The sequence below is a fragment of the Cygnus olor genome, chromosome 29 (genome assembly GCF_009769625.2).
Source record: "Cygnus olor isolate bCygOlo1 chromosome 29, bCygOlo1.pri.v2, whole genome shotgun sequence".
NCBI lineage: Eukaryota > Metazoa > Chordata > Aves > Anseriformes > Anatidae > Cygnus > Cygnus olor.
In genome coordinates, this window is record NC_049197.1 from 354,113 (window position 1) to 421,596 (window position 67,484).

Here is a 67,484-nt window from a genome sequence, read left to right on the forward strand (position 1 = left end):
ACCGTGTTTCTGTGGCTTACCAGCACCCCAAACATATTTAGCCCCACAACCCGTTTTATGAGTGCTGCTTCATTGCTGGAAAACTGGAGCCTAGAGCGATGCCACTACATGCTGAAGTCACTTAGGAAGTTGCAGAGAAGGATTTTCAGAGGAAAAGGCTGAATCCAAGTCTTCCAGCCTCGGACTGGACTTGTTCTCTCCCCAATCTCTCCCTTCTTAAGAGCAATGTCCCCATAAGTGTCTTTTTTTCTATTTTCTGTTTTTAAGAGAGGACAAGTATTCTTACCCACCTTCTGTGGAGAAAAGAACAGGCCTTCACATGCAATTTGAACAATATGGAATATTTTACATCAATCTTTCACATCAGTTTGGTGGCACTTGCGTGGTTCCTCTGGAGAGGAAAAATATTTAGTTTGTCGTATAGCGGAAGCATTTTTCAGAGCCAAATATAAAATGAAATAATCCTTTCATCTCCAGCTGTACCCTGGGGGAACACTCCTCCCAGCTTTCTGCACTTTAGAATGACTATGGAGTCTGCTAGCAAGAGGGGAAAAAAGGAGAAAAAAAAAAAAGGCTATTTTTGACAACAACCCCCGTGACATCAGGAGCAGAATGCCTTACAGTTATCACCAGTGGACAAATGTGTCCTAAGCAATAGAAGTAAAATGGACTTGTTGGGTAACTGGTTTGATGGGAAGGGACCATGCTCCAGAGAAGAAATATTCCTTTTGGAGATTAATGCCAGGAAGTAAAAAGACATTTCTAAGAGCTGAGTTGGCCCAAATCCCCATAATTAGAGCACAGCCGGTACTCCAGCTGTGCATGTCATTTTTTTTCACACTAGAATTTCTTTCCTGACAGTCATTTCTCGGGGCTGGTTCCCATTTTTCTGGGTAGGAAATCTGTGCCTGGGCTATAAAATTGTGGTTCTCTGAGTTGTAGTAAGCCACTTGGAGTTTGGTGCCTCTGAGGGCCTCTTGTGAATCCAGTTTTGCCTGGTTGTTTAATCGTTGCCCGCATCTGCCTTTTTGGCACACGTTGACCTTCTCCACGCTGTGGGCACTCGCAGCAGGCTTTGTGCCATTGACAGAGCCAGGCGTGATGGGGTGGTGGGGGCCATTCACCCATGCATCGGTCGAGACCCATGAAGAGGGCACAAAGTTTACAGATGTGTAATCAGGAACACTCAGACCTGAGTTAAAAGCACCCAAAATTAGTTATTGGCCATAAACAGACACAGTAATGGAAACTGAAAAGGAGATAGGAAGGAAATAATAGCAGCCTATGAGATGGCCAGCACTGGAACGAGATTTCCACCAAGGCTGGGGTGGATGATCCTGGGCTCCCAGCTCATCTCCACCTCTCGCTCTACAGCCTCCCTCCTTGCCTTCTCTGCCCCCCATGCTGCAGGTGATAGGGCCTGGGGGGGAGAGGAGCAACGACCACCCCTGGGGGGAGAGGGAGCAGCATTTCTTGGCATTGCTTGAGGCTGATTTATGACCTCCTGAGAATGGCGAACGCTGCATTCCCCAGCTTTAATAGAGGGGGCAGAGTCTGAAGTTCCCTCAGCTGGAACGCAAGCGAAGAAAAGCATCAGGTTTCCTATGCCCACGATCCCACCTCCTTCAGCGGGCGACCCTTCGGCATCCCACATCCATATATAAACATCTTGTCCCCCCGCCATCCTCTCTGGACACAGAAGTGACAGTGGTGACTGCCTGAGGACACCGCAGGCAGGGTCAGTCCTTGCAGCCTCCAGCAACAGCCATTCCATGATGTGGGAGCTCCGATCCGTAGCCTTCACCCGGGCTGTCCTTGCAGAATTTTTGGCAACCTTGGTCTTCATCCTCTTTGGTCTGGGCTCTGCTCTGAACTGGCCCTCAGCTTCCTCCCCGAGCATCCTCCAAATCGCACTGGCTTTCGGCTTGGCCATCAGCACGCTTGTCCAAGCCTTGGGGCACATCAGCGGAGCCCACATCAACCCAGCGGTGACGGTGGCTTGCCTCATCGGCTCCCACGTCTCCTTCCTCCGCGCAGTCTTCTACGTGGTGGCCCAGCTCCTGGGGGCTGTCGTGGGGGCTGCCATCCTACATGAGATCACGCCAGCAGACTCCCAGGAAGGCTTAGCCATCAACAAGGTAAGAGCGCAGGCTGCGGACGGGCTTGGAAAGGAGCAGAAAAGTTTGGGCAGGAGCTCGGGGATGGCTGAGGGATGAAAAGAAAGGTTTTGTGGCCAGCAAGGACCTTTACTGAGTGTTGGATGGGAAGCCAGCATCAGCTGGCATGGAGGCAGACGTATCTCCTGCAGAAACGCCCATGCCAGGAGCAGCATCGCCCAAAACCAAGGCAGGCAGTGAGAAGGAGGAAGGCGGCGTGTTTAGGAGGCAGCACATGGAAATCCCTTTTCTCGCAGCAGTCAGCCAGACCCAGCTTCACTGCCAAAGAGATTAAAAGGGTTGAAAAAGAGATTGAGGATTAGTCTGAACAAGAATATTTAGATTGATAATAGCTGAGGTTTAATAAACCCAACAAAGGAAGTAAGAGGTTTAAGAGAGACTTTCAAAACACCCATCTCTGCTGTTTTAGAGCTTAAGTCACCTGAAAGAGGAATAGGATTTTAATTTTTTCCCCTGTGGGATGTTCATCTTGTAGCTGCCTGCACAAATTATCCTAAAAAAAAAAAAAAAAAAAAAAAGGAATATCAGAGAGAGATCCAGCTCTGGATCTCGGCCAGGAGGACAACTGCTGCTTTCGGAGTGTCACCAAGCAAAGCACTCTTGGGATCAGCATTTGAGAGGATGCGTGGTGTCCAAATCAGCAGTGTCCAAATCACAGGAAAAGAAAGGACAGAGAAGTGCCAAGAGAAGCGCCAGGATGGGCTAAGGGAAGAGACAGCGAGGGGGGGGCCCCGAACCGCATATCTGCCCGGCAGCACTGCCAGGTCCATCTAGATCTGGATTAAAAACCTTCAAGGAATAATAAAGTGCCAGAAAGCACAGCTGGAGGAGAGAGTGTGCAACCAGGCACAGCTTCAGACCAAATCTGACAAATTCTTTCAGTCAAAAAAGAGTGGGAAGAAAGAAGGGATTTTTTTGTGTGCCAAAACATTTCTTTTTGACATTTCTGAAAAGTAATTCATACAATTTTCTAAAAGGCGTTTTGTATTTTAAGCATGAGGAAAAGAAAAAGAATCCCTCAGGTCAAAAGAAGAGTGGAAAAAATAATGCCAAAAAAAGATGCCACAAAAACATTTCCTGCCATGTCAATCAAGTGTTACCATTGAGTCACTTCTCCTTAGGAAAATTTTCCTCCTCTTCATATTGATGCCAAAAATTTCACCTGTTTCCTATGTCCCTGTTGGTTCCCCCTCCAAATTTCCAACCCAGCCACCAAACTTGCCTGTCCCTGAGATGTTTCTCCTCCCCTTCCAGCTGCATAACGAGACGACGACGGGGCAGGCAGTGACCGTCGAGCTCTTCCTCACCTTCCAGCTGGTCCTGTGCATCTTCGCTTCCACTGATGAGCGCCGGGAGGACAACCTGGGATCCCCTGCCCTGTCCATTGGCCTTTCCGTCACTGTTGGACATCTCCTTGGGGTGGGTAGAATGGGTCAAAACACAATATTTTGAGGGTTGTCTTTGCCCTTGTGCCCGAAGCCTGTTTGGCTGTATGCCCTGTAGTGGTCGGGGGACTTGAAACTGATGCTGTGCCTGTGATTTTGCAGTGGTTGGAGCAGAAAGATCCCACCAAAGCCATAACAGAGCCAAAGCCTGAGCTCAGGTTTTATTGGGTGTGATAAAAAAAATCATAACCTGCTGGGCTCTGCTGCTCCTCGAGTCCCATCAGGAGCTCCCAGGGATCCGTGGGGTCTTCTATTCTGAAGGGAATGTGGTGGCAACTGAGACTCTCAAGACCATGATAAACATGGACGGGAAAATATGTGGGGTGAAGAGCCAGGGAAATCCCTCCCAGAGGACTTTTGCTGGGAACAGACACATCAGCCCCCAACCCACCCAGCTTCTCAATGCATGGATTAAAGCAGATCCTTACTGATCTGCAAGCCCATGTGCCTATGGGATATTCTTCCTGCAATCCTCAGTGGCAAGGAGTAGCAATTTGCTCCAGGAACAGGAACAGCAGGAACTTGTCCTCACAGTCCCTGTCACACTGCAGGGCACGTTGCCCAGCCCGCAGCTGAGCTGCACCGTGCACAGGACACATATGCTGGTGCAGAAGGTGAACAAATACAACTCACGCGTGTTGACTCAGGCGCTGGAAGCTGGTAGCATCTCTTTTCCTGGAACAGGGCAGGCTGGGATGTGAAGCATCAGCTTGGTGGATGAATCATGCTAATAACACACCGGGATATTTTAAAATAATGTGGTAAAAGAGCTTAAAGTTAACAATAAACTTGGTGTTTCTCGGCAGATCCGTTACACCGGCTGCTCCATGAATCCAGCCAGATCTTTCGCCCCTGCTGTGATAGTTGGAGACTTCAGTGACCACTGGGTAAGAAGTCCTGTCTCTGCGTTGGTTTGGTGAGAATGGGCCCCCCGCATTACCAATATTCCCAGACAACTGAAAAGCCAGCCAGATTTGTGGCACTTCAGCACCAGCTGAAGGAGAGACATGGAAATTTGCAGAAAGAGGTGGGGCTGCGGGATGCTTAATTAGCTTATCTAAGCAGGGTGAATTGCGACAGGAAAAGGGTGTGTGGTTTGTTGACCATGACTTAGCACAAGAAGGAAAACCAGTAGAGAGTGGAGCTCTTCTTGACATCCTGGGGACCTTCCCTGGTTGCAGATGGATCTGGGCATGCCTTTTCCACCAGCTCTTTCAGGGATGCTCCCAGGAATTTCCACCTGCAAAGAGCACGTTCAGAGCCGGAGCCGTGGTGGTTCAGATCAGAGGTGTAGGAAGACATTTGCTCACCCAATTCTTCTATTTCTCTTTTCACCAGGTCTTCTGGGTGGGCCCCCTGGTCGGGGCAGCAGCAGCTTCCATTGTCTACAATTACATCCTCTTCCCACAATCCAAAACCTTCTCGGAGAGACTCGCCATCTTCAAGGGTCTGGAGCCAGAGGAGGACTGGGCAGAGCGCGAGGTCCGTCGGCGGCAGTCAGTGGAGCTCCACTCCCCGCAAAGCCTGCCGAGGGGGATGTCGGAGAAGGTGTAGCCGAACCCCCCCAGGCCAAGAGTGGAGCTGGAGAAAATTCTGACGTCCATTTTGGAGACAGCACCCACTCAGCTGGGCGTTTCACCTCTCCCCTCTCTCCCTTCACTTTTTGCTGGTGGGGATAGCTCATCTCCTGGGGAGACTCCCATCACCCAGCTCTCTCTATGCCTGATGGTTTTCTAACCCCGGGGGAAAGCACCCTTAAACCAACACAACCAGTGTAGCAACAGGAACAAGCGCACCAGGGTGTGCTCCTTCTGGCTGGCTCCTTCTATGTCCCCCTGCAGGAGGTGGTGCTCAGCAGAACTCGCTGCCCTCCACAAAGAGCTCGGAGGAGCTGCGGAGAGTTGTTATTACAGGCACCTGCTGGGTGTGGAGGTTGCCACCCGATGCCTCACTGCTGTTGAACCCTGCTCACCTGTCTCCCATTTCTTCTCACTGTTTGCACACACACTGGAGCTCTTGCTCCCTGCCACAAGTATCCCACAAACAAATTTTGCTGCTGCGAGAAACACCTGCACCCTTTTACCACCCACCACGGAATGCAGATGCCCTTCGCTTGTGCGGAGGCTTTCCTGAGAAGATGGGACTGGAAGCGTGTCCCTGAGTCCGCACTGGGGGGACCTTGCAACTGCTCTCTCCAGTGATGATGAGAAACCTCCGTATTTCCAGCTCAAATTCATCCACAGTTCGGTTGTTCTTGAACCACTGCTGTTCTTCAGCTTCAATGCTTCTTCTTGCTCCCTGGTTTCTGCTGTCTTTCCTCTGTTCCTATTCCACCCTGATTCTTGGATGAGTAACACAAAGCATTTCAGATGTGATGTTCTTTCTCTTGCTTCCTACAGCCCAGAGCTTTCACAGATACACTGCACCATAATCATCCCATCCTTTTTTCCTGCTTTGTCAGAACATGGTTACAGTCACCAGCATAGTCAAAGAATTTGAGCCAGTCTTTGCTCCTTCAAGAATTAAAACTAATCCGGTTTCTATTATTCAGCCTAAAAGTAATGGATTTGCTAATCCTAATGCTTCTTTCTGTTGGTGATGTCTCCCCAACATTGCACCATCACAAGTCATCATCACCTCATTCAGGCTTTTTTCTGCCGAGGTCGTTAATAGAAATATTCAATAAGATGAATATTCAATAAGATTCAATACTCAGTTCCAAATCCTAAGGAACATTATTGATCCTTTTCCTCCCTCCAACTGTTTTGACATGAACCATCATCAAAAGATGCTCTCCTCTTCCTCCACCCACAATGCTCTAAGTGTCCTCCTCCTACTGAATCCCTTGTTTCCTCCCTCAGAGCACCAGGGCCTCTGCACCGCCTCCTCTAGCTGCCACTTGCTGTCCCTAATGCCACCCTGGGCAACAAGGGAAGAAATGTCACAGATCCCAGCTTTTATTCGCTGCAGCCCAGGATCCATTTTCCTCCACTCGTCACTTGATGCAAAAATCCCCAAAAAGGCTGCTGTCAAAGTGCAGCACTGGTTCAGCACTGGTTTAACCCACTGTCTGCCACAGCAAAAATATTGATTCTGGTCCTCCACCTTAGTCCTTCAATGAGAAAGGAGCACTTGAATACTATTTCAAAAATATTTTTTTTTAAATAAATTTTTAATCTGTTCCTAGACTGAGCAATGTGAATTAAAATCATGTTACCATTCAAACAGAGTGTAAAACTGTATTTAAATTACCAAATATTCACTTTTAAAATTAGTCCATATTTTTGTTACTTTTCAAAGGAAAAAAACCACAAATATATATGTCAAGAAAACCCAAAGAAAATTATCCAGAATTTATCTTGCCTACGAGCTGCTAAAGACAACATCATGCTGCTGATTCATTTTATATCTTTTTTACAATGTTCAGGTTAATTACATGCTTCTTCTTCTTCGGATCTAAACATTGTATTTATTATTTACCATGACAAAGTTTAAGACTCATATAAACTGCAAAGAGCCCTACAATGAGTTTTAATGTCTAATAAATTACTGCACTCTTTCAAATAAAGTTCTTTAAATTCACTTCTATCCACTGAATTAATACATGTGAATCAAGTAATGACACATTTATGATCATATAAAATATATAGTCATATAATATATATATGGTCATATAATATGTATTTACATGGTCATATACATACAGCCCATCTTCAAGCCAGGAACTTATTGATTTGCAAAAATGACAGTAAAAACAAAGCAAACAAACAAACAAAACCCCTCAGATGACAGTTAAAAAACAACAAACGAACAAAACCAAACAAAACCCCTCGGCTTCAAAGTATGGACCCACAAAATAAAGATCATCCCTCCTTTAGCACCCTCCACATGCTCCAATTTCTGACCTGGCCAGATTCTGGCCTCGGCACGCCAGCACTAACACAAAGCAGTCTCACTAAACCAGATTTTCAGATGGCTAAAGCAGCGTAAGTCCTCTCGAGTCAATCAGCTACATGAATTTACCCTCTCCACGGAGCTGTCATCGACTTCAATGACACTTCCAAAACTTGCACCGTCAGGAAACCAAGCCAGTCGTTCCAGATCTACACCAGTGCAAGTCAAATTAGAGAGCAGAATCAGCCACCCAGAGATCAGAGCTGCCACAGACCAACTGAAAACCTCACTGAATTGATAACACGTATATATAATAGACCTCTACAGGAATGCCTTGGCCCAGGATTGAAAACCACCCAGCCATGCCCATCCATCAGTTCATGACCACAGTCCACAGTGTGTATCTGCAATACTTATTGCACCATAAATTAACCTTTATTGGCTTCATCATGGAGCTGTGATAAATAGTATGATCGTGAAGTCAAAATGTAAAGCACTGTACGAAGTGTCTCGGCTCAAGTTGCTTCCTGTGTCCTGTTGTCCTCCTGTGCAGAAGGATTGCAAAACCTGCCAACAGATTCTTCACTTCATGTAGAGGTGAAGAATTCAGAGGGCAACCTGAGACCACGCAAACCTCTGCTCCAAAGAACACTGAGAGAGCCTGTCCCCAGAGCGTAGACCTCAAACCCTCCGTCACAGAGCTGCAAGCGGGGAATTTGGCATCTTACCTAGGAGAAAATGGAAAGAAAATCAACCTGGCTTGGATGATGCCAAACCCACCAGTATCTTAAAAACACGTTGCAGGTCCAGCCACTTGGCTCTCACAGCAAAAGGCTCACACTTGTGGGACAGAAGAAAAAAAAAAAAAAACCACAGCCCAGCTTCAAAGCTCAGAGACCTGAACAGATTTTTTTGGTGTGAATTTCTTGTCCTGACCTTGTACAAATCCTTTGGATCCGAATCTTCAAGACTATGTGAGAACCCAGCTCCCATCCGGCACCAACCTCTCAATGGCATGACCTACCTAGGAGGCAGACACATCATTAATTTTATGGATCTATTTATATATGTAGAAATATATCCCGAGCATGATTTCCTGAAGGAGGTGCCGTGGAAGCTAAATCCATCCAAGACTGCAAGAGGGGAAATCACGTTCGGGTGTAGTCCAGGAAAGGACCACAGACATTTGCAGAAGGTGGTTGGGAATAGGTGGCACTCCATGGCTAATCCCCAGCTAATTCCTACATCTGCAAGGCTTGCAGCGAGCCCTATTTCACAAAGCTGTGCTGATGGGTCTGGGTACAAGACCAGAGGCTCTGCTTCAATTTTCAGCTCGATTTTTCAGGATCATGAGCCAAATCAGACATTTCTTAAGAGACCACTCAATGCAAGAGTCTTTAGCTCCAACTGCAGATGATGGTACCACCACAAGTCTCTTTAAATCCTAATCAGTGTAAACTATCTGTAATTTTTTAGGTTGAGAAATTTTGTCTGGGTCTCGGAGGCAGGACGGGGTGAAAAACTTGTTTTCCAGTTCATGGAATTAACTAACCGCATATTGTCACCAACATTTTACTTTGCAAGGTCCTAGGCTCTTGGAGCAATTATGCGAGAATTTCAGCTTTTGAGTTTCCAGATTACTCTCTATTATGTTATCTACTGAATTCATAGGTGCTTTGGAGCCTGGTGGTGCTTTCAGCTCCCCTCTGCACTGATGCAGCTCAGCTGCCTCCACCCATTACACCCAAAAATGCGACCCAGTGCCAACCCAGCACTCTCCAGCCAGCCCCATGCCTTCCCATCCCAGCAGCATGTACACTGCAGGATGGCATCCCACCTGTCTCACATCCTCGTGCCCAGGCAGAGGTGACACTGCTTTCCTGCTATCAGCTCTCTCCCCAGACCATTTCAGCATTTATTACCATGCATGCTCCTTGCAATTCTAAAAAGAGACAGTATGGGTGAAGACAACACTTCCACAGCAAACACATTTCAAGAAGAAAACCACCTCCCAAAGGCAGGTCTGTCTGAGCCCCGAGAATCCTGGTGAATGGCTGCTGGCCCATAAGAATTCAAAGTATTTACCTAGATGAGCAGAAATGCAACCTCTTAATGTCACTGATGCAGGTGGCCTTGCTGGAAAGGGCTAGACCTGAAAATCAGGACACCAGAATTTCAAACCCAGCTTTCTCACTGTGTGATCTCGTACAGATCTCTTTTCTAATCAGGCTTTGCTTTCCCTGATACACATTATTATCCCCATGTGTCAATTTAATGACGATTATGGTGCAAATTAATTATTAAGGATGCTGGCATTTCTATTGCAGGCCAGCCCCAAAGCGTTTGCATCCACTTACTTGAATGCCTTAGAGACTGCCAAGTAATTTCTAAGTGAAGAGCAGAGCAATGCTGTTATTAAGCATTAACACTATTCAGCATTTAAATGGCATCATCCCTGTTTACAGACTCATGGGCTACAAGGTCAGCGACCAGCAAGGGCTGGATGGCAGCTTCAGGACTGGCTATGCAAGCCAAAATGGCAGCTGCCACACAGTGGGATGGCATCAAGGGACATGGGGGCACCCCCAAGGCCAAACCTGGCCCCTAAACCCCATCCCCAATCCCATCTGCCTGCCTCGACGAATGCAAGAGTGTTTCCCAAACTGAATGCAGCTCAACACAGAAAAACAACCCAAAAGTTGCCACAGAGACACCTCCACGGCAAAGGCTCCTGCAGCCAGCTGTGGTGGCTGGTTGCTTAGTCGATCTCATGGGCTTTTTGCTCCAAGGAGCTGGATCAGGTTACTGAGGGAAGCAAAAGCCTCATTGCTCCGGGGCAGACGAAGGTGGAAGTACCATCTGCCTCAGGCCAGCAGAATAATCCCTCACCTTTAAAGCAAGCACTAGCAGATCGTGGGTTAGATTAGAGAAATCCTTGAAAGCCCCATCTGAAACACCTGTGCAGAGACATCCCAGAGCACTAGAGAGTGGCAAGGCTTTACCCTAACCCCACCATGGCAAGCAGCAGCCCCCAGACCAGGATGAGGAGGGGAAAGTTTGCCAGCTCTTGCTCTACATTGAATTCCCAGTCCAGATCACTTTTTTTCTTGCTGCAAACTCCCAAAGCTCAGCCAGCAAAAAACACCCTTTCTTTAAAAACAAACTAAACCAAACTTTCTTCTTCAGCCATCCAACTCCAACTAATTCCAAATTCCAGCAGGAGTTGTCTCCTGTTACTGTTAATATTCCTTCTTGTATTCTTGTGCCAGTTTTAAGGTCTTTGGTTAAGGTACAGAGCCAGGTGAGAGGGCAAGACCAAGAATTGGACCAGTCTGCATATCAGCAGCATTTGTGATCTGAATTCATCCACCTGCAAGCCGATCCGCCAGGTTTGAGGTCTGACACAGGGTTGAACTCATCAGAAATCTGGGCTGCCGTGGAAATGACAAATTAATAGCAGCACTGTGCGGGCTCAGAAAATGCAATCAGCAAACCGGGGACGACAGGGACCAGCACACGTATTCAGTTAATAACACACACGCCTCCGTGGGTGAGGCAGAGCTGCAGGAGGGCCCCAGGCGAGGATGAGGCACTGGCTGCCTTCCTCCTGCCCAGACGCCCTCAGCCAGCGGTGGGCTCAGGTCCCTGTCCCCCTCCAAGTGTGCTGTCCCCAAAGTGCAACCAAGCCACATAGCCATGCAATGGGGTGGTAGAAGGGGGTGATTGGGGTTGCAGTGTTTGCTCGCTGATAACAGCAAGGAAGAGGAAGACGAGGAGGAGGAGAAGGAGGTGGAGGAAGAGGAGGAGGAAATGGCTGAACCTCCTCGCACTGCCAAAGCCTCCTGGTTTCCTTTCCTCCAAAAGCCTAGGGGAGAAGTAAGGTATGCATGACCCTACCACGTAGGTGTCCGTCTGTCAGCAGGGCCCTGCGCAATGCCTTCTTGCCCAATTCAATTATATTTGACACATCAAAGGCACTTCCAGTTCGCACAAGCTCCTTGGAGGACATGCAGCCAGCGAGAGGAGAAGGAGCCTTCCCACTGCTCAGCATAGTTAGACATCAGAGAAGCCAAGCAGGAATGCCCCAGAGAAGAAAGTCTAGCAAATTATCATAGGAAAATATGTTTTGGAAGACCTGTAGTTAGAAAAACAACCTGCTTCTCCGTGGAAGTTTTTCCCCATCATTTTCAGCATTATTTGATTACATCCCCTAGTCCGGCCGGAGGACTTTCTCTCCGGACAGAGCCTGGCTAGGAGGTTATTATCCGCAGCTGGGACCCCAGCAGAGCATCTTTCGGCTCAACGCTGCCGACGCTAAAGCCAGGCGCATGGTGGAGGAGCCTGCAAATGCAGTCACCTTGGAAGAAAAGCCACGTTACGAAAGAGTTTGGAGGATGGGAGCAAGGCGCATCTAATCCAGAAGGAACCACAGGCAGGTTTGAAGTGAAGTGGCAAGCAATTACTCTGGCTGGAATCTGGCCAGGGTATCTTGAAAAACCAGCTTGCAAAACTTTCACCAAAACACGCCAACGGACCAGGTGTTTCTAGGATAACAGATCTGGTTTTTAACTCGGCAATCTCCCCAGGACCAGCAGAACCGGGAGAAAATAATCATCATGAATTACACTGTAATGAATCCTTGGTCCCTTGAGACTCTCTGGGTCTGTGTGCTGAGCTCAGGGCTTTGGGTACAGCTGGAGGAAAAGGACTCATGTATTTTTGACTCTGGAGGAAGGAGTGCCCCTCTTCTGGCTCTGAAGGGGAATCCCTCCTAGCTTTTGACCCCAAATGGCACAGGAAATGTGCAAGTCTGACTGCACCCAGCAGAAGGCAGCAGTGAATACAATTTTTTAGCACTTTTTAAATTTTTATTTTTAGTTTAAAGAGGATTTTAAATGATTTTACCACTCTCCTACACAAAGAGATTTGCTCACCGAGTGTTGGATTGCGACTACTTCTGCAGAAGCACACGGCAGCCTTGGATAATCCTGGCCTGAGCTCACTGCATTAGGCACGGAGAATGGATTTGCTTGAGAAAGGCGATATGCAATCAGCCAAGCTAGAGTCTAGCAGGGAGAGCAGAGCTGGCACCCAAACCCATTTGAAACAAATATAAATCCTGGCACAAAACTGCAAAGGGATCAAGAATTCATTGTTAAGTGTCACCAGAGTCTTTTTCCGCCCCAAAACCTCAGCACCCAGCAGCTCCCTGCCGCAGAGCACTGAGAGCCTCCCACCTCTGCTCACTGCCAGCCAAGGATTTTCAGCCAGACAGATTTAGGATGAAGGCCAGCACCATGGGAACATGAAAGAAGACATGCAAACATGGCCTGTGTCCATGCAAAGTCTATGGCTTTATGCTGGCATTCCCAAGAGCAAAATCATTGACCTCACTGAGTAAGAGCTTGAAAAGCAAAAAGAAAGGGGCCTGAGATGACAGGTAGGATGCATCCTCCCTGGCGATGGGCACGGAGCACCCCCAATGCCGGCAAAACCCACACCTAATGCTTATCGAGCTCCGGAAGGAGCAGCAGAGCAGAAAGGCAGCAAAGGGGTTTGGAGCCAGGCTCGCCAGGGATCACCCCACTTTATCAGGGCCACCCCATCCCATTCAGCCTCAACCTGCACACCATGAGGAAACCCAAGCTTGGCAAAGTGCCCCCTGAGCCCTGCCCAGCTCCCAGGATGATCGCAAGTCACTCGTTTTTTGCCGTTGAGATATCTCAATAGCCTGGGAGCAGCTCCAGGTGCTTAACTTTGTTTAACGTTTTGACACCCCATCTAAATTGCCTGCCAAAGTTCGGAGCCCTGCCCTAGGAGAGCTTCTGCAGTCCAACACCATCAATGAGACTTTCCAAGCAAAGCTACAGTGCCCTCCACTTCACAAGCAATTGGAGGACGGGAATAACAAGAACACCTCTGCTAAAAAAACACCCAGCACCTGGCGGGAGGGAGGTAGTAAAAGGAAAACGCAGAGGAGGGAGCACAGCGCCGTTATGCAATCACGTTATCTAACGACCACAGAGACACCCTATAGGGGCTCTTTGTTTGCGGAGGGAAGGAGAAAGAAATGCCACCAATATCTGAGTCACTGGTTCACCAAGAGGCTCCGAAGTTATTTTCGGATGGAAACTTTTCCAGTTTCACATGATAATTTGGGAGGCCTGGCTAACTCCTTGGCTCCACCCCCTGCCTTGTAACACAGCTCCCTGCTGCTGTTGCATATATAGATAGGTATGGCCCCACAGCTCGGTGCAGACAGAAGAGCCTGGAGTCAGAGGAAACCTAAACTTTCTTCCTTGCTGGCCGCCCTCTACCCACTCCCACTATGAAGAGGGAAATATTAACCTTGGCCTTTGCTCGATCCGTCTTTGTCGAGTTCATCTCCACGCTCATCTTTGTCTTCATCGGCCTCGGCTCAGCCCTGAAGTGGCCGTCTGCCCTCCCCAGCATCCTGCAGATCTCACTGGCCTTTGGCCTGGCCATCGGTACACTGGTGCAGGCGTTCGGCCACATCAGCGGTGCCCACATCAACCCCGCGGTGACCATCGCCTTCTTTGTTGGGAACCAGATCTCCTTCCTCCGGACATTCTTCTATGTGATCGCCCAGCTGGCTGGGGCCATCGCCGGCGCTGGCATCCTCTACGGAGTGACACCAGCCAACACCCGCGGCAACCTGGCCATCAATTCGGTAAGTCTCCCCACCTGGAGGTGATCCACCGTGATGCTCACCTCCCATGCAGGCTTTACGTCCCTTGTAAGCGAGCAGCTGGCACGAGCACTGACCTGGAGGGCCAAATCCGTACGGACGGCTGGTCTTGGCACGGTGTCCCGCGTGCACGGAGGGATGGGAACAAGATAGGAGCAAACGTCAATGTAGCCAGCAGAGTATTGACATGACAGGTTTATTGTGTGGGGTAATGAATGGCGTGGGTTTTTCTCCTTTAATAAGCGCTTCCTTTATCCTAAGGGCCCCAGTGAGTCACCAGCACCATTGAGATGTTCTTGACTGCAGCCTCTCCAGCTGGAGATTAGTGTCAGGATAGGAGCTGCACCGGGAGACGGAGGGGGAGGGCAGAGAGCAGAGCCCAGTCAAACCAGTATGGGCAGGGGTAGCAGAAGCCCACTGGGGAGCTGGGAAATGGCTGTGGATGGAAAGAGGGTGTGGAGAGGAGCAGGAGAAGGTGTAATGAGGAGAAACGCCTGGGAGGGCACAGAGGGGCTGTGAGGGGCAGGGGCTGCTCTTGGAGGAGGAGGAGAGATGGCAGGACCCTCCAAGAGCAGCAAGGCCAGGGAGCACATCTCAAACCCTCGGGGCAGCGCTGGGAAAGCAGCTGAAATGGGAGCAATGGAGCTACCGCTTCACCTGAGCCCAGGTCCAGACCCCTTGGAGCAGCACAGGCACGTTGCAAAGGGTTCGATCGCTAGGATGAGGTGCTGCAAGGCATCTTACTGCCACATGCTACACGTCCCAAACCAGTCACCTTGAGGCGAAAAGAAAAAAAAAAAAGCCAGCACAGCTTAGGTTGCTTTGCCCTTCCCATGCCTGATGAGGTTGAGTCCACCTGACACAGTACCCAGAGGCTGGCACAGAGGCCCTGGCACAGCAACAGCCCGGCTTACCCCCATGACGTGCCCTGTTGTCCTCCCCAGCCTGCACCCTTCCTCCCATTCCCCTCTGTAGTGGCTGCTCCCCAGCCTCCTGGGGAGGTGCTCCACAAAGCAGAGGGGGGGAAGAGTCAGGATAAAATGGCTTGCAGCAAGCGAGGGGGAGAGTAATGCAGGAAAAAAGGGACAAAGTGTGCAGGTGGAAAAGCTCCGAGTGCTGCAGCGAGAGGCAAATGAGGAGAGAGATGTGGATTGTCAAAGGAAAGAAGGGGCTCAAGGTGGCGGGGGGGAGAAGACTTTGGGGAATTAAACAGAGAGAAAGAATTTCTTCCTTTGTAGAGAAAGGCGCAGTGAGCCTGAACAGCAGGAAGCTCCATGCCCTGCTCTCTGGGCATGGGCAGACCTGCTGGGGCTTCACATGCATGGCTCTGCCATCCCAAATCCACCAGAAAAAGCCCTCCCAACAATGCCAAGCCCCGTGGACGGTTAATTATTGCCATTCTTGATGGTTCACAGCTCAACAACAACACAACCCCAGGACAGGCCCTTGTGGTGGAGATCATCCTCACCTTCCAGCTGGCTGTGTGCATCTTCGCATCCACAGACAACCGGAGGAATGGCAACGTGGGCTCCCCAGCGCTGTCCATCGGCCTCTCCGTCGCCGTCGGCCACTTGGTGGGGGTGAGTGTCCAGGCAGGAGGACAGGGCAGGCGCTGCCACCAGGATGGGGCTCCCCAGAATGGTCTCGCATGGTCGGTCCCAGAGAGACGTACATTAGAAGAAGCAACAGGGGCTTGTCCGTGATGCGTGGATCCCTGCCTCCCTGCAAGAGAAACAGCTTCAAGGGCCACTTCAACCATTTCAGTCCCCAGTTCTGCAAAGCTGCTCGTATTCCCTAAGCAACATGACACCCGCTAACCCGGTCTCCTTTCCTCACCAACAGATCTACTTCACTGGCTGCTCCATGAACCCAGCCAGGTCCTTTGGGCCCGCAGTCATTGTGAGGAGGTTCAGCTCCGCACACTGGGTGAGCATCAGCTACATGCTGGGATGGGCTGGCTGGGGAGCCACCGGGGCCAGACACGGGCAACAAGGGGGACAGGCAGCAATTCCCACAGGAATACAGCACTGGGAGTTTCAGAGCCCATCCTGGACTTGCAAAGTCAACAGGAGGGAGGTTGTTCCCCCAAAACACAGGGAGGAGGGAGCAGGTTAGCCCCATGAGACAGAGTGTGCAAGGAGAAACGGATAACCCCCTATGCAATGGAGAGCATTGAGCTAGGACATCACCTGAGGTCAATAAAGCATACAGAAAAGCCCAGGCTGAGCTTTCCCACTCACCCAGCACTGCCTGCAAGCTCATACCCAGCCCTCCAGCACATCAGAGCTCTGCACTCACAGAGCTTGGCATCTTCACCAAGCAAAGGTTGAGGGGACTTCAACCCATGAAATCTACTGGAAGGGGTATTCACATCTCTCTGGGGGCTGGGAGACGTGGGGCAGCAGGGGGATGCTGGTGTGATGGCTGCAGCTGGTGCACCACCCTCTGAGACCTCCTCTCACCCTCTCCCCTGTTGCTTTCTAGGTGTTCTGGGTTGGGCCCATCCTTGGGGCTTGCTTGGCTGCTCTGCTATACTTCTACATCCTCGTCCCCTACTGCATGAACATGTCAGACAGGGTTGCCATCATCAAGGGCACCTACGAGTCAGAGGAAGAATGGGAAGAGCAGAGAGAGGAGAGGAAGAAGTCCATGGAGCTGACCCCACCATAGGAGCAGATGGGGAAAACAAGCAGAAGGAGGGGAGGACACCCCACACATGGGCTCATGTGTGCACCAAAACCAGGAATGAACACATCCAGCTACAGTAGACTCTTAAGCAAAAGTCTTCTAACTCAAAGGCCATCCATGACTAAGAAAGAAGAGAACATTGCAGTGTGTGTATATAATCTCTCTACATGAGCACGAGTGCTAGAAACTCTCCTACCCTAACTGCAGCCAGCTAAGCCCAGCGAAGGAGTCTCAGCCCAGGGCAGCCTTCCGTTGTGCTTTCACACCCACTCGGCTGCATCCATGCCCTTCTAGGTGTGATATTTGCACAATTCAGAGATGCCTGAGACCACACATTCGGCCCACGCAGGATTTCAGCCCTGCCTTTGGTGGCCCAGGGGATGGGAACACCACATAGACACCAGCAAAGAAGAATGACCACTTTGGTCAGGTGAGTGCAGCAAAATCCCCCTTTTTCTCCCCACCCATGCTGCTCATAGATGCTCTTTCATGCATTAGCTGGTGCTGGTGAGTCCTGTTTATTCATGGCTGCAGAAAGAATGCAATTTTTTTTGATTTTGTGTGAGTTCTTTGTAATATAGTGTATTATTTATTGTGAATAAAGGAAACTTAAAACACATCATGCGTGCAATCTCACTCAGGTATCAAATTTTTAGGAGCAAAAATGGATTTAACTGTATGCAAAGCCATCTTAATGATCCAGGGCAAGAGCAGGCAGCTGAACCCAAAATCCTGCAGCAGCGGATGGCTAGGGCCACATTTGCCACAGGGGAAGTAGGCATCAAGGGCTGCTTTCCCTTGAGGGCATCTCCCAAGGACTGGAGCTGAAGCAGAGGTTGCCAGGAGAGGCGACACCTTAAAATTAGTCCCACTGATCCTGCTGGAAGAAAGCCAGTCCTGGGCAGGACCCGAAGGGGGAATTGCCAGTGCAGCCGACTTGGACACCCAGACACTGAAAGCACGTCCTGAAGTCTGGTTTGGTTATGCTTATCTTGCTGCGGATAAGGGGATGAGCAGGCGGTTTGGAAGGTGATAAAGTCCTTAATCCTGAGAGGGAAGGAGGGACAGGCACAGGTGCTGGAGTGGGGCGAGAGCAGGGGGTGCCCAGGCACAGGGCATTTTGAAGCCCAACTCGCGAGGAGGGTGCGAGCTGGGAGGAGCCCAGAGCAATGCTCCTTCGCCGGCTTGACTCAGGCACGGCTTTCTGCCATACCAGTTCTCCCACAAGGTTCCACAAGTGCCCTCAAAAACTGACCCGCAACACTCCCCAGCCCCCTCGCCGGTGGCACCGATCCCAGGTGCCAAACCCACACCTTCACCCTGACCTTCTGCTGTGGCCCTGCTCTTCCAGTTCTGCCACCACCTTCTGCCAAAGCATCTCACCCAGGCTACCCTGGGCTCACTGCAACATGGGTGCACTGAGCTGGCACAGTCCTGACCGTCCCTCCTGCCAGCTCCCTAAATCCTGTGCAGAGCTCCACCAGCACAGCCCCTCCTCATGCTGCAGCGATGAGGTTCCCTCCAAGCACCGATGCCCAAGGTGATGCTTGCCTGCATGCTCCCCACTACCAGATACAGCTCAAATGTGATCAGACAGGTCACCTGTAGGTCAGTGTCAGCTGTTTGAGCATGCCAAAGTCATTTTGCAATCCAGGCTAGGGCACTGGAGGAACCTGGGTAGCAGCAGATCCTTGTCTTCCTCTGCCACCCCTAAGTTCTCAATGGAAGAGGCAGCTGACAAGCAGAATGAGAAAAGGAGGTGGAAGAGCTCTTAGCTGGGGTCACACAGATTGGTAGCAGAGCTAGGAAGCAAAAATGCAGTGACCCAGAGCACAGCATGGGGCTGGGGAAGCACCCAGTGCCCATAGAAGCAGGTTGGCATCCCCAAAAGCTGCATCCCAGTCTCCTACAAATGCACTCCTGGACCCTGAATACGCAGGGACTGTCCCTGGGCATCCCTCCTTGCTTTTTTGACCCCATCCACCTTTATGCTGAGAAAGGACACACGGCTGCTCTGGCAGACCCCACACCCCTTCCCATGGCGAGGGATCAGGGGGGCCCAGCACCAGCACCGCCAGTGTGATCAACAACATGGAGAAGAAGCCCAGCCTGGGTGTGAGCCCTCCACGGGGATGAATCAGAGGATTCTGAAGCAGCAGCTTTGCGTCACCACAGAAGTCGCCCAGGGCACAGCTAGAAAACACAAGCAGGATGGCCCCATACAGGGCTGGGGACAGCAGGAAGGGGGGCGCCGCCTGTTGAGACCCTTCCCCAGTTCATAGGCAGGGGAGGGCTCTGCATAACCGGGGGTGAATGCAAGCGAGCACCCCACTGATGCCAGCACCATCCCATGCTGAGCGCCAGCATTCTGCACTGCACAAGCCCCTTGCACGCCCGGCTTCCCAGCGGTCCCTGTTGCATTTAATCTGGGCAGAGAGGTTGCATTTAATGCATCCTGCAAGTACCGTGACCTCACCTTCACCAGGATGGGCACAGGGCAAAGCCCTGGTCCCGGCTGGGAAACCCTGAGGTCCTCCTGCCTGTTCCCATGAATGGGAACAGAAATGCTTTAAAACAAATGAAGAATGGGTATTCTTTATTTTGATTTTTCCTCTCAACACTCACAGCTCTTCATCCCCATTTTTGATGGGTCTGTTACCACGGAACACCAGGTTTTCAATACCCCTTTGCAAAAATAGCCATTTTGTGGGAAACAACCTTATTTCAGCAGATGCAGAAAGGGCTGGTATTATCCCTGCACATTTGAGACTGGATATACCTATAGTGCGTAATACTGGGCTGCGGTATGTACCCGAGAACACGGTCACAAGCATGGCATGCTTGTTTTCCCAGGTTCTACTGAGAAACAAGAGTTTCAGTTTCTGGAACAGCATCTCCACATACCTCCAAGCTATACACCTACACTACTGCCTGCGTTTCCTTGCAGCCATACAGATCCAAAACCATGGTAAAAAGTGAGCTATATCAATGCTTCCTTTTTTTTTTTTTTTTTTTAAATATATACGACATTTATTGTCAGGCAAAACTGTTACGCTAAAGCACCTCAGCATGCCGTTCTTGCAATGCCATTTGCTGTAATTAAAGATCAGGGGTGGGGGGGAGTGGTGGTGGTGGAAGTGGATGCAGTTGCTTCCTGAATATACCCATAAGAAATTTCTTTGCACTAAGAAGATTATGCAGGCTGTTTCTCATCCTTAAGTCGAGTATCTTTTCCATTGGTAGGTAATTACCACACGGTTTTCAAGATTTCCGACTTTTTCTGACAGGGAGGAAAAACCCAGCTATTTTCACATGTTGTGACAGCCCAGAAACCTTAAATGTTTATATGCATCAGAGGCCCTTCAGTCTATGCAAGGAAGGTCTCTAGCAGCTGTCTGTGAATCATTTCACGTCCCTGAAACACAAGTTGCCAGGCTGTTGTAGAGGCAAGGAAGGGACCAGGTGCTTGAAGAAAGCAAGGCCCAGAGGCAGTATCTCAAACAGAATTCTTCAGTGGGTTGCAATGGACTGAAGCAAAGAGGCACCTGCAATGGGCCAGTCCCAGCTCTCTCCAACACATTGCCCAAGTGAAAAGGGTTAAAATGTATTGTTAATTGAGAGTGTATCCCTTCTGGACTGGTAGCAGGGTGGACTATTTTGCAATTCTAGATGCTTTGCTTAAAGCTGCAGTTTCTGACTTCACATAGAAAGCACGAGGCTGTTTTTCACCTGGAGAAAACAAAACAAGCAACAACAAAAAAGAACAAGTGCCCAATCCTGCTTGTTGAAAAGAGGATGACAGATGAAAAATCCGGAATAACAATGCACAGAATGGCACAGCACAGTGGAGCAGTATTGCAACAGAGTGACACCAGCAGGTCCCTGTGGCAAGGGACGGCAGATGTCCCCTCCAGGAGGATTGCTACCACTTTGCTGCAGAGCACCAAGTATCCAAGAGCCAATTCAGGATCCCCATGAGCCACCAAAAAGCCAACATAGAGACATCCTCTCTCTGTGCATGGCTCTGCATGAGGAGATGCCCAAGGCTTGCAAATAAATCAAAAAAAAGAGAAGTTTCCAATGCATCACATGAGGCTGATGTGCAGAAACACCACCGGTAAAGGTGAGCTCTCTGCACAGAGACGTGGCAAAGGCTAGCATGGGTGCTGGCATTAGTCATGGCACAGCCTGTGCCAGCACCCATCTCCTCTTAAGCACAAGCTCCAAGTCCTGCCCCTCCTACTCAGCCTCTGCCCAGCCTACAGCCGCTGCAGCGCCATTTCGGTACGAGCCAGGAAACAGCTCACATGGACGTCAGGGGCAGACAGCCACCCTTCCTGTTGTCAACAGGCATCACCCTGGCTTGGTAAAGCAGCCTCCGCCTGAATACCATGTGCCATAATTTGTATTTTGGTTGCTGGGCACTTATCAGGGATGGTTTGGGGTTGACCAGCATTGAATGAGCACATTGGGTCAGGCTCTGGTGCATGTGAAGCCATCAGAGCCCTGCTTGGCCCTTGCTGCTTCCAGCAAATCTGCAGCACACAAAATCCCAACGGGTGCACGGCCAGAACAGGGAAGATGCAGCACTAATACTGGAAATACAGGAAAAGATGAGCACTGCCACCCGAGAAAGCATGTAGTTAAAGAAAAGATTAGGAGGAGACATCCAGAGACCAGGCAGGATCCAAAAAGAGCTTCACAGTGTCTCAGTTCCCACCAGCACCCTCTTACAGCCCCAAACTGCTTCTTCAAAGCCCAGCAGAGCTCGAAGCTATTAGCAGGTGCCCCAAAGCGGGGGACCTGTAAGGGATGGGGCTCAGCTCACCCCAGCACCAGGCACAGGTGCTCTGAAGCAGCACCCATGGGAGAGCAATGGGTGCCCAGGGCACCTCCTGCTGCCCTCTGCTGGGATGCACCACGGAAAAGAGAAAGAGGACATGGAAACCCTCACCAAAACAGGTGCACCCCATGGAAAAACCCTCTTGCTTCCACCCCAAAGCACAGGCAGGGCACCCCATGTGAAAACAAGTCTTCCTCACCCCGGCATGCGGAGAGCACAGGCTCAGTGCCGGCTGGATCAGGGCTGCCTTTCCACTGCCAAGCTTCCTCTTACTCAAACCTTTGGCCTCCGCTTTCCAGGATACAGCCCACCGCTGCCCATTTGTTCCTAATCTCCCTCTTGCAAATAAGCAAAGTCCAGGCACGGTTCATATAATAGGTCCTTGTGTATCTGGGTGGTGGTGACATTAAAAAAAAGAGTAATAAAGTAAAGAAGGGAAAATAAAAAAGCCTGCAGCCCAGAGGGCTGCCTGACAAAGGCGCTTTGTTGGGAAAGGTCAGCTCCGGAGCCAGGAGGGTTTCCCAGGCACAGCCGTTGAGAGCAATGAGGATGCGAGGACTTAGCAAATAAGGAGGGAATTAAACACATCTTTGTTAAACCACAGCCCCTTGGAGGCCTCTGCAGCGTCCAAGCTCCTGTCCAGGGGAGATGCATGCTCAGGATTTGGGCTGTTTTACTGCAAAGCAAAAGGTTCCCAACATCACTGCCTGGTCTCAGCCTACAACCAGCACAGTGCTTTGGGATGGCACAGGAACAAGGGATGGGTCCTCAAGGACCCTTCTAATGTAGCAAAACTGCAGAGCTGCATATGAGGGCTGGGAACCAGCTCAGCTCAGAAACCACCCCAAAAAATAACCACTAACAAACCAAATAAAGCTTCTGGCATGTGTCCTCCAGGATACAGGCCCTTCTCTGCTGGCTTGACATTAATCCTATTTGGCAAGCCAGCAAGAGCTCTTTTGCCCACAAGCAAGGTGCAGCTGCAGGTTTGTATAATGCCCTCTTGTGCAGACTCAAAAAAAAAAATGGATGAGAACAAACTCAAAACATCCTACACAATTTGCCTTTTAAAAAGGCCATAAATAAAGCAAGTCAATTCCCCTTCCCCAACAATTCTTTCAGTTTTTAACAGCTGGGATTTTTCCCCTGTCCCTACAGCTGTATTAATTTGGTGGCAGAGCAGCCCTTTTCCTACCAAAGCAATGTCAGCTGGAGCAAACCAGCCTTTTCTCGGCTTTTTTAGAAGTCATTACTTTTTAATCCAGTTATCCAAATTGCCAATTGCTTTCCCACACCAACAGCCACTGCTCTCCCCATGTAAAGCTCAGAGTTCATATGAATTATGGTATCTTTAATCAGCGCTAATTGCCATTAGAGGGGAAAGGGATATAAATGCTATCAGCTTGCTTTGTTCCAAGGGCATAAAAAAATATTTGTCGGGTGTTTCATAAAGAAATCCTGTAAGAACAGTTAATCAGCAGTTAAAGGCTCCCTTTTAAGTGTGGTGTGTAAATATGCACCTATTAGCACTAGTGACATCAGCAGGCTTGTTTTCCATATGTCTTTGTCCTTGGTTTTGCCCCATTGTCTGTTTTATGATTTTGCTTTGGATTTTGAGCTAAAAGCCACAGCTGAACCACACTAACAGCACAGCTCAGCTCTCCCTCTCTGCAGACAGCATCCCTGTGCTCATCCCTTCTGTACCACCCAGCTCCCAAATACTCCTTTACGTGGAAAGAACAATGCATCTAAGATTGCATCTTTGCTCCAGCAACCACCACATCTCAGCAAGGCAAACTTCGGTTCAAGCACAGCAACGTGGTTTGCATTAATTAATAAGGCTCTTCCCCACCGCAGAGCACACCCACCCACATCAAGGCAAGTTCAAGGACTGCCTGTGAATGAGACTTCCCTTGGCACCAACATCACCAGAAGCAAACATCCAGCAGCCGATTAGCTGCTGGGCTTCAGCATGTGTAACATCTATTTAGCACCAGCCCTGCTGTCTCCAATAGACCAAATTAGCCAGAAGAGGTACCCACGATTGCTAAGAGGGTTTCTACATAGGCATGGGAGCTGCAGGTCTGAAGGCTACCACTGTATCCCTTCAGAGGGACTCAAATCCTCCTGTGCAAGGCTTGAGCATAGCAAGAATAAATTTTGCACTAACATCGTGGAGAAAGGAGGGCTCAGATGGGTTATTTGAGAACAGCATTGACACTTGGTGCAAGCAAGCAGACAAAACTTCAATCTCTGGGGCAAGGAGCTGAGGCCAAAGGGTCTGAATTCTGCAGCTGGAGCAGGCTGCAACTCCCAGAGTTTATCACTCTGTGTCCCCTGGGGTAGATTGAAAGACATAGCCAAACATCCCCGGCTGAGCAAACACAGCTTCCCTATCTAAACAAGCAAGTGAATCTTGAGGCATAATTTGTCATCTAATTGCACCTACACACCCAGAGTTAATTGTTGCATTTGAATGCAAAGAAGTTTTGATTTATGGCAAGATCAGGTTTCATCAGCTGGTTACCAGAGATGGCTGCCAAACTAAAAGCCACTGCAAACAGCCAAAGTAGGTCTCTGGTAGGCAAGATTTTTGCAAATCTAAAGACACAAGGGTTATTTAATCTCACAGAAGCCTGTTAGGGGCCCATAGAGATCAAGAGGGTGAAATTAAAACCTCTACCACATGTGTTCCAGGCTCCACTGAGGACTTTTTAGCCCATGCACAAAGGTGAACTTGTCTCGTTAATTTATGTAAGATTTTGATAATGTTACAGGCAAAACCAGAAAGCAGATAAGAAAAAACCTGTCAAAGTTTTCCGCATATCAAAGCCATTAACCACCATCTCTGTCTCAGATAATGAAGTGGAATTAAATAAGAATCCCCAGGCCTAAATTGGGATTTTGGCAGGCTGCAGGCACATAACCACCAAGGCAGCAAGCCAAACCTTTTTACAGCCACAGGAGCACCCAGTCCCGTGGGCATCTCCCCACACACTCACAGTTTTGCCTGCCCAGAACTGTCCCAGCTCAGCTCCCGTGGGGCCCCAGAACGAAGCAGCAACCACTTGGTGCTGGGCCAGGGTGCCCTGAGGGACCAAGCCTGCTCACCACAACCTATTAGCACAGCTGACAACAATCTCTTTCCTCCAAAAGCAAGAGGGAAGCACCCACCTGTCACTGCAGAGCATCGTTTCGCTGCAGAGCATCACGCTGAGGGCCCACAGAGAGCAGGGGAGCCACCAGGCTGGCAGGCTGAAGGCCTTGGAGGGGCTGAGCACCGGGGTTTAGCGGCAGCGAGGGCTCAGCCCAGTGTCCTGCATCCTGCTCCTCCTGCTGATTGCTGGGTTTTCAGCCAAAGCCTCTGACCTGAGCTTCACATGGTACCCAATGACGAGCACCTCCCTCTGATGAGAAGGAGCAGGGACACTCGAATGGGAAGTGTCACCACTGTGGGACACACACAGGGTGTTCCAGTCCCAAATGTCAGCTCCCCAATGGCCCTGATGTGTTTTGCCAGCAATCCCCCATTAGTTTCCCATATGGGAAGCTTGCCCTTGGCCATGGCACCCAACAGCTGTCCTTTTCGCATGTGTCTCGTGGACATTTGGTGCTCATGAAGGGTGTTCAGGGTTGGGAGAACAAGGGGAGCTGGGGGCAAAAGAGATCTCAACCAGTTTCCTTCCATTCTTCTAGCACTGAAGGGAGGACAGCGACAGATTCAGCCAAAACTGAGATCCACCATGGGGTAGATACAGTCTGGATGTGGTTTCGGGATGGGCTACATGGCTTTGACCACCATTCCTAAGGGCTCATGGATCCAGTTGAGCTCATCACAGCCTGCACATCACGTAGCTCAGCCCCACCTCTGCTTCCCACCATGCTCTTCCTCCCTGGCAGCGGAGGTCAACCCCGAGCAGGAGGCTGCAGGCCCCCAACTCTGCGGCATCAAAGGCAGAGAGTGGTTCCTGCCTCAGAAAACAAGCATTAAGGGGAAAAGAGGCAGGAAAATCAGCCAAGATCCTTAGGAGTTGCCAAAAAACCTCTCTGGGAACACAGAGTTTCTTTTTTAATGGACCTCCTTTTGCTGTTAAAGAATACCTGTGAAGGAAAACACAGGAAAAAGTCCAAAAGAGGCCGAAACTGAAACTGTGCACTCAGCGTCGCCCTGAAGGAGATGTTTCAGGCGAAACCACTGACCCAAGAAGGTCTTTCTTTGCTCAGTTATGCCTTGGCAGTAGCAAGCTCTGACACACAGGTATAAGATTGCATTTAATTGTGACCAGCGAGGGAGGAGGCCACCAGCAACTCCAGCCATGGGGACAGTGAGACCGCAAGGAGCTGATTCATGGGGCGCTGGGCTCTGCGTCGCGGGGCTGGGAGGTGTGCACAGGGGGTTGGTTTCCCATCCCCTGTTCTCCGGAGCAGGGTGGGACCCGAAATGCACCCTGCAGAGCTGTGGAATATGACAGGGCTCTTTGCAGAGGATCCAGGAAGGTGAAGTCAAAGCCTTTATTCCTTCTTAATCACGGTCAATCCCTCCAAAACTAACCATCGCTTGGTTTGATTGTGCCTGCAGCTACAGGGTGGGAGTATCAGAGCAGTTTGTTGTGTCTAAGGTGCCTTCAAGCTTGTGCAGGGGGGTAGCAGGGGATGCCATCACGACCCCACTGCTCCAGGCAGGGAAACCGAGCCCCAGGGCAGGAGCTGGCTGGTGACAGCATGAGGCTCCGCAGGTCTTCACTGTATTTTAAGGACAGGTTTAAAACTCAATGCATCTTTTTTCCAGCCTGATTGTGGACAGCCCTGGAAGGCCATGTCGCACTGCCACCATCGGATCAGCCTGACAACTCTTGCCTCTCCTGGTGCTTGCAGATACCAAAGCTGGAGGCAGGAGGGCAGACTGGTCACACACCTGGACCTAACAGGGAAATGTCCTTTTTCAGAGGATGGATGGAGTGTGGGTGAATTTATCTAAACACTGGCAAAATGGGAACATGAAGCATGGTCCAGGAGTTTTCCCATCACTTCAGTCCTTGCAGGGAAGGTGCACCAGGCAGGACAGACTGAGTGCTCTGGGATCCACTAAGCAATGGGGAGGAAGCAGCGAGGCAGAGGAAGGACAGGCAAAGGGCAGGCAGACAAAGGCTGCCACCTGCTGCCCATAAAAACCTCTCTGAGCCCTAAAACAGGACAAAATCCAGATCTGTGCATGCATCTTGAAGCACAGGTCCAAGCTCTCACAGTGCCATCCCCCAGCATGGGAGAGCCACCAGCAGCTCAGCCCGGGTGTGAAGAAGACACTCGGAAAGGGAAGACTGTCACATCCCAAAGGGCCGGTGAAAATCACCCCGGGTAGTGGAGAAGGAGTCTCATAGGACACTTCCCCATCCCACTCTGACACTGGGAGCCACTATTAAGAAAAGTGAGAAGCAGCACAAAAGCATTGCCCTGGCTGAGCTGAATTTCTCTTCTCCCGAGCCCTGCGCTGCTGCAGAGAGTTCGTGGGCCTTCCAGGCCAGGGGGACATCGCAAACAGTGTCACCAGGAGCTAATTTGGTAGTGTTAATAAATATTCTGTCCAAGTGATGGGTGGGAGATCTGGACCTCTCCTCTGAAGGTTGAGCTAATTAATCTCCTACCTTCCTCTGATGTCAGGCTTTCTCATGAGGCCATTGCTGGCCCTAATTAAAAGGCTCTTCAAGATGAGTGTCCCCTGAACACCAGTCGCATTTTGGAAGTGACAATAATTACAGAAATTTCTTTGGTAGAATAATAATAATTACCCAACCACGAGAAGAAAGGTCCCAGGAGGAAAGGACAGCAAATGGTGGAGAAATCACGGATTAGAGTCCTCGTATCTTCTGGTAGCTGCTGTTGGGCAAGGGAAAAACATGGCCCTGCTTCCTTAAGGCTTGCTGGTCTCTGCCCATTGACTGTAAACCTGTAAGAAGTGTGTATTTGGACCCCCAAGCACTGAACTGTAGAATTTCTTATGCCAAGAGCTCCCCCAGTGTCTCCAAACCACGCAGAATTGCAGTCTGCCATCAATCCTCCGGTTGAGCAGCCCTTAAAACCTCATCCAACCTCCCGGCATCCCCAGGGAGCCCAGGGCTTTGCTCTGTGTCCATAGGGAGCTGTCAGCACCAAGCACGCCTCTCCTCCAGGACCAGTTCCAGTTCTTTAGGGTTGCCATCACTTCTGCTGTTCTCCAGCCTAATTTCTATGGCTGGAATTGGGGATTTAAAAAGGATGAGCCCAGTTCCCAGGAGACACCCCTGCAAAACTATTGTCCTTGGCCTGACGAGTTGCAGATGTTCCCCGTTTCTGGTCTGAGCCTGGATGTCCCATGGGATAAAACGCTGACCCAGATCCACAGCTGCCCATAGTGCTTCCAGTCACCCCCAAACTGATGAAATGACACTGATCCCCAATTCAGATTTAGCCCCAGGGGGCAAAACTAGGCTTGGTTGGAAAGCGGTGTCTGTCCATCTTGAGCTGTAAGCCTGAATTTTACCGTGCAGAAGACAGCAGCAAGTGCCTGTGTGCTTTTTTTTTTCTTTTCTTTATGTTTTTAACTCACACCAAAGGTGTTTGGAAGGGCAGCCCTGCAGGCACAGAAACCATCTCTCTGTGCAAGATGTGCTGTGGCAGTGAGGGGGCCAGCTCACCTGAAAGGAGAAAACTGATGGGTCACTCCTGTGGTCCAAGCAGCGAAAAAAAAAAGATAAAAGAAAGAGCAATGACAAAAAATCTACCTCCTCCCTAAAGGTGTAAGCTGAAAAATATGGTAACAACTATATTTTTGCAACAGCCCCTCTTAAAAAATCCTGTAATGATTCATAATGACCCATCCAACTAAAAAGAGGAGTACCGATGACCTACCTGTCAGCTTTTAGCATCCTGCTAACAAGCTTAAAAGCACCAGTAAGGAGTAGAGTTTAGCCACATCCAGCTTGAAGGAGGAAAATAGGATCTTGCTTTTAGGGGAACGGTTGTCCCTGCAGAAGGTAAGTGCCTTTCCCTCCCTTCTTTACTACCAATCTACAAAGAAATTAAAGCAGAGTAATGAAAGTGCTTGATGATAAACCAAAAGCCTAATTTTCTGCAAACAAGGGGCGGGGGGGTAGCATTTTACTCCTTTAACTGCTAAGCCATCCAGCCAAGATAGGAAATGTAAAACTCTAATTAGCCAACTCTTCTGAAAGCAGCTTTTCTGAGCAGATAACGGTCAGGAAAGTTCTGCAATATTGCGGTGATATGTGTGAGATAGAAATATTGCTCCTGGATAGAAAGGGGGGGCTCGCGGTAAAGTTTATTGCGATGAACGATGTCTTTAGGTTACACAAACCCATTCCTGCAGCTGTGTGCCTATGACTGGGCAACATCGTACGTGCAGATAGATAATGATGTGGTTTCCACATGCACCCACCAATATGTTGCCGACACACCTGGAAAGGAGGCTCTGTCGTGCTGCATCCACCTCCTGCTATGCTGCAAGGATTTGGGGGGGGGGGGGGGGGGGGGGGGGTCAAAGGTAATTGCAACCCAAGACTTCTCTTTCTTGACTTCCAGGAAGGCAAATGAAGATCATCCGCTGGCTGTACCTCTCCGGGCTGGTGTTTGCTGTGCTGATCCCGGCAGGGTGGCAGATGGGTCTCAAGGACCTGGCCAATGCATCCAGGTACGGGCGTCCGTGGAGGTGGCCGAGGGCGCAGACAGCGGCTGTCAGAGCAGCTCAGCTCTGCTGCCGGCTGAGACGCGAGCGTTCCCAGCTCAGGGGAAACCTTGCAATTAAAATGTGCCTGATTCTTTCATATTTGTCTGGACAAGCTCCCTCCTAGTGCTCTGCCAGCCCATGCAGGGACATTGCCACGTCCCCCAGAGATTTCACAGTGCCCAGACCCAGGGGTTGTGTCGGCAGCACAGGGAGCAAGCCTGACTGCTGCTTTCCTCCCCACTTAAAGGGGCATTGGGCCCCCGAAGGCTGAAGGCAGCTTGTGTCAGGAGCTATTAGCTAAAGCAGATTTACTGGACATTGCAAGGAGCAGAGAGATCTCTGCTGCCCACAGAGACCCAGGGGCAGACCCAGGATGCGGCGATGCTGTGGGCATGGTGCTGAGCCCACCTCCACCCTGGGTTCCACTGTTTCCTTTGGGGTCCTTCTTCCTGGGCAAATTTTTGGAACGCTTCCATCGGCACCCCATCTGCATGCAGCCAAGCAAGGTACAGGATAAGATACTACGTATATCGAATTTAAGGGACAACGCTGGCCATGCTTGCCAGACCCCATGATTTTTATACATTTTTTTTATACAGTTTTTCTGGAGAATGCTCCATATACCATGCTATTTTTTTAGCCCCTGCACAGAGAGAGCACAGGAGCCCTGCTATTTTATATGCATCAAACCCCGTGTTTTCACCCATCTTTCCCCCATCCTTCCCTCCCAAGCAGATGGCACTCGTACAAATCCCAGAGCGCCCGCAGCTTCGCGTCCAACATCAAGCGGCACTCGGAAGGCACCTTCACCAGCGACTTCACTCGCTACCTGGACAAGATGAAGGCCAAGGACTTCGTGCACTGGCTCATCAATACCAAGCGCTACAGGTAGAGGGGCCAGGGGAGTGGGATGGCGCTGGGAAATACCCTCCCTGATGCAAACTGATAACACAGTTTTAGATGTTTTCTACATTGTCTCTTGACATGCCTGCAGATGTCCATATTTTAAATTTTGCCTTCTGAAAGGAAAACAAAAAAAAAAACCTTCAAAATGCTTGAAACCTGAAAAACATTGACCACATTGGATACAGTTGGGTTTCTGGCTACGTACCCTCATTCATCACATATCCAAAGGAAAAAAAGCACATTATGAAATCATCCCTGGCACATTCTTATTGAAAACATCCTTGTTGGCTTTGGCCACGTGCCATGGGGCAGGCGAGGCGCTGACCGCAGTGCTGCCTACCCTCGAGCCCATGTGGGGCTGCTTAGGGCAATGTCTGCAGCGGGTACCGCAGTGGTGTCTTATTTTCAGCAGCTCCACAAAGAGGTACCTGAAGGAAGAGCCCCCCAGCGTCCCCTTCCCAGCCACTGTCCTGCCAGCAGTGTAAGTCATCTCAAACTGCATAAAGAGAGTAATTTCAAACTGTATCCATAAATCAGATGGGTCTGGGGCAAAGGCAGCAAAGCGCCACTTCCCGAACCTACCTCTCCTTTTTGCTGTCTCACGTGGATTTTCCAGCATTTCCATGCAATAAAGTAAGGAAAGTGAAGCTGTTTTGGGGCAGGGAATTAAAAAGTTCATGACAGGCAGAGGCAGTTTTGTTCTCACCGTGCTTTGTTCTGACATTTTCGCTTCATTTCTGATTTAATATGGGGGGATCATCATCTGCATTTGTAGGGGATATTATAAACAGTTCGCCAGAGCAAAGTGGTCCTTTGCCAAATGAGGAAATTGCCGATGTTTTTCCAGCGTTCATAAACTCATTTGGGGGAGTTTCTATTTTGTGAAGGTCTTTGGTGTTCATTGCTTCTTTCCCCTTTTTAAAAGGTACAATTAAGTGGCAAACCAAGGCTTCCCCAGCAGCGCCAGCCTGTGCTTCATTTCCCACCTGCCTCCTGAGTCTGCACACACCAACGCTGCCGCTCAGCTTTCCCTTCCAACCTCTTCCCCACCTGTGTATTCTCTGTACCTCTTCCTGCAGCACTGCAGATCCTGCAGCTTTCCCCAGATTGTAATAAAACCCTTGCTAAAACTGTTTTCTGATGTCTCCAGCCCATTCAAGCACCCCATGGGGATCCCACACACTGCTGGCTGGGGGGCTTTGGGGCAACCAGGCTCTGAGCCCCAGTTCAGCTCAGGTTTTCCCATTTTTCTCCAAATTCTTTGAGATTTAGGTAAAAGAGCAAACAGGATGCACCTGCCTGACCCCATGAGGAGCCCATCCTGCACAGACCTGTGTCAGATGGGGTGTTGTAGGACACAAAAATAAATAAATGACTATATGAAAGACAACTAGAACCCTTCTGCTCCATTTCTATGGAAAATAGTACCAAAAAAAATCCTCCCAGGGAGAAGAAACTGCTTGTTTTTTGCTACATATCAAGGGACGTAAGTGACTTTGCTCAAAAAAAAAAAATTATTTAATTTCAAATCTTTCCCCAATCAGCTGGTTCCTGACACAAGCCCCAAGGGACACAAATTTCCCTAAAATCAGCACTGCTCACTCCCCCATCACCTCCAAAACACCTGTAAAAATCTCCAAAATACAGCTCCAATTCCTCTCTGTCAGCAACACAGCCCTTCAAAAGACACGGGAGTGGCACAGTGAGACAAACGAGGCTTTTATTGGATTATTTTCCCATTATGTTCAATGAGCAACAGAAAAACCAAGGCAAACAGTGCTGTGACGGGTGAAACACGTCAATCGACAGCCACGATTTGCAGACAGGAACCACGAGACAGCGACACAGATTAATGGTGTTCGAGTTGCACAGAATAAGCCATAGATAAATCAAATTCTTAAAAAAAAAAATCAAAACTTTGAACTGGCAAATAACACAGATTTGGTCAGATATTTTCTTTTCCTCCCCGTTTTATTTACAACACTGAGCATTTCCAAACTAGATCATCTCTTACAACAAAATAAATATATTTCAGTTTCTCTGAAACAAAAATAATTTCTCTATTTCTACATGTAGCATGCCAGGAGGAAGAATATACTAGGAGGGGAAAAAAAAAAAAAAAAGAGTCAGCATCTTATTTATTACCTTTGTCCCCCCCCCCGCCCCCCCTTCACCAAGAGCTTTCCATGCATTTTATTTTGGGAAATTTTTTCACAAGGGCCCACAGGAGGTCAGAGCTTTGCTTTGTGCATTGCTGACTTGGCAAGCCTTCCTCCTCCTCGCACCCCTGGGTGCTTTTAAAGCATCATCCTGTAAAAAAGCAGCTCTCGCACATCGCCCTGGGGAGCTGTTTTAAGGCACCAAAAATGAGGATAACACCCAGCACCCTTTCTGCATCAAGGGGAACAGGGTTTGCTGCCAACCAAAACATAATGGGTCACATCAAGGACTTTTTTTTTTAATCCTAAAGCAACTCCTGGAATACCTTTGGAAGGGTTCTCCCCACCCCCTACAATTTTTCTCTGCACATGGAATTATTAAATCCTCCCAAAATATGGAGTAATCCACAGATTGATGGCGCATAGATGGGAAAGGCAGAAGCAGTGCTGGGACATGCAGCGGGCCCCAGGGGTGATTGCAATTTCATTATTAATGAGACCTCATCTTTCATTTAAATATATATATATATATAAAATAAAAAGAAAGAAAGAAAGAAAAAGACTAACCCTGTAAATAGGTAAAAAAAAAAAGGTTGAAATCCAGAAGATGATCATGTACCCCGTGCTAGGGCACACTGAGGAAGCCTGGCTTGCTTTTTAAATAAGGAACCACCAGAATTTTCCAGCACCCCTGAGGCCATTGGCAATGCAGACCCCGAGTGAGCCCGCTCTCGCGGAAAAGCAGCCCCGCTCGCCTTCGGGCTGGTTTCTTTCATGTTCTCCGAGGGAATGCTGCCAGCTGCAGGAAACCGAGTGCGTGTGGAAAACAATCCCAGCCTCTGGCCCTGGTCCCTGGACCACAGGAGGGACCGGCTCTCTTCTCTTCAAATAGAGGCAGACAGAAAGAAAGTGATTGTCCCGAAGCTCGAGGGGCAACAACTCCTTGTTGGGGGCTGCTGGCAAGCAGCAAGCGGAGCCTGAGGGGCGCAGGAAGGCAGCAGGGCTGGGACGTGCATGGGTATTGCAGAGGAGCAGGCACCAGCTTTCACGCAAGCAGCTCGGTGAAAAGCCAAGCGTTGCACCTTTTCCTTCCTCCAAGCTTATTTTATTTTCCCCTTCAAGAACTAAACCAGTTCTCTCCCTCTGTCAACCACCGTGTCACCCTGGCAGCCATCAAAGCACAGCCTGCAACACCAAATCCATGATTTTTTGCCCCGCTTTCAGTGTACCACTGGCATCCTTAGAGAGGAATTCTTTCCTCCAAGGAGCACCAACGTGCCGTTGGTGCTTGGGATTTGTGCAATGCACAGAAAGACCCCACAGAGCCATCCCATCGGACAAGGTGGTGGCAGCAGCGCTCGTGCACCTGTCCCAGCTGCGCTCGTGGCACCAAGAGCCTGGAGCCAGTTTGGACGGGGATGGGACCACTATTTTTTTTTTCCCTCCTGGGTTCTCCTCTCTTTCCAGGCTCCGTGGCCCCACAAGGGGCCTTGACTTCAGCGCACATGCCTGGGGTGTCACCGCACCCCCAAAAAGATAAAGAGAGCACGGGCACCATCCCTGCTCAACAGCGTTTCCCTGCAAGGCAGCAGGGAGAGCAAAAAGGAAAAGGCATCTTCCCACTTGCCTCCTGCTTCATCCTGCCCTGTGAAGGGAAAGGCTTTTTGCAAGGATGGGGCAAAAAAGAGAGCCCTGGGGATGTAAAAGGGAGGAAAGCAGATGAGGCTGGCTGCTCCCATGACCATACAGTGTATTTGAAGTACTGGATTTTAAGAGCTCCCTCATATGAATTTACAGCCAGGGGACAAGAAGGTGGCATTTCTGCCTTTTGCTGGGTGGGTGCTGCAGCCTCCAGGCTGATGACAGAACCAAAGCAAGAAAAAGATGTAAAACTGGAGCAAATCCTTTTCCTAAGCCTTAGCCCAGCTGCTCAGGTGATTTCCGTGCTCCCTGCCATGGAGGGCATCCCTCTCGTACCAGTAAGAGACATAAGAGTGAATCAAGGACCCCAAACCAGACCAAAAACCTGGCAGTGACGAAGAAGAAAGCAGAGAATGCATCAAAAATAACAGAAAAAAAATTCGTACATTCAGAGTTTATATTTGGAAAAAAAGGGAAAGGCCGGGGGGGATCAGATATAAAAAAAATAGATAGCACTGAATGATGAAGCGGTAGCCGTCCCTCTACCACTACAAAACCACAACAACACACGCACGTACACACAGAGGCTGAACAACACTGAACTCCCACGGACTGCGATGTGCACCTCAGTTTGCTGGTCTAGAGATACTGAATGCCTGAAGCACACCAAGGATAACAGGAAATGTCTTGAAAATGGCTTTAATGGGAATCCTGCTACTCGGAGGAGAAAACCAGGGAGGGCTTGTGCTCACTTGTTTCCTTTCCTCCATGTGAAACAGCAGTTTGTCCTCGCGTCTGCGTTGGCTCATCCCTGAGTCACGTTCTCACTCCTCTCCTTCAAAGCCAAGATCCCTAAAGAGGAAAACTGGGGAGAAAAAAAGAAAAAAGAGAGCAAAAGATGGAGAGCATCATCAGAGCAGGACCTGCTGGCCATCGCTGACTGGCCCCCTTCAAGAGACCATCCCCGAGGAGAGGACCAGTCAGTGTGCATAGAATCATAGAACAGAATCACAGAATTGTCTAGGCTGGAAAAGACCTGCAGGATCACCAAGTGCAACCATCACCCTGCCCTACCGAGTCCCATCACTAAAACACATCCCTCAGCGCTGCATCCACACCTCTTAAATATTCCGTCACATTCACCATGCAATCCTTTTACCTCTTTCCTCCTCAGATTCAGAGTTTTTCTGTGTTCATGGTAAGAGCCTTCCATACGGTTGTTTTTGACATTTCATCTGAGATGTTAATCTCAGAAGGGTCAGTCCTGCAATAAATATTTTAGATAGCAATCACCGTGCTTACAGGAACCAAAGCCACCAACTGCATCAGCATGAGAATGGGGTGACCCAAAGCACTGGAGATCAGCACAAGCATGGGAGGTTTTGCTGGTGATGAGTTTGGGGAGGCAAGCTTGAATGCTGTAGAGCAACAGCTCCGTGCAATTCTCTTGCAAGCATTTAGCCCTGGCCTGGCCTCCCACTGCTGGCACAAATCATGCCTGCAACTCCTCATTTCTAAGCACGAGGATCTCCAGCTGCTGCAGACTCACTGATGATGCAAGTTTTTGGGGTCAAGCATGAGTTGTGCAGTCACTCTGCTCACACTCAGAGCCCTGCGATCCCCTCCTGCAGCTCTGCCCAGAAATCTGATTTTTACACCAAGCTGACTGCTGGGTTCTAAGGGGTGCTCAGTAAAAATGCAAGCAGAGCAAGTTGTGCCAAACCCCTACAAACTACTCTTGCTGGAGGTCCTGACACTCAGTGGGGCTTTACCTGTCACTGTTCTGCTTTGGGACATCCAGGTAGCTGGTCTTCACCAGGTTCAGCTGGACTGAATTTGCAGCAGCAGCTTCCATCATCTTCTGAGACTCCTGCCATCAAAGGGACAAATCACCTGTTCTGTCTTTGAGCAAAGGGCAGATAAACGAAAACCCCGTACAGCCATCGCATGCTGCCCCCTCCTTCTGATCCCTGCCAGTTTTAGCTGTTGGTGGAGCAGGATAAAAAACTTTCACTGCAAACATTTTGGGAGGTTAAACCACCCACTGTGAGAAAATATTTGAAATACATAATAATAACAATAACAACTTTCTTTTAAAAGACATTTTAAAGTTATGTGTCTGTTCTAGTGGTAAGCTCACTGCTAACTTAGGGAAAAAAAGTGGTTGCAATGTGGGATCCAGGCTACTGGGATCTCCTTCTGTTTAGTTCTGATCTTCCCCCAACTTTTAATAAATGGCTGTGATAGAGATGGGCAACCTCACAACTCCAGGGATACGTCCAGCCCCGAGCACATAGTAAGTGTTACCTCTTCTTCTTTGGCTTCATTTTTGGCATCATCCAACTTCTTCTTTTTGCTTTCTGGCATAAGGTCATCCAGCCAGCTGAGCTCTCGCTTTGAGAAGCAGAAATCCATGACTTTTCGGACAAAAACGAGAGCCAAAACCTTCACAAAAAAAAAAGGAAGATGCAGTGAGGCCAGAGGAAGTGCTACGTCCCGCTGCAAACGTCCCGCTGAGAAGCACGACCTCTTACCATCATGGGAAAGACGATGGCAGCCCGGGACACCTTGATGACCCAGAGCAGGACGAGGCAGGTCAGCTGGATCAGGGTGAAGAGATGCACCTTCCGCAAGGGCACGTGCCGCAGGTAGATGAAGTCTGGCTGGTGTTTCGCAGGCATCCCGAACAGCTTCAAGCGATCGAAGAACTGCAGAATAACAGGGAGAAGTTGCCACCTTGGGGCTGCAGAATGGTGCTGGCCTGGCTGAGGTCTGTAGGGATTTTTTGGGCTCTTGCTTGCAATGAGGAAGCGTTGATCCCACCACGTTCCTCCTGGGAGCAGCACCCATTTTCCCTTAGCTCTATTTGTAAACCAGCTTGCCCACCAGCAGAGCTGTCCACCAAATTGCACTTATTCCTAATTATTCTATAATTATCATTTCTTTGCTCCCCCAGAAAGGATTTCCACCACTGGGAGAAATTTCCTCCTATTTGCACTGAATTCCCCCATTTTCACATCACTGAACACTGACCTGCCCTAACACCATGAAACAGAGAGCGCTGAACCCGCCTGGTCCTCCTAGCCCTACAGACCTCTTATGCCTCCACCAATTTCTTTGTTATACAAAATATTTTCATTGCTTGCTTTTGAAGAGGCTTTTCCCAAGCCACTGACTATCAGATTTTGTTTTTTTTTTTCCTGCTTCTATTTAAAGGAAATAGCAGGGAACAGACATGCTGCATGCTATGAAAGTCCACACCTGGATTCCTCTGAGCGATGATACACCCATGTAGAGAAAAACGCCATACAGCACAGGCATTGGTATAAACTGCAAAGAGAAGACAGTAATTCTAAATAAAATAATTGCATTTTCAATTAAATTAAATTTCAAATTTAATTGCATTTTCATTACCACTTTATTCTACAGGCACTACAGAAAGCTTCCTAAAGCTTTCCAGGTTCCACAGGGTTGGAGATGCGTTAAATTTTATCCATTAGACATTTTGTGCATTTGCCTGCGAGTTAATGCTCTGCTTTAGGCTGAACTTTTGAGCTACATTTCATCGAAATAATCCTATTTTCCAGAAAGGTTGGAGGAAAATAGGTGATTTCACCCATGTTACCATATGCTGCGTTCTGAGATGGCAGAAAAACAGTTCTACATATTCCTGTGGCAACGCGGAAATGCAACGTGCCTCCTTTTAGCCTAGAGATGAGATTACTTTGTGGGAGGAACGTGCAAAGGATGATTGCAGCGATCAGCTTGCTGCCTGATTGAAAGAGAGCAAATGTAGTGGTCTGGATAGGCTAGATTGTAGCCCATAAACACAGATGAGCCCAAAAACACCGCAAAAAATAAAGCAGTGGTGCGGCTTGATGCCCTCAAGCACACCAGACTGAGGTCTGCAGGGCTGGAAAGCCTAACGGAAGCTGGTTCCCACCATGGGGCATGCCCCAAGATTTAGGATCACCTCCTCCTGTACCCCACAGCTACTCAGGCCTAGAGAGAAAGGACTAGTTTTGGTTTTGTATAATCTCAAAAAAATAAAAATAAAAAAATCGAGGCTGTTGGGTGTTTTGCTTTTTCCTCCTACCTTTAATATAGTGGTCAAGAAGACAGAACAGCCCATGAGCACAAAGATCATCAAGCCAGTGACTCTCTGCTCTCGTATCCCCAAAAACCTGGGTTGTTCTCCCGGAGCTGAGCAGCCAGACTCAAGTTTGAGGCTATTCACGTGGGTGATGGACAGGACGGTCGCAGCCACAAACCACGGCAGACCCATGACAGAGCACACCCCGAGCATCACAGCCACCATGAAAAGGTCCAGGTGGTACCCGCATCCTTTCTGTGGGAGTGAAAGAAGAAACAGAACATCCCACAGCACAAGAGCAAGGACAGTGTGGACAGCCCAAACCCTGCTTGAGCTCAAGTCAATTTTTTGAAAATTGAAAAAAAAAATAAATTGGAAGCAACTAAGGATGTATCCAGTCTTTGAACAAGCACCTTGCATGAAAATCTGGCTAGACAAAGTAATTTGTGGGGTTTTTTTGTACAACTCCTACCTCTTCAAAAAATACTGACTTTTTTTTCCATTCATAAAAAAGTCATACTTGCAAGCAAGATGTGACTCTGAGTTATCCCTGGCAGTGTGTCACAACGATTCATCCCCCCAAGCTTCTGCTGACATTTTAAAACAAAAAGCTTTTCTGTATTGCTCTAAGGTTAATTTGCTGCTCTGAAAGATTCCTTGTCCAGCTTCCCCTGTCTTTTGCTCCCTGTGTCGTCATCGACGCAGGACAGCATCCTGCCAAGCAGAGTTCCGTTGTCCCAAGCCAATTTGCAAATTTGCTTTTCCAAAGCACTTGGAAAAGGAGCTTCTCCCCATACCTGCAGCCCAGAGTGGGTTGGGGATGGAGTCACCTCTTGCAGCCCCTTACCTTCAGCCTGTGCTCCTTCCTGTTCACAATAACAGCGGTGATCTGCTGGTCCATGAAGATCAAGATGGTGCAGAGCAGGGCTGGGATGAGCGCAGCCAGCACGGTCCACCAAGGGTTGGGTCCTATGGGGCTGATGAGCCACCCGCGGTCATCTCTGGTGGGCTGTGACAAAGCAGGGACATCAGCATCATCTCCCAGCCCAGACACTTCGCTGGCTTTCATTTTCCCCTCCGTCACCTCAAGGTGTCCCCAGGGGCACAAGGTGAAGCCAGCTATGCCAAGACACCCCATTACCTTGAACATATGGGGTACATGGAGCTTCGGTGAGGGGATCCCAATCAGGAAGTCAATGAGCACCATGACGACGATGGTGAGGAAGACTGCAAAGTCGCTTATGGCGGACCGTACCTGTGGCAAGAAGGCAGAGCAGAAAGGGTCGTGGCATGAGACAGACAAGTTAGGGATGCGAGCAACAGCACAGCTGCTTCACAAAATCCCACCACTCTGAAGACATGCAGCCAAACCCCTTGGTTAGAAACTGTTGCTGTGTTTGTCCCTGTGAGATCCGGTGTCAGACTTAAAAGAAAACAGTTTAATCAGGGGGAAAGGTTTTGGTGTTTTTTTTTTTAATTCCCTTTTTTTTTTTAAATGAAAATATTTGGAAACAGACACCTGCCACTACAGCCACTCTCACAGCTGCAATGGGAATAAGGCACTGAGGCATATTTGTTCCCTGCAAGGAAGAAATAATCTCTTTTTCTATGACAGCTTCTCATTGGAATCAGCTTTTCCCTAATGCAAAGATGGTGAGGGGAGGAAAAACAAAACAAACAAACAAAAAGCAAACACAAACAACCTTTGGAGGACCTGATTTCCCACTGCCTGAGTGCAAATTTGCTCTGGGACAGGTCGTAAGGTATGTGGGATCACTGTTCCACCATCTTCTACCTACTCTGGTTGGGAAATAGCGGCTGGTTTTAAACATCTTCAAGGAGCTTGATAGGACAAAGGTGGAGAAGAAGAGGATGCAGGACCAGAAGAGGACATTGGGTGTGTAGGGGCCGTTGTGTCCACAGGCGGGTCCGTGAAATTCTCCATGCAAATGCCGACATTCCTGGAAAAACAGAGCATCAGGACACGACGGCAGTACACATGCAGCAAGGAGACCTTGGATAACTGGGGGAAGGGTTAAGGATTTGGGTCCAAGATCCATGACTTTGTACCTACTGCTGCTGAGGGAGATCTATATCTAATGAGCAGCAGCAGCTTAACAAGTAACACATCAAACTACACGGAGGGGAAATGCAGAGATGTGCTGGGACACCATGCCACAGGCCCATGGCACATCCTCCACCTGAACAGGAGATAACTGTGGCTGAAGAAGACACCACAGGGGAAGGACACATCCAGAAGAGGACGCTGGAAACTCTTGGGGATAGAGAAAGAGGGAACAGGGAAGGAGGGCTATGACCACCATGATAGGAAAGAAGACACAAACTGTCCCTTCCCAAGGGAGGACTCACAGAATCTGGCCAAAAGGGGCTGAAGATGTCCATGAGAGCCTCCATCCTATGCCTGGGCTCTGCTTCCAGCACCAGCAGCCCGGGAGGCTGCTCAGACATGCAAATTTATGCACGTACTTACAGACAGCGCTGAATAAGAAACCGGGGCCTGGAGTTATTAAGGACCAATTAAAGAACCAATTACTACCTTCAAGCATGAACTTAAGTCCTCCAACTTCTGCAACATTCAAACCACCCACTTAACCTTGCTCCCAGACAGAAATACTGTCCTGCAGAGGGCTGAGGACGATAGTTATCACCCACGATGCTGGTAACAAGGCGGACTCCCCTTCCCAGGGCAGACCACACGTCTTGCACTTAAGGACTGATTTTTCAGAGCAGCCCCAGCACAGTTTGAAGCATGCCATCACCCGGAGTGCGCTGACTTTCGCACCATGTCAACACCCGCGGCAGCGTGCTTGCAGAGACGCGCGAATCCCGCGGCACAAGGAAGCAGCGGCTGGGGACTTACAGTCACTGTGAGGTTTTCCCAGGCGATGGCAGACACGTTGATCTTGTTGCTCTCCCAAAAGTGCAGGGTCTCGTTGCTGGGATGGGTCGGTGCCTCGCACTTACAGCTGGGAGGAGAAAAGCCAAGGGCAAAGGTAAGGCGATGGAGATGCAGCCCTAAGCTCCTGCCAGGGTGCGTTTTAAGCCAAAAAAACCCACTAGTAGATGGTGAGGAAGTCAAGCTTGCTGTGCATGTGCACAGGGTAGGTCTCTCCCAGGCAGATCAGCTTCTCCAGAGCCTCGTAGATGAAGATGATGCAGATGAGGGCAGCGAAGGCTTCTTCGGTGAAGCGGGTGATGTAGCACACCAAGCAGCTGGCATCCGTGGCCACCAGCACCACGCAGAGGAAGGCGGTCCACAGCCCTATGCACGCCCTCAGGGAGAGGTAGGAGAGTGCATAGTCCCTGGGAAAACAAAATAAAGCAAAGGGTGGAAAGCCCAGCAGGAAGCTCCAAGACGTGCCATCCTTCAGGGAAAATCCAGAGCTGTTTCAGAACGTGTCAAGCCTGTGGATGGTGAATGCAGTTTCTATGTACTACTACAGACAGCCTCAGGGCTGCAGTGCAGGGTGTGGGCCCATAAGAGGAGAGGCCCATTAGATAATTATCATTATTTAGCAATTATGCTGTGTTAATGCCTTGGAGGCTAATTGAGGTCAGGTGCTCACTGGGGAAGGCGCTGTTCTCACCCATCACCCCCATGCCCGAGCACAGAAACCAGCTGGCTTGGCACCCAGTCACTTGCTACCAGCACGGTGGGGCTTAATAATAAAAGTGACTAATTACAGCGAGGGTGGTTAATCAAAGTCATCCCAATAAAGGGCTGTCATGGAAAATATGCATTTCACATGAAAAGCTCCTACTTTCTCAATAATATAATCAAAACTCAAAATATTTCAGCAAAAAGGAAAACTATTTGGATATTTGGGCAACACATATTTCCACTTCCAGCAAAAAGCAGGCTAAAAAGTGCCTAGCTTTGTGCTGGGAGCAAAGCAAATCTTCCTACTCCCAAACCAGCGTGATTTGTCTCCTTTCCCTCATGCATCCCATCTTGGGCATCCTCATTCTTGTGGTTTCTCCTCCTCGTGCTTGGCTTTAACTCTGCAAACCCTTTAGTCCTCCAGAGGCCAATTGCTCTTGCACCATCACTAACTAAAGTAGGAGCACACAATGTGCACGACATGGAAGTTAACTTCAGTCTTACAACCACCACTAAGAAAAATAACCAAAAAACCACATCTTTTTGCCATCACTGCCGCCTCCAGAAGGGCCAGTGCAGCCTTACTTGCAGAACTTGTAGAGGATCTTCTCAAACACGAGGACGGGGCCGGTGCTGCCGAGGATGGTGAGAGGTTGGCCGGCAAAGAGGGAATAGACCACACCAGTCATGGATGCACCCAGTAACGACTCCATGGCACTCTGGCCAGGGAAGAAAGGAGCAAATAAATCATGTGAGCAGAGCATCAATAAAAAAAAACAAACTGCGTTGCAGCAAAGACTTTTTCATAGAATAGGTTGGAAAAAGACTTTTAAGGTCATCAAGTCCAACTGTCAATTTGACCTGCCGAGTCCCATCACTAATCCATGTCCCTCAGTGCCACATCCATGCACATTTCCTAAATACCCCTCCGTGCCACCCCACGGAGGAGAGGCACTCACTATGTGGCCTTCGGTCGCCTCCCCCAGCAGCCCCCCGAAGGTGATGACGGGGGACATGCAGGCACAGTAGAGGAAGAGGAAGGACGCCAGACACTGCAGGCTCAGAGCATCCCGAAAGTCGCTCCAGAACCATGGGACTTTTCGCTTCACATCCAGGATCAGACCTCCAAAGAGCCTGGAGGAAGGACAAAGAAATAGACTGTTCTCCTGGCAGACCACAGTGAATTGTCTTTGCTGCAGAAGGGCAATCACGAGCACAGAGTAGCTTCCATTGCTAAAAAACAGTGTCTTTCTCCCATTTTACACCCAGTAGGAACTGAGACACACAAAAAAAAACCACCCTCCAACAACAAAAAGGAGCTAACCTGAGATCCTATCCTCTGTTATTGCAACAGCCCCACACTTTGAAAGGCATCACAGCTGCACCTGGAGCTGTTTACACATCTTCTTCCACCCCAGCCCAAGAAAACCCATGTGCAATGATGTTGTGGCTCAGCCCAGCTGCCCAGGTCCCCAGGTCCCCCAGCTGCCTGGCCCAGGGACCCAAGCAGGTAACGTGGAGCCCCTTTGCTGCAGCAACTAACCACAAAAAAACACTAGAAGGGAAGGTGCATGCTCAGTTTTTAGAGGAAAAAAAATGAAAACATCAAAGCTCACACCTTCCCGTTCGCTCTAGTTCAGGGCCACTGTGCTTTTCTGGCTTTCTGTGAGAAGCGTTGTCATCAAGAACTCCCGGTGTCTTCCTTTTTTTCTGTCAAAATGGAAACAGGGATACGTATTTCTTTGTAAGCCTCCTGCCCGTCCCCCTCACACCTCCCTCCACCGCAGCACCCACCTGTGAAGGGAGATTTTTGGGGGGCTCGATTCGGATCGATGGATCCCACTCTCCAGGTGGCAAGACCGTGACCTGATCCAGGAACTCGTCGATGCCAGCCACGAGGTCTGCCCGGTTCTTGGCTTTATAGGCAACATCATGGAAAACCTGCCAACAGGGGACAACAGCTCGGATGTCCTAACCAGTGCAATAAGCTCTTAGCTATACACAAGATAATTTCCCCCAAATTTCGTCAAAAGGAAAAATCTGATGCATTTGTGGCCATCTCCTCCACAGGGACCCTGTCCCTCACAGCACTCCACAGCCTTTTGCTTAAACAGCAGAGCCTTTTGCTGGCCCTGGCAATGCCACCCACTTGGGACAGCATGTTGGGGATCCCAGGGAGAAGGAGAAGGATGAGGTGCAGGTCCCGGGCAGGATTTCAAGCTCTGGGACATGGGGTGATGTAGATCCAAGTGTTTACTTTGGATGCAAACAAGGGGTAGGTTATCTGGAGAGCTGTGGACAGCTGGGAAAGCAAATGTGCTTCTTCACTACAGTGGAGAAGGGGAGAGAGGAAGATAGCTAAAAACGACCCAGAGATCTCTCTTATCACACCTCATCCGTCATGAGAGTAGCCATGGACCTGCCAATCTCGTGGTACTGATGGGCTTTTCCTTCTGGTCCCAGCAAAATAAACAGGAACCTGGGCAAGAAAAACAGAAGGAGAGAGAAGAACATGCTCTTGCTTAGAGAGTGCCCAGAGAAATTGCCAGGAGCTCCCAGCCCAGAATGCAGCTTGAGATGGGGAATGCACGCTCACCGCCTCCGGCAATGAATCCGAAATTCATCAAAACTTGCTAACTGGATTTTTGGGCTCACTCTCATTAAAGGTAGCCAATGCATTTTTTTAATGTTTGGGTTGATGTTCATTAAAATTGAGGAACGCATTTAAAAGCTGCGGTAGGGAAGGGAGAAGTGAAGGTGAGGAGTGACAGATGGGGGAAATGTGCTTGTGGACTCACTCCTGCTGGCCCCATTTCCTTGGGATGAAATTTGATGTTTTTTTGTTGTTGTTATTTCTAAATAAAAACCTTGGGCATTCGGACCTGGTTGGGATGGGAACTTCTGTCATGCCTGAGAGGAGGACCGCCGGGGTCAGGCGGGCAAATGCCATGATGGGCTGGTGAAGGAAATCCAGCTCTCCTACGAGCACGTTTGCTGCTTCAGCCCCAATAGGAATTTTCTTCATGAAGTGCAGCTCAGCCTGGACACAACAAGCGATTTTCAGGCAATTACCCCAAAATGAAAGCCCACAGCACTCTGCTGCATGTTCTGCAGCCAAGTTTGCAAGAGCAAAGCCAGCCCTAAAGGCATAAAAAAGCTCCAGGTATCTCACCTTGCTTAAATCCATTGGGCTGGTGTCATGGTTCACCCCGTTTTTAGCTTCTGTGGTGGTGGGAGGAGTATGGGGGGTGAGTGTTTGGGCTGGCAGGAAAAAGAAAGACACTCAGAAAAACAGACAAGGAGCAACTGGGACACTTCTCCTCAGTCAGGGCAAGTCTAACGGGAACAAAGCCCTGCAGAAACCTTCACCTGGTGCCAAAGCCCTGCAGGAACCCTTACCTGGCTTGTCGAGGGGGTGCAGGTCTGGCTGCCTCTTGCTCACGTCAGCAAACGAGCGGACGATGGGGAGGAGGTTGTTTCTCTTCTTCTCGTTCTGATGGTGATGCTTCTTCAGGAGGACTTCTCGGACTTTCTCCCGCATGCTCTCGTCAAATTCACTGGACTGGTTTTGCTGGTCCAGGATCATATCTGAGGGTGGAAAGGGAAATGAAGCCACAAGAGGAGAAACCCCGCAAGTCCCGGGGGGAATGCAGGAGAGCCTAGCACAGGCGCAGCCTTGCTTAGTGAGACGTTTTAATAGAGTTGAGCCTTTGCAATGAAAGCAAGAATTTTGTTTTGCTAAAACCTATCATCAAAGTGTTTATTCATCACTCAGCTAAGATCATTATTTCTCACTCTAAATAATGCAATTTCCTTGCCCAATCTGGCCTTTCTGTATTACTCTACACATTTAACCAAATTATAAGCAATCTATAGCGCAGACTTTCCCTGAGTTCCCTTGGCCAATTGACTGTAATTTGCTGAGCCCAGGCAGAAATGTGCTAAGAATGGCGCTGACTTCACCAGCTCTTAAAAGGGTTGAATGGAGACCTGCCAGTCAAGGATAATTTCTCCAAAGCTGTTTTTTCAATTAACTTCAATTATCTACCCCACAGAAACACACTGCTTGGTCATCTGCCAGATAAACTCTGCCTTTAAAGCTCCTAAATCCTGGATGTTAAGGAAAAAAAAAAAAAAAAAAAGAATGAGAGGAAATGGCTTGTAATATATAGTTTATTTAAAGAGGTTCAGATCTTAGGCAGACTCTGTATTTCTAAGAGCAGACCGCTAAGCCCTGGTGCACACTCCCTTTTTGGCTAGAGAACATTCTCTAATTCTTTCTCAAACCCCACAGATTGCTTTCAAAAGGATCCCCTATCGGAAGGAAAAGCTGGTGCGACTGCCACGCGCTCAGGCTGCAGCCAGGCCGAGGCAGCACAGTCCCGCACCCAAAAAAAATCCTTCATGACTTAAAAAAGCAATGGGATTTCTGGAAAAGCGGACGCGCCACTGGGCGAGGTTTGGGTCAGAGGCAGGCGGGTGCTACCTGCAATCTCCTCGGTGCTGTTGGCGCACATGTCCAGCAGCACTGTGCCTTTGATGATGCAGTTCCTCAGCTCAAACAGGCTGTGCAAGGAGAGTGTGGCCACGTAGGGCTTGCTCCAGCGCTCACCGCCGTCTTCCACGTCCTCCTCAAACTTCAGCCACCTGCAGACATCGCCCGGCATCAGCCCCATTGCAAGAAAATAGCCCCGCTCTGCAAGCCCTGCTTTAACAGAGCTGAGGGGTGACAGGAGGAGGAGGCTCCTCACATCAGCACCCAGAGCTGCAAAAGCTTCTTGCCCTGGCAAGCAGGGCCTGTGCGTGCTGCCAGCACGGGGACTGCTCTCCCAGCTGCAGGAAGGGATTTACCTTGCCGTTTCCTTCCACTCTGCATCTTCGCGCTCCTTCACGCAGATCTCGTCCAGCTCGGTGAATAAGTCATGGGGGACGTGCTGCTCATCCTCCTCGGTGCTGAGGATGAACTGCACCCGCTGGGATGGGGTGTCTGGCAGAAGACAAAGCCGTGTCCCATTACTGCGCCTGAACTGTGCAGCGAGCATCAGAGCAGCATCAGTTCAGCCCTGAACACTGGGGCTGGTCCCTGTCCCCTGTGTCTGCCCAGGCTGGGCATGCACACAGCTGTGGGGAAGCATCTCTTCCACCTCCCCATAAGGAAGGGCTGCCTGACTTCCCCACATTTCCATTTTTAAAGCCAGAATCGCTAAGGAAGGTGAGCCTAAATTTGCTACGCATTTAACTGCCTAAACAAACAAACAAACAAACAAATCCTGAGAAAAGTTTGGAAAAAGAGGGCCTTGCTAAATAACACAGTTTTCCCTCAAAATAGCAGCTAGCCACTCAAGCCAGCCACGCTTGCCCAGGAGACATTTAGCAAATGTGGGACTTACAGTGGTAGCCCTGGTCCTCAGGGGCCGCCCCCTTGGCCCGCTCCCGTTTCCGATGCTTCTGGCTGCGGGGCCGGTGGTGCCGGTGGCTCTGCCTCACCAGGGGCATCTGCACACCCACGTACAGGGTCCGGTGGCCTGCAGGAAAGCAGCATTGGCATCACTTTTGGCAGCACGATGACGGTCAATGCTCGTCCTTTTTTCAGAGACTATTTTACTTCGGCTTTGCGACAACAGACTGACAAAAAGCAACGGCTCCGGGTTATCTAAAATGCCCCTGAAGCATTGAACCTTTTCCCAAACTCCTGCTTCGCCTGGACAACACTCAGACTTGCTCATTAAGCAGCGACCGAATGTAATTATTTTTTAAATCTCTGTATGGCACAAGGCGGCGGGAGGAGATCAGATCAACCCCATGATAATGAGCTCCGGAACAATAAGGAAAAAAATTTGCAGCCCTGTGTCTGCAGCCGTCAAATTATTCTCCTGACCTCGCCAAGCCAGGAGCAGCCTTGGCGAGAAAACGAGCCGTGAATCATCTCACCCCGTGGCTGCAGCTCACGCCATGGCCTCCGTGAGGGCTTTTTCCCTCTGTTTTAAAAGTTACATGAAAATCATGAAAAACAACTGTGCTTCTTGATGAAGAGGCACGGCAGGTTTTGCTGCACGTAACACAACACTGAGCGAGGGATGGTTTAGGGGCTATGGGCAATGGGAAAATGAGCTGGGCTGGGAGTCAGCAGGGTCTCACCTTCCAGCTCCTCCTTCTCATAGTGAATATTGACAACATTGCTTGTTCCCCCCTGGTCAACCACCGCCTCTTCATCAGGTCTCTGTTGGACAAGGAGAAGAAGGTCAGTGGGGCTGGGGACACGGAGCTCCCGTACATCCTCCCAGCTGATCGAACGTGGGCTTGCAGGAGGCAGCCCCACAGCCAGAGGCCAAATAAAACAGCTCATGGGATTGCTTATTTTTTGTAAGAATTGAAGCTGGAAGTATTTGCTACAGGGGGAGAGGGCAGAGCATTTCAGACCCACACCCCCCCCAAAAAAAAAACACAAAAAACACCTCTCCTGCCTTGTTTGTGCAGCTCCTTTGCAGCTTTCTAGAATAAATAAATAAATAGGGATTTCCAAACTGGGGGGGAAAAAATGCACTTTGCGCCACAGTGAGTTTCAGTCTGAAAATACCACTGGGCTGCATGCTGCTGTGCTGGAGATACCTGCAGGACTCACTAGATGGCAGCTGGCCACAGGACATCGCCTCCACCAACCTCCATAAGCAGCAACCTGCAAGGGCAGCTCCATCTTCCACCCAAGGAGGCTCGGGCTTCCCTTGCTGCAAGCATGCTTTCCACGGAAAACGCGATTTTATTCCTTGCAAAAGCCAACAGCTTAGAGCTAATGCCTTCCCAGGCTGAAACGTCGGGCCTCGGACAGCACTTGTGCCTTGAAAGCTGAGCAAGAGCTGCAGGACCAACTGCTCGCTGCAAGCAGCGACGGAAACAAACCTCTTGCTTCTCTTTTCTCCTCACCACCGGGACTGGGAAGGGGATTGCCAGGCTCCACTCAAAGAACTAAAAACCCAGCCATGTCTCATGCTCAAGATGCAACTGCAGCTTGGTAAAGGGCTCTGGGACACACTCAGCAATTTTCTTCCCCTCTTTGGGCTGTATTTCGTCTCTTAATTTCTGTGCACCTCTTAAAGATGTCTCCTTCCTTGGACAGTGCTACCATCCACATCCTCTCGTGGACAGGAATTAATTGAAGACCAAAACATGGTCACCAGTGCAAAGAAAATTCTGCATTGCCCAAATGAGCGCCCTTGAGTTTTCGCTGGTTTCCAAATTATTCCGTTATTAAAGGCACAAAGGGGCTGTCAAAGGTTGGGGAGTTTTGAATTGCCGAGGTTCACGTTCACAAGCCCCCTGCTGACATCACAGCAACCAAAAGCTTTTTGTCTGTTCAAACCCAAAAATAAATATCTGTTTTTGTGTGTTTTTTTGGGGGGGGGTTGTTTTTTTCTTTTCTTTCTTTTTTCTTTTCTTTTCTTTTCTTTTCTTTTCTTTTCTTTTCTTTTCTTTTCTTTTCTTTTCTTTTCTTTTCTTTTCTTTTCTTTTCTTTTCTTTTCTTATTATTTGTTTTGATTTTGAGCACCCAGTTGCTTGATTCCTGCTTGATTCTTGAAAGTCTGAAGAAGAGCGAGAACTGGGGAAACCGGCTGAGTTGTTTTATGAAACTCAAGAAGCAAGAGGTTCACCATCCACTCAGAAACAGCCCAAACTAGCCAAACTCTGCAATTTTCAAGCAAAACTCGAAATGCCACATTCGCCTATGCTGCCCGTTGTAGCAATAATGACACAGCAACCTCGAGGACTTGTTAAAAAAAATTAAAAATAAAAAATCGCTGCTTATGACTTAAGCTGCTGACACTAATCTGAAATCTGCCTTTTTTCCCCCAAAACAGTGTTCCCTCCTGGCCGAAGCAGCACGCCGGTGCCGGTGACGCCCACACGCCCCGGCGGCCGCGTTATCACGCGCCTGTGGCTTTGCCGTCCTCCACCCGGTGACAGCCTCTGCCACCCTCCGTCCCCTCTTAGCAACGCATCCGGCTCCCCCCGGTCCGGGTTGCAGAAAAACAACCTCGGGAGAAGTGTGGGGTGAAAGGGCTTCGGAAAATCACCTCACGCTTGCAAGCCTGAGTGCGTCTGGTGGGCGCTGTCCGGAGGCAGAACAGACGAAGCGATCTGTGGGCCACAGTTTCCAGACACTGGCAGGAAGCCGCCTTCTCCCTCACAAAGCATTTTGCCCCCCAGGACCCAACAGGTGACGCTAAACCTGCCCCCAGATCTCTCGCCCCGGTGCCAACCATCTCCTCCTGGCACGCCGGCTCTGTTTTTTGGGGAGTTTTCACGTTTTTGGGTGGGAGGCGCTTCTCAACCAAGGCCTCGCTGTCCTACCTGCAGTTCGTCCAGAAGAGTCACCTCGAGCCTGCCACACTCCCGTTCGGCCTCGTGTTGGTCACCGGCTTTCCACTGAGCCCTCGGGCCATGCATGGGGCCAGACTCACCCGGGACATCCGAGCAGATCCCGCGCCTCCTCGCCTGGAGGGCCCCAGCGTCACCAGTGTCACAAACACCAACGGTTCTTCCAGAACCAGAACCCCCGGGGCAGATCCCAGCAGTTATTTAAACCCGCACGCCCGGAGACTGGGAGATGCCAACAAAACTCCTGTTCCCACCAACACTCGCACCAGTACCACACCACCAGCACCTGGGGCTGCTGCGAAATCATCTCTCGCATCCTACATGGCCGGAGATATCTCAGCCAAGCGGCTGCCGAAATTCCCTCAGGGTGTAGGATTAGGCTGAGCCAAGGGCATCCGTGCCCAAAGCGCTCCTGGTTGAAGCCCATCTGTTAATACGTCTGGAAAAAGGAGCAGCAAGTTTGCGGACACGCTGAAGGTCGGCGGAGAGCATTTGCCCATTGTCAGCGCAGCCAAAGCTCACGCTGAAATCAAGGGATGGGACAAACCCAGCTCCTCTTCGAGCAAAAACTGTTCCCGATGGAGTAAATGGAGAAAATGCCGCATCCTGCTGGGGCAAGATGTATGTAATGTGCTTGGGCGTACGTAAAAGTATGAGCTGCTGAAATGCAAGCGAGGTGCAAACTGTTGGGAAAATAAATGCTGTGGGACAGTACTGATTTTTGTCAGCGTTTCCTTCAAAAACCACAGCATTTCAAGAAGGTCTCGCTTTGGCGTGGCCTCCTTTCAGGCTTCTATTAGTTAAAAATCCGTATTAGTCAAACCAAGTCCCAGCATGGCACTGAAACACTGAGCTTCGAAATGGCTGTTGGAGTACATGAAAGAAAAAAAAAAAAAAAAAAAAAAAACTCTTCCAAATTTTAAAATAAAGAAGTCTATCTTCCAACAGTAGAATTTCCTCCCAAGCAAGGACACAGCAAAGCAGAGCCCCTTGCAAAACGCACCGTTCCCTCCCCATGCTCCTGCTTGGTTTCTTCTCCCCAAAACTTGCTGCCCTGCCTTCCCGAGGGGTGAAATCATTTCCCTAGAAACCCTCACGAAGCGCGAGGCTGGGAGACACATCCAGATAAGCAACATTTTTACTCTTCTCGCTTCCTCTGCTCACATTGGCCAGCTGTCTCCAGCCCCACTTTATTTTCTGATCGGAGCTAATCCATCATTTCTATGATGCAAATTCGCTTGCTCCGATGAACTTCCTCCCTGGCGCCGCTCGGCACAAAGGTTAAGTGCCCGGCTTGCCCTGAAAGGTGACACGGGGTGTAAAATAACACGGCGAAGGAAGCTGACACCGAGGTCTAATCAGTTAAAATCCCATCATGACCCAAGCTCGAATCCCCTCTGCTTTTTTATTATTTAGCTTTAATGCTTAAAGAGCAAATGCAAGAGCAAACTGGACAAGCGGGCACCTCCTTCTGCCAAAAAGCCCCAGGTTCCGATTCTGGGTCTGTGGCAGGATGCTCTGAGCGTTCCATCGCCCTTCCCTGCCCATTGCAGCGTCCCCAAAATCACTGCAAGCCTCGCACAGAGATGCTACCAAAGCCAATGGCCCTAATCAAAACTTACTGGGTCCCAGTTAGGGCACCTGAATGTACCCCGAGGGGTTCTCTCACTGGGGACACTGGAGGATTTAATGGTTTAGGAGAGCCATGGCAGTGTGGAGCCATGGGACGGGACCATGGGATGGGACGGGGCAGGAAGGAGAGGACCCAGGACGGGCACCAGCCCTTGCAGACGCTTCGCCCTCCCTCTCTGTCCTTCGCCACCACTGACAGGCGCCTGGAAAACATCAAATTGTCGAAAATGAGCCGGGAAAGGGGACACTGAGCTTTGCAGGGCATGTTTGTGGGCTTCAGAGCAGCCAGAGTTGTTCCACTTCGCTATTTTCTAAGCAAAAAGCTCCGGCTGGCTGCTTCCTAGCTGGTTTTGTCGGGAAGCAATTATTGCTTGTAAAAATGAAATCAGAAATCACTGGAGCAAAGGAGGAAGGCTCGTTTTGACACAACTGCAGTGAACCCCTTAGTGCTGTGAGTTCAGCGCATGCCTCTCCCTGCACCCATCTCAAGAAAACTTCTCTAAATTATTATTTTGCAGTGATTTTTTTTGACCCAGCAGGAGAGAGAGGGATTTTTGAGTGCCCTGCCTCAGTTTACCTGCCCCAGTGCAATTCCTCTGGTTAAGAAAACTCTTTCCCCGGGGAAACTCTGGTGTAATTGAGGACTAGAAAAAGCTCAAAGCAGAGGGTCTGGTCTAGCTTTGAGCCCTTCTGGTGCTGGGGAGCACCAAAAGCACCGCGTGAGCAGGCAAAGCTCGCATCCCGTCCCCCTCGTCCCACCACGTGCAAGCAACAGTTGCCATCGGCAGTGAGAGGGATGGGGTCCCTGCAGCTCCATGAGCCATTCCAACTGAATGGACTTAATAACGCCCCAAATGTAATTAACGAGGCTGATCCCTGTGTTATTGTGGGATGAGGACACCTGCCTGCGTGGAGCCGAAGCAGGGAGGGAGCTGGGGGATGCTCTGGTAGCTTTCTCTTCGCCACCTCCATCCCACTGTCCCCATCTCCCCGAGTGTGAGGGAAGGTGAATTAATTCCCCACCCCCATGTCTGCCACCAAGAGCGGCTCCTCCAGCAGGGCCTGGCCCTGTGGGAGGACTCGGGGCCGCCACTCGTGGGGCACGGGGTCCCAGGGGTGCTCAGCAGCGAGGGGACGGGTGCTGCAGGGGGGCAGGAGGCGCTCCCTGGGGACATCCTGGCCAGGATGATGCTAAAAAGGGGGTGGGAGGGGTGGGGGCCACCTCCCTGCTGCTCCCTGCCTGCACCCCAACACCAGGCACATCTGTGCAAGCCCCCGGGGGGGACAATAGCAGAGCCCCCCTTGGCTGCGTGGCACAGGGACAGTGGCCTTTGTCCCCCTCTGACGGGCTGCGGCCTCAAATGGGGGTCACAGCCAGGTGTGGGGGGGGGACAAGGCGTGTGGGAGATGCTGCCCTCTGGGGCACCCCCTCACTAAACACCTTGTGCCCCCCCCCGGGTGCCTCACACCCCCCTCGCACCCACCTCGAGCACCCCTTGTGCCCTCCCCCCCCCCTTTCGGCCTTGCAGATGCTTCGCAGCCTCCCCTTGCACCCCTTCAGCGGCCTGCCCCCCCCCCGTGCCTCGAGCCCCATTTTCCAGATGCCGACCCCCCCCCGTTTGTAGACTCCTCCTTTGCACCCGCCTCGCCCCCCACCCTTGCAGCCGCCTCGCCCCCCCTCCGTGCAGACGCCCTCCCTCCCCCTGCCCCCCCCCCCCGGGCCCCCCCCCTCCTCCCTCCGTCGGCAATGCCGCAGTGAGCAGCCACGGAGCATCCTCCGGCCGCACCGGGGGGGTGTGCCCCCCCCCCGGGCCTCTGCCCCCCACCTGGTAGCTGAGGATCCCATCGGGCTCGTTGCTGCCGGCGGGCATGGCTGGGCCGGGGGCCGGGGATGAAGGGGGGGGGTGTCCCGGGCTCCCCCCGCGGCTCGGGGCCAGGGGGGGCCGCAGCCGGCTGCAGCCCCGGTGCCGCTCACACCGGCTCCACCATCTCCCGGAGCCGGGGCCAAACCCCGCCCAGGGCCGGGAGGAGGAGGAGAAGGAGGAGGCAGGGCCGGGGCTGGGGGAGTCCCGGGGGGGGGGGGCAGCGCCCGGTGAGGGTCCCGCGGCCTCGCTCCGGTAACAGCCCCCCCGACCCCCCCCAGCACGGCCCCGGCCCCAGCCCCGGGCGCCCCTTCGGGGTCTTCGCAGTCCCCCTCCAGCTCCCCCCCAGCCTCCCCTCCAGCATCACCCCCCCAGCACCACCCGCAAGCCCCCTCCAGCATCACGCCCCCCTCCGACGTTACCCCCAGTTCCCCTCCAACATCACCCCGACCCCCCTCCAACATCACCTCCCCATCATCGCCCCCAATCCCCCCCCCCCAGCATCACCCCCAGTCCTCCTCCATCACCCCCCCAGCATCACCCCCCTAGCATCACCCCTGTCCCCCCTCCAGCATCACCCCCCAGCCCCCCCCCCAGCCTCACCCCCCAAGCCCTCCAACAGGCGTTTTGCAAAGTGCCTGCAAACATTAAAACGCTGCTTTTCCCCCAGCGTTTTGGGGCTCCGGATGGGCTCAGCCGCTAGAACTTCATATCCTCTATGACCCCAAAAGCATTTCGTATTTTCAAGGGAAACCAAGCGCTAAAATACCCTTAAATCACGCTCACAAGGGACCAGCAGCGAGGCTCGCCCCGGTGCAGGGATTGCCCCGCTCTCCCTTCCTGTTAGCCCCATGTTTTTCTCCAGGAAAGGCCTGTGGCAAATCTTACATTAAAGGCAAAAGCCCCTCCCAAATTCACCAGCCCAGGACATTGCTCTCAGTTCTCATACGTAAAACGCTTCAAATGACCGTGTTTTAAAGTTCTTTAATTGATTGGAAATGTACATCCTGTGCTCCACGTTCCAGCTTCAGACTCCCCGAGTCCATGGCCAAATAAGACGGGATAAGGAACCGTTTCTCTTCCATTAACGGGAGATGAAAACAGAGGGCCAGTTATCAATTAACAGCCGGTAGCGATTTCCTATTCTTGCTGGTGGCACGGAGGGGTCCTGCTGCAGGTTGTGGGGCGATGATCCCCCCCCTCCCCTTACTGCTGATAGCAATTCTGGGAATAACGGAGAGACTGGGGACAACTGCAGTCATCACAGAGCTTCTTTCCTTTGAGAAATACTTGTTATCGCTACAGGAAATTTAAATATTTCATAACGTTCCCATGAGGGGTATTAAACCTCCCCCTCCTGCCCTGTGGGGTCCTGGTTTCTTTTGGCTCCTCTAGAAACGTGGCTTCAAAAGTGTCTGATATTGGAGTTTGTGGGCGTTCATACAGAGTTTGGGGTGCGTGTGCATGTGCGTGTGTGTGCACATGCATGGGTGCATGCACATTGCCCCGGGCTCCCAGCCCCCTCTCCCTCCCCACGTCCCGGGCTCCTCGATTAGAAAACTCAACGAGTGAACATTTTTCACCCAAATCTGGTGTTCAGCTGCTTTTTGGCTGGCTTGATTCTCACTGGGAAGCACTGGGATCGCCTTCTCCAGCTTCTTCAAGCCTTGAAAACAAGAGCCGTGGGAGGATGCGCATATTCCTGTGCTTGCCCGATGCACACGCCCAGCAGCAAGAATTACAGCAGGTTTAATCCAGTGCATCGAGTCTTGATTTTCCGATTTCTCCTTACTGGAAGCTGCCATCATTCTGCTCCTGCCTTTTCAGAAATGACACCCACTGGAGCCCTGGTGAGCCAAACCTGGGGAAAAACAATAACACGCCGCCCACTCTCTGCAGCTAAAACAAACACCCTATACTTAAGGTTATTTAGGAAGCAGAGGCATGCTCATGCCAATGGAAAGTGTCGGATTAAAAAAAGAAGCTCCTGTGTCACTGTGGACCATCTGGCTGGGAGGGGGGTGACTAATTGCACCGCACAACGCGACATCTAAAAATATAACGAAGCGCATCGAAGAAGTCCACACGGTGAAGTTAGTTGGTCAAACTTGGACAGCTCAAACGGCCTGAGTCACCGGGGATGGAGCGCAGGTGGAGCATCAGGCCGAAATTTGGGGATGGGTGACCCCAAATGTGCCCGGTGTGATTTTTCATGTTGTTTTCGGGCAATGCCACGCACACACACACGCGTGGCTCATATCAAAGCACAGCTCACAGAAACCAGTGCTGTGCCACGACTGCTTTTACTGTTGAGAAAAGCCATCTGTGCCTGCGATTTTTAAATTAAATTTACTGGACTTGCTCTCGGAGCAGGAGGAACTGGGATGGTTTTCTTCCTTCCGGCAAGTTTTGGATGGCTGTTACAATTTTATACCAAATAAATTTATGGCCCTTCTTGCTCTGGCTCTCTCTTTGAGCTGGTGCTTCCAGTAATTCAGCATGTTGGAAACTGGTATTTTCTTCCAGGTCCTAAACAAGAGCACAAAACACTATAAAATCATGCCACAATCTAATTAAATTGAGGAGCCATGGGATAAAACTTGGAGCTGGAGATGCAAATGGAGAGGTTGCACCGTGATGGGAGAAAACCCACTTTGACCTCCAGCCAAACAAGGGCCCTGATCCTGCTCATGGAGCCGCCCCGGCATCTGCGTGAAGAGAGGAACTGAGCTCCGAGCTGAGGCTCTAAGTAAACGAGCTGTAGGCTTCATCCTGGCGCGTGGTCCTTGGAGAAACAGCCGGGAAGCCCGGGTTTGCCAGGGATCACGGTGCTGCCAGCTCAGCACCCAGCCCCGTGCACGTCAGTCCCTGCCCGTCTGACAGGATGAGGTCCTCGGGACACACAGATGTTTGTCATCAGCTCCGCTGTGGTCACAGCAACTTCACAAACGCGGCCATGCTTCTGGGAAGAGACTTGAGCCATTATCTGCGGTGCTAAAGATGAGATTTTGAAGCCGGGGACTGGAATCAATCCTGATCCGTGGCAGCAGAGGAGAACCTGGATATCGATTTCAGTGCAAGTTGCCTCAAAGATGTGATGCCAAATCTGTTTCAGAAACTACTTGCTAAACATAAAGACCTGAGATGAACTTTTTTCAAACAAACAAACCAAAAAAAAGAGGCCTCTGGTGATTTGGAGCTAATCAGCATTTGGTGTCTCAGTTTCCCTGACTTTGCAGGTGAATTCCTTTGCAAAACACATGGATAAACCTTGATGGAGAATGCTATACAACAGCAAAGTCACAGGCACTGTTAATGAACAAGTATAATCTTAATTATGGTCCCAGGGATGGCACCCTTGCATTCAATGAGTTGCTCTTGTTATTCAGGGCGAGATGGAAACCTTGCTCGAGGACAAACCATAACCCAGCAAAGTTCACCCAGGCTCAGGCAAAGCACCAGCCGCAGAAGCTGTCTCCTCCACATCCCACAGTCACAACGAGCCACCATCTCCCAGAGCCTTTCATTCAGAGGTCATTTTCCCTGAGAGACCGAACAGAAAGACAGGATAATGCCGCACGCGCCCACCTCATCGCAGCTGCTCCCTAAGCACAGCAGGAGCCGAGCCAGGAGAGCTGCCCCCACGCCAAGGGGTGCTGAGAAGCCTCTTCCCACCTGGAGAGGGAGCAATTAAACTCCCGTGAGCAACTGAGCTGGAGCTGATGAGGTTTTAATGAGGAGTGAGGGCAGTTCCCGGTTATACCCTTCCTGGTAACGGACTTGGAAGTTTTGCACCATCGCCCCTCACCACGAAGCAGACCACGTCGCACACACAGCCCCAGCGCCAGGGCTCTCTCTTCAAAGGCAAATTCAGATTTAGTGACATGAAAACCCTGTGATTCTCTCACCCAGCCTTCCATGTTCTTGTAAAAAGCCAATGCTTTTCAAATGTCTCTATTTACAGAAAAAGTATTTCAACCTTTCTGGTTATGGAGAATTTTGAAAACTGTTCATTTCCCATTGAGTTACAGCTCCCCACATCCCCTACACACCTCCAGACCCTGGCACAGAAGCTGCTTTGATATCCCCAAAGCTCAAAAAGCCAAAGCACACCCGGAGCCCCCAGCTGGCCCATCAAGCAGGGCACAAGGGATGGGAGCACAAGTTTGGGAGCACGCCGGATTACTCGGAACAGGATTGCTGCCTGAGCTGATCCAGCAGCAGGATCTCACGAAAGTCCAGAGCCCATCGTGGTCGCGGTGCAAATATGCAGGTTTACGAGTGGAAAGTCCTACTTCATATGGGTTAAGACGTGCTTTAAATAGTCTGCTTGGGCTGCCGCATCCGAGGGGAAAATCGCCTGGCAAATGTCATAAGTCTGAGCGGCCTCGGAGGCGAGGACATCACCTTGCTCAAGCGGAGCATCCTCCAGCATCCAGCCTGGTGTCCAGGACGTCTGCAGGGATGGGAAGGGAGAAGTGGTCAGTGGGAAGGGCAGAAGCAGCCTCTCTCAAGCCCCTAGTTGTGTCTAAGCCTCCACATCCCAGGGTTGACCATGCCAAAGTGCAGCCTCCAAAACCAACAGCAGGTCCTGTGCCCACAAGAGGGCTGGGCAAAGAGCTGCTGCCCTGGGGTGGATTCTGGGGGAGCTCAAGTCCCACCTTGCTCCATCCTCGCCCAAATCTGCCAGAGGATGGTGTCTCCTGAACCTCCCCCATCACCCAACGCTTTCCCCTGAGCGCTACAATCACTACCCAAGCAAGAACATGAGAAAAGTGCTTTTGTAAGAAGCAAACTGGAGAGCATTTGTAATTTCCTTTTGTGCCATTATCATTTAAGTGCTGATAAGGCACATTAGGACTTTACCAGACAGACACCGCTTCCTCTTCTTTCTTTCTTCTCCTCCTTCTTGTTAAAAAGAAACTAGCTTCTAAATAAAGCCCAGGCTGAAAATCAATAGCTTTCCCCATGAATGTATAGCCACAGCAGCCATGAAATAATTTTTAAGGGCCTTATTTGGGAAAAGGAATTAAAGGAAATGGGCTTGGCATTATGAGGACACTCACTGGCCATTCCAGCATTGGTGTCCCACCTACAGCACACTGTGAAGCCTTACCAGAACCTGATAAATCGGAGAATAAAGGAAATATTTAAGAACTCATTTAATTTTCAGATCCAAAGGAGGTCAATACAGGCTTTCCCAAACTGCATCAATCACCTCAAGGCTTCCTCAATGCCTCAGACAGGAGCAGGAAGGATCACAGGAGAGATTTCTCCCAAAGTGCATCAGGTGCTTGACAGCCAGATCCCAGGGACTTTCATGGACCTAAGTCCCCTCAGAACTGGATAAGAGGGTGCCTAGAAGCCTTTTCAGGACATAACCATAAACCTCTACTCTGCCATAGCTCCCCACGTTACACCAGGGCTGATGGAGAGGATGATGAAGATTGGCAGATGCTGTTACACTGGGAAGAGCATGCAAAACTCACAGACAAAAATCCCTGCCAGCCTCACAATTTACCTTCATGGGTCCTCGGATTTCTACCGGCGCCTTTTCTTCAGCAGGCTGAGGGCTTTCACTGGGAGCATCTTCCTTCTGAAGGGCTTCTGGGCCTTTGTAAAGGTCCAAGAGAGTCAGGAAGGAGTCCACAGCCTCGGCATTTGGTGCCACAAACTCCTGCGGGCTGCAGCAAGCTCTCACTTCTTCCTCGGGGCTATTCATGATAGGAAGCATCCTACAGTTTTTCAGCCACGTGTCTATATCTATCTTCTCACTTCTCTCTGCCTTGTTGCTGCCAAAAGCCACAGCAAGAGCTGCTCTTCCAGCCCCGCCGTCGAAGACACTGCCGTTTGGGGCACTCGGTGGGTACCTGCTGTCAAAGCCGGGCGCGTTGGCAGCGTGCGGCTGCACCAGGGGGTGGGCAGAGCCCTCCGGGTTCTCGGAGCACTTCTGTTGGCTGCCCAGTGGCCTTTCCCCTTCCTCCGTGACCATGTCCTCCGTGCACTGGATCGGCAGCGACATGGGGATATCTTTGAAAGAAAACAGGTCATTCCTGGGGTTTTGTGGCATTTGTGTTTTCCCTTCCCCACGCTTTATTCTCCTTTTGTGCTACAGTGAAACAACCGGGCATTATCTCCACGGGGGGGAGTAGGCAAGCAAAGCTCGCTGCCCCCACGGCTAGGGGATGGCAGCAAATACAAGGCTGGAGCAGCAAAGAAACGGCATCTGAGGAGAGCCAGAAAGGGATGCGAGTTGGAGGAAGAGCATTAACTGTCCTAGGAGGGGAGATGCTGAGATATCGCTCCGTCCCTGCATAATGGCGCTGGTTTGGGTACTGTTTGGAGCTGTTTATCTGCGTGCGAGCCCCGAGGGAAGGACGCGCAGATGGTGATGCTGCAGGCTCGCCCCCTTCCTCACAGGGGAAACGAGGCTACCGCAGGGCTGGGGAGCACGCGGGGCTGCCCAGCTGCAAAATCAGCACATGGCAGCCCTTGGTCTGGGCAAATCCCTCCTCACCACAGAAAACACCCTGTAAGGTCAGGAAAAACTTGCAAAACCCTGCAAGATTAATGTGACTGCTGGGGGGGGAGGGGGGGGGCAGATGAGCACATGGGCCATGGTGGGGGACCAGGAGATTTCTTGGAAAACCAGGCAGGCTGCTGGGCGAGAACATTTACCCAGGCAATCCGCAGTCCAAGGAGGCTCCACCATCACCACTGCCTTCCAAAAATGCTCTAGGCAATGAGTACCATCTGCCCCAGCTCCTTCCCACTCTCCCCAGGGGAGACACATGTAAATAGCAGCCTGTGGTGGTTTTAACATGACTTGAAGCAGACACACACATTACTCCTGGTTTGATGGTGAAGGCGAAGCCAAAAAGCTATGACAGCCAGCACAGGGAGTGGAGCATACGTGCCTTAAGCCTGCTTTAATGTCACCCCCACTTCTGGCAGCAAACCTCTTGCCAGCATGAGGACAAAGGTTCAAATCACTCCCATCAGTGTGGATCTGCTCTTTTTAGTGAAAGAGCAATTTCAGCACACCCTCCCCAGCCCTGCTGCTTACCGAGGACAGGGCCCTTCCTGGCAGTCAGCTTCTGGAGGAGCTTGCCCTGCTTCGCACACAGATCCTGCAGCCTGGTAACCTCCTCACACAGCTGGAGGAATATTTTGTCCATCTCCATTGTGCCTAATCAGGAAAAAAAAAAACAAGAGGAAATGACCGGCTGCGTGTTTTTCAAAGGCGGCAAGGAGCCACCAAGGTTACCCAGAGCTGGGGAGGACCGTGCTCAGTCGTGGTGCAAGACCTCCAGAGATCTCAACTTGTGCGTATGGGGCTGTGCAGAAAGACGCATTGCCAGTTCCAGTTCTCTTGCTATTTACATAGAAAAGAGAAAAACTGAAAAGGGAAGTGATTCTGTCCAAATCAGGGGATAACTCAACAGCCAAGTTGGGCTCTTCCACCTCTCAGCCTGCAGCTGCCATGAGATCAGCTCCAAAGCACAAAAAAGTCCCATTTATGCAAAAATCTACCTGGAAACTTGCATTTAGCATTCATTTAGTACCAAGGGCTGCGCATTCGGGGGATTTATTTTTTTTGTGCAGTGATGTGAGAGCAAACAAACTCCTGGCAACGAACACCAGCAGGGAAAGAGGTCCAAGTATGGGGGCTCAATTCCCTTTTCTTGAGATGCTCAGCCCTGAGCTGCCCATTCTGCTCCTGAAAATACTCTGCAAATGAAAATCTAGCTCATGCCCACATGGTATGCTTTAACCAAATATTGTTACTAAAAAGAAAAATCTCTCTGCGTTGTGTTCAGTACATTTCTCACTGCTTTAACAGCTGTATTGTGGATTAGACTTTTCAGTTTTACCATATTGCACCAATTATTACCAGTCTGAAAGATAATAAATAAAACCAAAGCTTGGTATAAATCTGCAAGCCATCTGCAAAGTACATTTTGATTTGAAAGATTTGTGCAATCTCGATTAGCATAAACATGCAAATCAGCTTTGCTTCCTGTCATATTTTCCAGGTTCGCTGCTGCTCAGCACTGTGAATTTAAGCTCCAGCTCTGTAATTAGAGGCTCAGCTGATGGGTTTGATGAAACCTCCTCTGGTACCCAGGGTGTTGTGGATTCCCCAGTAGGGGCAAAGGGCAGAAATCCGAGCCGACGTGAAGGAAACGCACCGAGCGCAAAGAAAACTTCAGACAAAATGGTAAGGTTCGCTTCCAGAGCAGGGTATTTCTGCGCTTCTTAGCCCGCAAACAAGCCGTGATGGTAGCTGGATTGTATTTTCAGCTGTTTGGGTCCCACTGATTCCTAAAAGCCAAGGATATAAACTTTGCAACCTCCAAAGCAGCTAACTCCATTGGTAACATATCAAATTAAAGATTAAGAGGGTATATTTTACCTAGGAGTTATATATAACTATGCCAATTAATTATTAAGAAGTGTGTGATTTGGAGCTGTCATTCCCAAGTAAGCCTGTATTGATTTTTTAAGATTCCTGCTGTTTTTTCAGTCGTCCAGCGCTTCTTAATTTCCCCCAAATTACTACTGTGACATTAGGACGGCAGGAGATTTTAATCTCCTGTGTAACCTTGAAAAGCATTTTTCAAATCGCAATTAAAGAAGCAACCTAAGAACAAAAACAAAAACTTGGGGACTCGGTCGCTCACCGAGTGACTCGGAGGGGAAGGACGTGCCATCGGCCGCGTTCTCCCATGGCGCTGGGGACTGGGGCTGGTTTAATGAGGAGAAAAGCCCATTCCCACCCTGTTCCCCACGACGCAGCCCTGCGTGGACCCCGTGAAGCCCCAAAGCTCCCTTCTCCACAGGACCACACTTACTCTTGGGGGGGGCCCTCCTTCCCCCGGCTGGGTAGCCGCGGCGTGACATCGGGCTCGGCGCGTCGCAACTGAAAAAGATCAGTAACAGAAAAATTTGGGGCAGGGAATTTCCCTTCAGTTTTTTGTGTTAAGAGCGAAACCTCTGCACAGCAGCAAGACAGGAAATAAAGCAGCAGTGAATTACAGGCGACTGCTATGCAAACCCAGGGTTTAAAATTAGCTCTGAAAAGCACAGGAGACTATTATGAAGGCCATGGGTGGCCTTGTGGCGGGTGAGTTTTGGCTCTTGTCTGCACCATGCCAGGTAAGACACTTGTCTTTTCTGTTACTCAGTTTTCCCCTGCCCTTCTCAAGCAATTTGTTGCTGCTTTAATGTGGAGGCTGCTGGGTAGTTGTGCATCTGCGACACTGACCGCCACAAAGCTTATCCTCTGTAAGGCAGCTAATATTCAAGCTAATATCCCAATAATCCAAGTTAGTACTCACTCCACACCAGCTCAAATCCCCAAATCCTCTGTAGAGCACAGGAGCCAACGAAAATTCTCTGACGGGTGATTAAAATCCTCCCAGCACTCATCCCTTCTGCCTTTGGGAGCCCAGAGAAAGCTGCTGGGGTTTCCCTGGTGCCTCCAGCATCTCCCTCATGCTCCTCTGCCCTTCTGTATGTCGCGACAGAGATGGGTGGGGAGATTGGGGGCTGCTTGTGCCCTTCCTTCCATGTGAAGAAACCCCCTGCAGAAAGGACTGCCCATGCACGTACCTGCCACATCGTCCCCAACCACGTCCTTCCTCCACCGATGCTCTCCGGAGGGTCTCTTTCCCACCACCGCTATCTCACCTGGCTTTTCCAGGGAGTTTTCCTGCCATCAGCAGTGTCGAGCAGCCGGCAGTCCTCAGGTCGAAGCTTCATGAAGATACCACCATCTAGCGTTAAACACGGGGCTTGAGGACAAGGGAAATGGGGTGCATGGAGCAGGGGCTCACGGCCTGGGGCTGCTGCTCCATCGCACGCCGCGGGGATGCGCGTCCCCGTCCCGATCTGTGGCGCTGCTGGAAAGCAGCAAACTGGTGCCATCAGCAGGTCAGTGAGAAGATAAAGGCTAAACAGGGACGACAGAGAGATGGGAATAATTAGCAAGTTTCAGTGTCGATAGTCTGTTTACCCGCTTGCATATGAAAACATTACCAGCAATTATTGCAGCCTGATAAAAAGGACTGTAAATAAAGCCCAAGCTCAGCGAAACACTGCCACCGAGCTGGGAGCTCCGGAGGCTTGGTAGTGGCTCTGCCACCACGGAATAATTAACAAACGAGAATAACAAACGCAACACAAAGCAAGGACTGAGCACCAGCAGGGAAGGCACCCGCGCCGAGCTGGTGCCGCTCTCCCAAGGCCCAGCCCCTGCAGCTCCTGGCAGTCAGATGCTATAGGACCTACAGCACCCGGGCTCTCAGGCCTTTATTGGCGCCCAGAACCCCATGATCGGCCCCCTATAGGCCCTTATGGCCTCTATAGGCCCCCGTGACTCCCAGCACCCTGGTGCCAGGCCCCTATAGGCCCTGTTGCTCCCCAGCCCCTCAGTATCAGGCCCCTACGGCCTCTATAGGCCTGCCACTGCCCAGACCCCCGCTGCCCAGCCCTCACGGCCCCCTTAGCTCCCAGCACCCTACAGACCCTGCCACCCCTCAGACCCCCACGGCTCAGGCCCCTCTGGGTCCCCGTGCCTCTCAGGACACCCAGCGCCATGCCCCGGTGCCCCCGACGAGCCCCGCCGGGGCCGGTACCGGGGCGTCAGACCCCTACGGCCCCCCCCCGTCCCGTCCCTTCGGCCGGGCAGCCGTCGGGCGGGCGGCGCTAGGACCGCGGCGCGGGCGCCGTGCACCTGTGCCCCGGGGCGGTGGCAGGTGGCGGCAGTGGCCACGCCCCCGGCCACGCCCCCCCGGCCACGCCCCGACCCCGGTACGGCACCTGCGGCCCCGCGCCCGCCGCCGCTACGGAGCCAGGTGAGGGGGGGGGCAGGGGCTGGCGGGGGGACGTCCCGGTCCCGGTGCGGAGTCCGTGCCCCGAGGGTGGCCGGGGGAAGGTGCTGGGGACCGGGTCGGAGCCGGTTCGGTGCTCAGCCCGTGCCTCGGGGGTGCCGGTGCAGCGGGCTCGGGGCCGGCACGGAGTCCCCCGGTGTAACCCAGCGGGTCCCGGTGCTGCGGGGCTCGGGGCGCTGTGGCGGGCAGGATCTGGCCCGAAGTCGGCCAGGGGTCCCGGTTCCCTTTTCACCCCCCCGTAGGCAGAGCCCACGCCACGCTCCTGGCCCCGGTGTCCCGGCTCCGGAGGGACCGGAGTCCTTCCCGGAGCCCTTCCCGGAGACCTTCCTGGAGCCCTTCCCGGGGCACTCATCCCGGCCAGGGCGAGGGAAGCGGCTTGGGGCCAGCCGGTGATGGCGGGAGCCCTTCTACTCCCCTGGGCCACCCCCGGGCACCGAGCTGCACTCATGTTCCCTTTTCCCACCCCGTTTCACTGTTTTTTACCAATCTGCTTAAAATTAAAGTGCGCTGCAATGCTCCGGGGAGAACCGGTGGCTCCAATCCAATAACCGTTCCTTGGAGCCACGGGGAACGGGACGGGATTTCCCCCGGCCCTCAGCTGGGTGTGCACAGAGTGGGGTTGCACCGGGGGGCTGCACCCCGCTGGCGTGGTCCCAGGGGGCCGTCGGCACCCGGAGCCCAACGCAGCCGTCGGCCCGCCGACACGTGGAGCAGAGGCCGTGTGCTTGGGGCGCAGCATCGAGGTCTTTCTGCTTTTCCTTTATTTGTCCCCCCCCGCGGTGCTTCCTTCCCCGGAGGAAGGTCCTGATTTCAGCTATGAGAGCTTCCCCACCAATTCTTCCCTTGGGCATCAAAGAGGAAGCGTTGGGTGTCGCAGCTGCGTGGGAGCCCCCGCCACACGGGCTCTGTCCCGCTGCCACCCTCGGTTTGACCGTGCTGGTGATTATTTCAACCAACCCTCCTTTTTTTTCCCTTTTTTTAACCTCTTCTGAACGCAACAGGCTCTGCTGGGGACCAACGCTGCGCAGCCACGATGCGCTCGCTCCGCCGTTGGTTTTGCTGGGTGCCTGGCAAGCCCCGTCCCAGGGGGATTTTTGGGGTGCTGTGGCCAGGAGGGAGCTCGGGGGGTGATGCCCAGCGGGGCCGCCAGCGGCTTCGACCTGTGGGAAGCAGGTTTGTGGCGGAGGGCTGGGAGCAGAAAGCAGCGTGTGGGAGCTCCCACCGCAGCTCGTTGCAAAAGGCACCCTGGGGACCCACCCTGCGCCCTGACTCAGCGCCCGCACCGCTGTGGAGGTGTCACTCGGTGGCTGCTGGCTTTCGGGAGGAAACGTCCCGTGGCTCGTGTTTGTCCTTTCGATGCCGTCTCTACAAACACCGAGAGCTCCGCTCTTCGTGGCTCGCTTGCAACACCCTCCGGAGGTTAAAGCAGGGAGAGAGCCCTCAGGGAAGGGCTGGCCTGAGATTTCAGCATCGAGGGGTTGTTTTGCTGCTTGTCAGGGTTTTTTTGTTGCTTTTTGGGCAGGGCATGGGGCTGCGGTTTGAGGTAGGAGCCCCCCTGGGATGGACCCTTGGGGGCTGCAGCCGCTGTAGTGTGCTAAGCGGTGCCCTCGCCCTGGATGCCGTGCTGGGGCTTATTAGCAGGAAACGAGCACTTCATTAGTGTGGTCACAGCAACGTGGCAGGCAGGGGATTATTGGAGAGATGTGGGGAGAGTGGAAATAGGTTTTTCTTCCCGAAACAGGTCACTTCTCACTGCCTGATGCTGCCTCACCTTGCCACACAAGGCAAGAGAACCTCAGGACCCAGGGGTTCAAGTGAGGCGGGAGCTCAGCTCTGAAACAAGTGGAACGGGGAGAATTAGGTTTTTTTCCTTACTTCTGCTTCCCCCCCCCCCCCCCCCCCCCCCGCATTGAGTGGTTCTCAGCATCCTCCTCAGGAGCCGGTACCCCTCGCTGCAGGCGCACTTGGCAGTGAAGCATGCTCCGGCTGCCGGCTTTGATCCCGCAGCCCTTCCTAAAAGCGGTGACCTCGGGTGCAAGGACCAGGCTGTCCCTCCTCCTCCTCCTCCTTTACAAGCCCGCCGCTTTATTCCCCCGGCCCATAAAGCCTCGCACGGCCGCGGAAGAATAAGGAGCCCCAAGCTGAGCTTCCTCGCCCTTGAAGTTGATGGCAGGTGCCCTTTTCCACTCCAGGGCGCTGTGGGGGGGCTTCACAATTTCCAAAGCATCAGAAAAAAAAAAAAAAAAAAAGGAGGGGGAGATTCTGAAGAGGAGGAGGGGAGATGCCGGTGAATGGCTCCCACGGAGCTTGTCCATGCTCCGGTGGCAGCAGCTCACAAAGAGCGGCGGGAGGCTCACTGCCGGGGGCAGAGCTCGGCGGTCCCGGCAGCATCGCAGAGCTCTCGGCCGGGGCAGAGCCAGGCGCTGGACCTGCTGCTCCCCTTCAGCAAAAAGCGAAGCTCTGAGGGGACTTGCACGTGTTCTCCTTCCCAGCGATGCTGCAGGCAGGAAAAGTATCTGGGAAAGGCTTTTTCTGCATATCTGGGGATGTTAGAGTGAAGTTAGCGGCTCTTTTAGCTCCGTTGCGTGGCTCCTTCCCCGTGCGCAGGGTTGTGGGGTGATGCTGCAGCAGCCGGCACAGCTCGCAGCCTCCTTCAAGCCTCGCTTTTTGTGTGTCGTTTTATTTTCAGCGTGGGTTTGTGGGCTGGAGGGACTGGGAGGTGCCACGTGGGAGAGGCTCCGCTCGCTGGCAGCGATGCCAAGATCCAGACTCATTCGCTGCCCCGCGGAGAGTGAACTTTATATATCGCAGCCAAAGTGCATCCT

The 67,484-nt window shown here is 51.1% G+C and overlaps 6 protein-coding genes and 1 long non-coding RNA gene across 16 annotated transcripts in view; 4 read left to right on the forward strand and 3 right to left on the reverse strand.

Moving 5' to 3' along the window:
- The first annotated feature begins 1,772 nt into the window (after positions 1 to 1,772).
- Positions 1,773 to 5,176, forward strand: AQP2 (aquaporin 2). Its single transcript, XM_040539805.1, has 4 exons — positions 1,773 to 2,138; positions 3,432 to 3,596; positions 4,429 to 4,509; positions 4,961 to 5,176. Exons 1-4 carry the CDS (start codon positions 1,773 to 1,775, stop codon positions 5,174 to 5,176), a joined length of 828 nt encoding a protein of 275 aa, XP_040395739.1.
- A 1,981-nt stretch (positions 5,177 to 7,157) lies between these two features.
- LOC121061252 lies at positions 7,158 to 9,669 on the reverse strand. The gene is made up of 3 exons (XR_005815007.1): positions 9,602 to 9,669; positions 9,354 to 9,458; positions 7,158 to 8,244 (listed from the first exon to the last, which is right to left on the reverse strand). It is a non-coding gene; the product is annotated as an uncharacterized LOC121061252 (long non-coding RNA).
- Positions 9,670 to 13,703: 4,034 nt separating this feature from the next.
- AQP5 (aquaporin 5) lies at positions 13,704 to 17,187 on the forward strand. Its single transcript, XM_040539802.1, has 4 exons — positions 13,704 to 14,207; positions 15,641 to 15,805; positions 16,068 to 16,151; positions 16,710 to 17,187. Exons 1-4 carry the CDS (start codon positions 13,845 to 13,847, stop codon positions 16,893 to 16,895), a joined length of 798 nt encoding a protein of 265 aa, XP_040395736.1. The 5' UTR covers positions 13,704 to 13,844; the 3' UTR covers positions 16,896 to 17,187.
- A 12,152-nt stretch (positions 17,188 to 29,339) lies between these two features.
- On the forward strand, positions 29,340 to 30,368 carry LOC121061037 (exendin-3-like). Its single transcript, XM_040539327.1, has 2 exons — positions 29,340 to 29,440; positions 30,212 to 30,368. Exons 1-2 carry the CDS (start codon positions 29,340 to 29,342, stop codon positions 30,366 to 30,368), a joined length of 258 nt encoding a protein of 85 aa, XP_040395261.1.
- A 4,257-nt stretch (positions 30,369 to 34,625) lies between these two features.
- Positions 34,626 to 53,905, reverse strand: SLC4A8 (solute carrier family 4 member 8). 5 transcript variants are annotated; one of them, XM_040539687.1, is made up of 25 exons: positions 53,729 to 53,905; positions 48,036 to 48,117; positions 47,288 to 47,422; positions 46,749 to 46,884; positions 46,384 to 46,544; positions 45,297 to 45,485; positions 45,070 to 45,158; positions 44,780 to 44,937; positions 44,289 to 44,376; positions 43,692 to 43,838; positions 43,516 to 43,607; positions 42,857 to 43,031; positions 42,483 to 42,616; positions 41,354 to 41,599; positions 41,157 to 41,262; positions 40,075 to 40,236; positions 39,417 to 39,530; positions 39,123 to 39,284; positions 38,279 to 38,530; positions 37,444 to 37,512; positions 36,717 to 36,890; positions 36,490 to 36,627; positions 35,955 to 36,052; positions 35,342 to 35,446; positions 34,626 to 35,047 (listed from the first exon to the last, which is right to left on the reverse strand). In XM_040539687.1, the coding sequence occupies exons 1-24, from the start codon at positions 53,771 to 53,773 to the stop codon at positions 35,359 to 35,361; spliced, it is 3,240 nt and encodes a 1,079-aa protein (XP_040395621.1). In that variant the 5' UTR covers positions 53,774 to 53,905; the 3' UTR covers positions 34,626 to 35,047; positions 35,342 to 35,358. The 5 variants fall into 5 exon arrangements, with proteins under 5 accessions (XP_040395621.1, XP_040395620.1, XP_040395623.1 ...); XM_040539686.1 differs by lacking the exon at positions 53,729 to 53,905 and adding an exon at positions 50,244 to 51,233; XM_040539689.1 differs by lacking the exon at positions 40,075 to 40,236.
- A 3,576-nt stretch (positions 53,906 to 57,481) lies between these two features.
- Positions 57,482 to 64,362, reverse strand: LOC121061229. 3 transcript variants are annotated; one of them, XM_040539793.1, is made up of 6 exons: positions 63,806 to 64,362; positions 63,458 to 63,719; positions 62,620 to 62,687; positions 60,831 to 60,953; positions 59,286 to 59,794; positions 57,482 to 58,220 (listed from the first exon to the last, which is right to left on the reverse strand). In XM_040539793.1, exons 2-6 carry the CDS (start codon positions 63,484 to 63,486, stop codon positions 58,056 to 58,058), a joined length of 894 nt encoding a protein of 297 aa, XP_040395727.1. In that variant the 5' UTR covers positions 63,487 to 63,719; positions 63,806 to 64,362; the 3' UTR covers positions 57,482 to 58,055. The 3 variants fall into 3 exon arrangements, with proteins under 3 accessions (XP_040395727.1, XP_040395726.1, XP_040395728.1); XM_040539792.1 differs by having other exon boundaries at positions 63,458 to 64,362; XM_040539794.1 differs by having other exon boundaries at positions 63,380 to 64,361.
- Positions 61,722 to 67,484, forward strand: part of GALNT6 (polypeptide N-acetylgalactosaminyltransferase 6) — a 14,274-nt gene continuing 8,511 nt past the window's right edge. Inside the window, exon 1 of one of the 4 annotated variants that reach the window (XM_040539721.1) lies at positions 61,722 to 61,985. The gene's annotated coding sequence lies outside the window, so the exon portion shown is untranslated. Of the gene's footprint in view, positions 61,986 to 62,753; positions 62,924 to 64,561; positions 64,624 to 65,700; positions 65,833 to 67,484 lie in introns of those variants that run through there. The other 3 variants (XM_040539722.1, XM_040539724.1, XM_040539723.1) reach the window with 3 other exon arrangements.

Coding starts and splice junctions, on each gene's coding strand:
- AQP2 (XM_040539805.1), top strand. CDS start 1,773: ATGATGTGGGAGCTCCGATCCGTAGCCTTCACCCGGGCTGTCCTTGCA. Junction 2,139..3,431: donor AAGGCTTAGCCATCAACAAG/GTAAGAGCGCAG, acceptor CTCCCCTTCCAG/CTGCATAACGAGACGACGAC. Junction 3,597..4,428: donor CTGTTGGACATCTCCTTGGG/GTGGGTAGAATG, acceptor GTTTCTCGGCAG/ATCCGTTACACCGGCTGCTC.
- LOC121061229 (XM_040539793.1), bottom strand. CDS start 63,486: ATGGCAGGAAAACTCCCTGGAAAAGCCAG. Junction 59,795..60,830: donor CAGGAAGGGCCCTGTCCTCG/GTAAGCAGCAGG, acceptor TTTCTTTCAAAG/ATATCCCCATGTCGCTGCCG. Junction 58,221..59,285: donor AAATCCGAGGACCCATGAAG/GTAAATTGTGAG, acceptor CCATCCCTGCAG/ACGTCCTGGACACCAGGCTG.
- SLC4A8 (XM_040539686.1), bottom strand. CDS start 50,339: ATGCATGGCCCGAGGGCTCAGTGGAAAGCCGGTGACCAACACGAGGCC. Junction 44,938..45,069: donor GCCCAATGGATTTAAGCAAG/GTGAGATACCTG, acceptor TGTTGTGTCCAG/GCTGAGCTGCACTTCATGAA. Junction 42,617..42,856: donor AGGCGACCGAAGGCCACATA/GTGAGTGCCTCT, acceptor TTCCCTGGCCAG/AGTGCCATGGAGTCGTTACT.
- AQP5 (XM_040539802.1), top strand. CDS start 13,845: ATGAAGAGGGAAATATTAACCTTGGCCTTTGCTCGATCCGTCTTTGTC. Junction 14,208..15,640: donor GCAACCTGGCCATCAATTCG/GTAAGTCTCCCC, acceptor GATGGTTCACAG/CTCAACAACAACACAACCCC. Junction 16,152..16,709: donor GGTTCAGCTCCGCACACTGG/GTGAGCATCAGC, acceptor GTTGCTTTCTAG/GTGTTCTGGGTTGGGCCCAT.
- LOC121061037 (XM_040539327.1), top strand. CDS start 29,340: ATGAAGATCATCCGCTGGCTGTACCTCTCCGGGCTGGTGTTTGCTGTG. Junction 29,441..30,211: donor GACCTGGCCAATGCATCCAG/GTACGGGCGTCC, acceptor CCTCCCAAGCAG/ATGGCACTCGTACAAATCCC.